This window comes from Nelumbo lutea, chromosome 7 (genome assembly GCF_056320005.1).
Source record: "Nelumbo lutea isolate HS-2025 chromosome 7, American lotus-T2T, whole genome shotgun sequence".
In the NCBI taxonomy this organism is placed as follows: domain Eukaryota; kingdom Viridiplantae; phylum Streptophyta; class Magnoliopsida; order Proteales; family Nelumbonaceae; genus Nelumbo; species Nelumbo lutea.
The window spans coordinates 10,870,365-10,942,453 of record NC_142690.1 but is presented as its reverse complement, the minus strand read 5'-3'; the positions used below and the strand labels follow the sequence as shown (position 1 = coordinate 10,942,453).

Sequence of the window (72,089 nt, the reverse complement as noted above, 5' to 3'; positions counted from 1 at the left end):
TTGGGTGTGAGGGTTGAGAGGAGGGAACTCAAGAAGGGTTGGATTGAAAATGGATTCCAACCCTAAAACTAAAGGGACTAAACATTGGATTTGGGTTGGGGATATAGAAGGTATTTTATTTTTTGTTTTTTATTTATAACCTTGAAAATAAAAAGAGTAACCTGCGAACCGCTGCTTGGGTCGAATGGTTTAGTAGTCCGATCACCCGAGTTAGCGGTTTTCTGACCTTTTCAACGGTTTTTAAAAATTTTCAATTTTAGTAAAACCGGACCCAAGGGTTGACTGGTTACCGGTTTTTCTGATCCAATCTGATTTTGAAAACCATGGTTTAGACTGTTCTGTCTTTGTATTTTGTTTAATTTTTTTAATGTTTAATAGAAAAAAAACCAAAAGTGTGTTGAGTTTTTTTTCGTTTTTAGACTTTTGAGTTCATATACATTTCAGAGCAGCTCCAGCTGGGAACCTCCTATAAAATGCTCGGAGCTTTAACTTTAGTTCAGGTGCTTCGAGGAAGCTTATCCGGACTTCCGTTTAGGGGTGTTAAACCCGTCCAAATTACTACCAATTTGGACGGATTGGATGGACCAATAATGGACTTATATTGGATTTGACCAGTATAGACTTAACTATCCAAAATATTTATTGGATTGAATTGGACTTGATCCAACCATAATGGACTTATATTGGATTGGGTGGGATTGAACCAATAATCGGTTCATTTGTAGAAGATAAGGATACAGGTGTCAATAGAAGATATGGATACATGTGTCAATAGACCAATAACTGGTTCATTTATATTGGACCGGATTTGATCCATGGTATATTTGAATCCGATCCGATTCGATTGGATCTAATAAGATTCGATTTGAATTTGAATTGTATCGGTAAGTTGGATTTGATTCGATTCGATTTGTTTTCTTTAAAAATTAATAAATTATTGAAATAAAAAACAAAATATATTAATTTAAATAAAGTTAAAACAAAAAATATAAGCATTTTTTAATTATTTTCATCATATACATACATGTTTTTTATAAATAAATAAATAACATTACAAATTTATAAAAATATAATATAAAAAATATATTTATAAGTAAATAAATAACATATATATATATGTATTGTATATATTTATATTTATAAATATATAATATATATTGGATCAGATCTTCTCGGATTGGATAGGGGAGGAAATGCAAACCTGATCTGATTTTTGATTGGACCCTACTACCCAATATGATCTGAATAGGGGCGATGCGAATCGAACCAAATAAGATCGGATCTTGGATCGGATTGGATTGGATCATGATCCCCATTTGCACCACTAAGACCAGGTTCGCCAGGTTTAGGTTGGAACCAAATCTAAATTAAAACTAATTTGAATAGACTGGACCGTCCAAAGCATTGAATTGGATTGATCCAAAATGGTCCAAAGTATTCATTGGATTGAATTGAACCCAATCTACCAATAATGAACTCATGATCTGATCCATTTACACCCCCTAAGACCAGGTTCGCTAGGTTTAGGTTGGAGCCAAATCTAAATTAAAACTAATTTGAACAGATTAGATGTTACAAGGCATTGAATTGGACTGGTCTAAAATGGTCTAAAGTGTTCATCGGATTGGATTGAACCCAGTCCACCAGTTATGGATTCATATCGGTCTGGATCGAATTGAACCAAATCCAGTCCAATTGACACCCGTACTTATGTTGATCCATGTTAATAGTTGCATGATGAATTGATCATCAAAATTGGCTCTCGCAATTTTTCACCAAGGCCTCATTCGTCTTTCGTTTGTTTATTTATATGGGTAATTGAATTTGTTCATGTCCTTTCAACGGTTCCGGTTTAGGTAGAACCAGTCCCGATAAATAGTTGAGTCTATTGGGTCCAGATCCAATAAATCCGATTATATTGAAGGAGCCCAAATTTCCTACAAACTTTTCCTACCCACTCTCTGCCCGCCATGAATTGGAACCACACATCTCTTAATTCATAATAGAGATGTGTGGCTCCAATTCACGGTGGGTAGAGAGTGGGTAGGAAAAGTGAGTAGGAAATCCTTGTGATATTGAAAACTTTGGTTCAGCTGTTTTATCCCAACTTCCCCCAAGTGGAAAAATTACCCACCTAATTGACATGGAATTCTATTATTGGCTAAACACAGCCACCAAGTGCAGCAAACCAGAGAAGCACAACGGCTTCTACCTTTCCAAGGTGGGGTCTTATTCTTACAAGAACAGTTTTAACGCTATGTATTGTGAAGAAAAACCCAAAGAGCTCAAATCAGGGGTCAGTCAGTTATCTTTTGGGCTGTCCTCCTCAGACTCGAAAGCTTATCTGAAGCACCTCAAAACAACTGAACCAGCTTCGCTAAATGTTCAGATCAGCCGTCTCAAACGGGCACTAAAGCTCGAGCTTTCCACGACATCACTGTTCATAGTGGAGTTATTAATCTCACCAAACAAGCTCAAAAAATTGCAGGGTGGAAATTGGAAATGGACTCCCAATGAAAGGATTTGAAAGAAAATCATTTAAAACTCAGAAGATTGATGATTGCATATTAATGATGTCATGGGCTGCCATTTTATGTGTACTGCCGAAAAAAGAACTATCAGCCTGTGACTTGCATTTAGGCCCATAATAAGTCAAGAACTGATTTTAGATAAAACAAATGTCATTAAGGAAAATAAATACAGAGTTTACCAAAAACAGGGGAAGACCATCTCCCCACTAAAAGGTTTAGCCTTCTTGGCGAATATGAGCAGGATAATTCAACAATCTGCCCATATGACCAAACCCCATTTTAACAAAGTTCACTTTAAGAGTCAAAATTTTATCAACCATTTCCAGACATTCAGACAACACCAGGGATCGGGGAATATTAGACTGAATTCCATTCAACACTTGCACAACCATCAAACAGTCTGACTTCACTAATACTGAAGCAAATCCCCTATACCTTGCAAAATCAACAGCCTTCAAAATATGAAAATAGCAAACACATAAAACATTCTCACCTGGAAAGCTAATATAACCTGAAAGGCATAAATTCACATTAACAGACTTGAAACACTCCGATATTCTAACCGGCCGAGTAAGTATGTCCATATTCAGTCTCACCTCTAAAGCTTGTTGGCTCATGAAGAATTGAAGAGAAAAGAAATAGGATGATATCAGACTTATGACTTATAAAGGGCGAATGCTAGTATGAGCCTGTCTATCATGGAGCAATTAAATTTAAATCACAAAAGCATAAGACATTAATACCCAATAATTAGGGGTGGTCATTTCAGCCCAGGGCCATATATATATGTAATTGTTGCTGTCAAGGATGGGCTGAGGGCAACAAGCTAATTTCACTTCATTAGCCGAGATGTCCGAGAGCTACAATGCCAGACCTGAGGATCAGAAAGCTCACTAGAGGCCTTGGGTGTTATCCTAGGGGTGGAGACTCCAACGATCAAGTTAGTCAAATGTAGTAAGGGATCGGACGAGGCCTGAGAGGAAAAGCTCAGATGAGGTCACGCAAGTGCTAGAGAGCTTGAGAGTAGAAAGAGCCAAGATCTTACATAGGGAGTGATGCACCTATATATACTTGAGCTCGCCTAGAAGTTCGGTGGAGCCAGGTTGTTAGCAGCGGACGGCCAGGATTTGATTTGGCCGATGCTACATGGCACCATCCTAGCCCTGCCATATGCACCTACATCAATAATATTTTATGCGTATTATATATTTTTTATATAATATTCTATATTATATAATAAATATAAACTTATATGCATATTATATGCTATTTAATATATGTACTATTCTATAGACAAAAAGACTGCTCAGGATTAGCCTGGAACCTGGTATGGGCTGGGCCTAGCCTAGGCTATAGCACTTATCATAAGTACCAAGCCCACGCCAGCCAAATCACCCCTACCAATAATCTCCTACTTTTGTGGTTCATGGTCTCTTTTTTTAGCTCACCCCCCTCCCTTAACCCCCACCCCCAACCACAGTGGCAGTGGGATTTGATCCCAGGTTTCTATTACCATGAGTCAGAGATCCTACCGATTGAGTCACCATCATATGGTCCGCCGTCTCTTTGATGAACAGTGGAATTGTTAGTTACAGAGTTCTAACCCATCTGCAATTCTAAACGAAGAAGAAAATTTTTTAATCAATTTAAGATACATGATCATAAGATTTTGGCAAAAATAATTTGATGTCAACTGTGAACCTGACATAACCTTCCTTTATACTGTGCCAGGGCGGTGTAAGGCAAGCTCGCACTGGTGGAGTTTGACAAGGAAAATTTGAATCCAAGACTATAATCCCATTAAAGAACAACAATATCATCATTAAATAAAAAAAGGCAAGTTGACGAGAAAAAAGGGCATAAGATGCAACTCAATGGATCTTCTAATCACTTCGTGTATTTTTCAGTTGATGAAATTTGGTGCATCATGAAAGGGCATAAGGTGTAACTTAGTAGATCTGCTAAATCAGCCATGGGCCTTGGCTTCACTAAAAACTGAAAGTTTCAAAATAGTGCTTGTTTTGGTTTATTGGTTTAGAGAGCAAAATACATTGGAGACCTTTAAATCACAAAATGGGCAAAGGGGATCCTTGCAAATTACTCTATCCAAATCAATCATGTGAGGTACATGGGTTTACATGTGAAAGATTTGCATTAGTTACATGTTGCCTTGGTATCTTGTAGGGGGCTACAGGGGTGATACAATTTTTTCCTTTTGTAATTTGAGACCAAAATGGTCCTCACTTCTGTGAGTAAAAGTCTAAATTAACATTAGCAATGGCCTCACTTCTGTAAGGCCTGGATGGCTCCTTCTTCAGAGCTCTGCTCACCATTCTGTCCAAAATTGCCTTGCTCTGTGATTCAAATGCAGCAATCATTCATATCTTACCTCCCAGCAAATGAAATCATATTTAGAAATTGATTGGAAGCCTAGCCACAAAGTCCATATTTCTCCTCTGGAGAAAAAATGGAGAAAGAAAAAGACTTATGAAAAGCATTTAAAGATTCAACTACTACACCTAAATTAATCATAAACAAATGAGAATGACAGAAGAAATGAAAAAATTGAATGAATGGATGAAATGATGTACTCTAAGTTGGCGGAGCTTCTTCGAGGGAGCTCCTTCCTCCAGAAACAGAGATAAGAGAGATAAGAGAGAGAAAGAAGAGGAAGAGAGAAGGAAAACAAGGTAGTTATGATTCTTGTGTCCATTCTATTCTAATCATGGCCTTATATAGGCTCTCACACTAATCAGCTCTTCGTGACTTCGAGCTCTGCATGTGGGTGGTCAGGACGTGGCCTACAGTTATAAACAAATCGCAGGGGAGGTTTGTAATGTTTGGCATGTGCCGCAGCTGCTCCCTGCATGGCTTCATGACCCGTGTGGGCCTGGCTTTCCCACACCGAATGGGCCCGGTGACCTGATAGTGGGTTATTCGCCTGGGATCCATCATAAAGTTTGTAAATAGTATGACTATGGCCATATAAGATAAGATGTTTATTGATTAATTAAATGGATAAAATTGATACTAGATTTTACTTTAATATGAGATTACATTCGTGGAATTGCAATAAAATGCTGTCTCTAACTCCCTCTCAGAAGTATACACAATCCAGTATCATATTTCTAGGGTCCATAAGAACAGTAGGACTCTGCCATTTCTATTTGTCACCTAGCTTGAATTTGAAGTTCAGGTTTCATGTCAATTTGAATTTTCTCTTGAAGAGTGACATCCCCTAGCCTACCCCAAAATTGTAACAGAAATCATGGAAAGGAGCTCCGCCCAACTGTTGCATGCATTACTGCAGGAAAGAGGGACTGAAAATCTCATGGGTGCACAGATAGGGAACTATCTTGGTTTGAGACAAAATGATCCTCAGAACTACCATGTGGATTAGCTTCTTGAAGGTTGTTTGAGATGGTTCCATCATCATTACCATTTTCAGATGTTGAGCTGGCATCCATTTCCTTCTCTAGGCATTCAAGTTGCATACATTCTGCAATGGGATTCTGAGATGAAGCTTGGGGACTTTCGGTTTCCAGAATCCTGTGAGTAGGAGATAAGTCTTCCTTCTTCACAACATTGAATACAAAACCATTATGGACTCTTTCAGGTTGCAGGAGGTCTCCTTCAGTCACCGTGATGCTATTGGAAGAAGTTCTATTAATTGCCTCTTGCTGATTGAACTCTGTGTCAGAGTTTCTGTCTGGTGTTGTTACCCTAGAGTCTGGTGCTATTATCCTTGAACTGTTTAAGTATGGATCATTTTCCACTATCTGAATTACAATGGAATTGGAATGAGCCATCAGCCCTTCGATCTCATCTTCCCTAGTCAATGGTCTAGTGGATTTTGCATTAACATCCAAACTTTCAACAAAGTCAATTAACTTATCTGCTGAAGTTGTTTTCATCAAGGGTCCACCAGATCTTGTCCATGAATTGAGGTCTATACTCTCTGACTCACTATCACTTCCATTACGTGTGTTGCGGTGGAATCTAATGTTCTGGCAAGATGGTCCTCCTATGTGTACACCAACACCTTGTTGCAATGGGGATGCAATATCTGAAAAAATTTCATCAAGGGATCCTGTTGAGTTCTCTCGTGCAAGGCAGTTCCATGAGGGGATCCTTCTGGAAGCACTGAACCTAACTGTGCTTCCCAACCCATGAGAAGCAGCAGCAGCAGCTCTCTCTGCACTCCTTTTGAGCCTACGCATATGGTTGAGAATTGCAACACATTCATCTAGTGCAAGTTCAATGCTGCAGTTGGCTTTTATTGCAGAGAGCTTCTCCCAGGTGCACCGCCTGCCCTGATTAGCAGCCTTTTGGAGCTCTACACGAGATGGATTTTGTATAATTTTTGAGTACTGCGATAGACAACAAAAATAAGGAAAACATAAAAATATGGGTATGTTAATCCAACACTGGAAAATCTATTTTGAATCAGTCTGCATACTGTTATTTAAATAGACAGAATACCATCAATACGTGCATAAAATAACCTAGCAGCACCTCAAGCCTACCTGGGCAAGTGTGGCAGGCATAACAACTGTAACATCACCCTCCCATTCCTGTGCAAACAGCTTGGCCAGTCCTCCCAATGGAAAGCCAAGTTCCAGTACCTGGTCGCATCTATGCTTGACTTCCATTTCCATGAGATGAGCAAGCTAGAAAATTAAAAGATCAAGTTAACAATCACTTGACAAGGAACAAAAGCAATGAGTAAATGCCCACATGCACAAGTGACTCAGCTTGAGAACAGAAGTAGGTCAAATGGCATAATCAGTACATAAAGTTTATGTGTATGTATTCCAAATACAAATGAACGACATACATATGGCACAGATGCTCAAAGATCTGAAGACCAGTCAGAAGGGATATTAGACAATGGTCAAGCAATTTAATTTTGAGATTTGAAGCATGTAGTATCGATCATTGGCCAACAATGTGCTAGAAACTGAATGATCAACAGATTGGCTATTGTTCCCAAGTAATTGAGATCTTCCAGGAAATGTGCTTTTGAGCTGTGAAGGGTTCAGACTGCACTTCAACATAAGCATTTTTAACACTATGCGATGAAACTGACCAACAACTTCTATGTGTATTTTGCAGAACCCTCCTGTCCTCCCTGATGTAGGAAGTTTGGTCATGCGTCAATTGTAAAGAACCGTATCCTAGCAAATATCCCACCCAACTGTTTTAGGAGTCCCTGAGCATCTTCAGTATGCCTTGATGCTTCATATAACAAAATAGCTTAGAGAAACTGGAGGATGCAAATGTTATTGAGAACAGTAAATGTCATAAAGTACTTAAGATCATCCACATACCTTGGCAGCAAAATTTCCTCCATAAGCTCGGACAAGCTCCTTTAGCCTCAATAATGGTGCAATATGAGGATTGGCCTGACTGACAATGAAATGATTAACATTAAACAGTTCCTTCAGTTGCATCATGGGTAAATCACTCTCCAAACTACCATCTCTCCACCTACGCACCAATGTACCATTATCTTCTTCAGGATCCATGTGAAATGGTGGGTGGTAAGGAACAATTTCACCACTTCTGTCTTTCGCCATCAGTTCCTGAGCCTCAAACAAACCAGGAAAAGCACAAGAAGCAGTCACTGCACTCCATATAACAACATGAGGCGATGTCAAATAGTTAAGACACCTTGGAGGCTCATGCTTCCTTGGGGAGCAAACTGTGATTGCAAGAATACGGCCAGTCATGTCATATGCTTCTTGGAATGTCAGATTATTTGTAAGATGCCTCAATAACATCTGTAACTGCCTTATCTCATGAACAGCTCCTTGGGTCATAAGCCTTTTAACAACCCCAAAAACCCCACCCATCTGATCAAAAAACTTCAAAGAGTGCCAAGAATCCTCAAAGAAACTCTGAAGTTCAGGCCAAGACCTTGTGGCAATAACGGAGCACATGATGGATCCCACACTAGAGCCTGCAATTATCCTGGGCAGAAGTTTATGCTCCACAAGTGTCTTCACCACACCCACATGAAAAGCCCCCAGCGATGCACCACCACTCAAGAGCAACGCTGTCCTCCCAAATGCATGTCTTGTCTCATGCATGAATACGAGCTTTTCTTCCAAGAGAAGTTCCTCGGAGTCTGAGTCACAAACCATTCTCAACTGAGTTGAAACCTCATCAATGTATTCCTTTATGAGTTTTGGCACCTGAAGTCTTCCCTTGTGGAGTTCCGGGTTGCACATATTACCCAGATTTCTAACCAAATCAGCACGCATACAGAAAATTATATCTCTGAGAAAACCCTCCTGACGACGGTGTCGAAGCTCTTGGAGCTTATTACTTACCAGTTCTTCATCATAAAGATCCGACTTGTTAATCTTGGTGGTCTCCTTGTCCAGCATCTTGGCTGCATGAGCCCATTCCTCGTATGTCAAAGCATTTCTCATCATATTCCTCCAAAATTTCCTCCTGTAAGCCATCTCCGCCTTTAGCTTAATAGTTGTGTATCTCTTCAACAGGAAAGCTATGAGTGTCACCATTACCAATATCCCTTGTGGATTCCGGGGATGAAACGAAGAAACCGCCGGTAGCAGAAAGTCTCTAAACCGACAAAGAAAATTCCATAGAAAATGGAGAGTTTTCTGCCTTAATTGGGATATCGACCTGCAGAACAAAATCCTGAAAGCAATTGTCCGCCCAATGATCGTTGAGGGTCCGATTGAGAATGGATCAACGTTGGGTTCATTACTGATATCCATATCTTATGGAGAAAAAGTTATTGACAGCAAGCAAGCCCAACTGTCTCGATATCAAAAAACAACAGGAGAGAGGGGAAAGAACATAAGTTCTACTCCAAGACTAGCACTGGAACTCAGGGTATACTAGATATTCAAAATTTTCTCAAAACTAAGATTTCAGAGCACAAATAAGAAACGACTATCGAAGAAAATCCAATACGGGTTTTTGCCCTCCAACCCTAATTTGTAGAATCAATTGCCGGTAATGGAGAAGGAGAAAAAAACACAAATTGGTTTATATTCTCAAACCTGAATTCGCAGCTTCTCAACTATCAGAGAGAGGGAAAAAAATCGGATTTTCAAACCAAACTTCGTACCTTTAGCCGAATGCAGAGAAAGAATGGTGGCTGTGGCTCTTTTCTAAACTTCAACCAGGATTAACAGAAACGAGTCAACATTTCAAAAGGAAACCGGATTCAGTCAGCCCCATTCGAAGTTTCGAACATCTTTATGGCATTGCATTGAGAGTATCTTCTCAATGAAATAAAAGTACAAAAGTATGGAGACGTTCCCGATGCAAGACTGTAAAGGCTGTTCTAACGGAGTTTGCGCTGACTGAAGTCAAACTCATTCAAAAGAGGCAATGAAGACTCAAATATACAGATTCAAATAACTAAATCGCGAATTGGGTTGATAGAAACAGAGATTAAAATGAATGATTTGACCACTGAAACCAACTTCCACCCAAAACCCGAGAAGGATCCTCAACCCGGGCTCTCATTTCTCAAAAATTCAAACCCAAAAAACCAGAACAAGAAAATTAAAAGCTAGCAATTCTCAAAAATCCAAAAACCCAGAAACCCCACGAGGGACGTAAACAGGAAAACAGAGAGACATACAGTGGAAGAAAGAAGGATAAATATAACTCCAAAACACAAACCAGAAATTAGAATTTTGAGAAATTCGAGAAACCAGAAAAGAAAAACGGGAATCAAACCGTGACGTTGATCCGTATCAGCAAGGAAAGAAGCTCCCTACGCTACTAAAACATAGCTTCTATCGTCCAAATCTCTGAACCATCTATTATTTATAGAGCTGCAACGAAATAATAACCCAACTTCGGTTACTTGAATCAAAACAAAATCAAATAAACGAAATAACTACCGAACCTGCAATGTCCTGCTAATAATGGTTGGCGTCTGTGATGCAAATTTGCATTTTGTAGACGAAAACATTTAAAAAAGGAAAAAGAAAAAGAAAAGGCAGAGTTCCAAAAACCTCTAACCCCTATAATCCAATCCCAACGAACTCGCTCCTGTAATTTAGAGAGAGAGAGAGAGATGGAGGGAGGGAGGGAGATAGAGGTTTTATACAAGTCTGAACACGTTTTGCTCGCTTAATACGTTTTCGAATTTCAGTTGGGAGGAATGGATGATGATGGACTGATAGGGACGGGTGATGCCTATTTGGCACGGTTTGATTCGTTCTCATTTGGCGGTGTTCGTTCTCGTTTGAAGTAATCCATCATCCATCTCTATCGCTTTCCGATGAATCATGCTTACGCCAAGCCGTCGATTGAACGGACTTTCTGTTTTGGAACATGGCAAGTTAGCAACTCTTGACCAAGGACCAAGGACCAAGGACCAAGGTTTTAATATTACCAAAAAAAAAGGACCAAGGTTTTAAAAAAACTGAAATTTCGGTTAGGAAATAAAAAAGATATATAGAAAATTAGAAAGCCAGCTGAAAAAAAAAGAGTAATAATGACTGAAATTAGTAGAAATAACAAAGATAAGTGAAACTTTATTTTTCAACTATTATTATTTATATTTTATGTCACGTGTCATATAACATAAAATAGATATGAAAAACAACCGTAAAATATGGCATAAGGGATTCACGGGAGAAGATGCATTTCTATCTGGGGGGAAAACAAATTTGTATTTTTATAAACAAGAAAATAAATTTCATAAATGGCAATTTGGAATTGTATTTTTAAGTTCTGTTTGTTTGCTGTAAGAATTTCATTTGCATTTATACAAATAAATGGTATTGCAAATAGATTGAGTATAAAAAGTCTGTACAAGTCAAATTTTGGGAAGCTTCAAATGAAGCTTTTTGATCTTTTTGCATGATAGATAGCATCTAAAGGTGTTTTTTAAAAGTCCCATAGACTGACCCACTTATAAAAGGGTATTTTTCTTTAAAGACAAGGCCCCAAAAGTTCAATATACCTTTTGCAAAAACGACACCTTTATTCTTTTCTTTTTTTTTTTTGTGAGATTTACAATAATGTTATTTTCTCCACCTTGTATGAAGGAGAAGGATGCTAGGAGGGCTTTCTATGATTGGAACAATATTATGAGTAGAATTATAGATGAATCTAAGGCTAAGTTTGGAAATGCTTAAAAATAAGTGCTTGTTCGAATAAGCACAGTGCTTGTTCGAATAAGCACTTATTTTGGGTCAGGACCACACCAGTAAGCACTTATTGGTATTTGTAAAATAAGCCCAAAATAAGTACTTATTTTAAAATTTCTAGTTTTTTAAGTGCTTAAACAATGAACACTTATTCCATCCATTTCTACCAACACTATCCTCATTTAATTTTTATAACTCCAATAATGCCCTTCAAATGTAAAAATGTATGGTTTGGGCCACTGTTTTCAAAATCGGATCGGACCGGAAAAATCACCGTTTTTCTCCAAAACCACTTTTAAAATTTTTTATTTTTTTTGTCAGAATGGGCCAGTCATTCGAGTTGAACGGTACGGCTGTTCGAGCCGGTAACCGGACCCATGGCTGGTTCGGTCACCGATTCATTTTTAAAAACCATGGTTTGGGCCACTAACAATTTCTTCTTCATTACCCTTTGCAATTAGTGGTGGAAATCATTCATCTATTATCAGTGGCAGAGATCTATTACCAGCAGTGGAGATATGGATTCAAAATTGAACCGGGTTTTAGATTGATTTGTGTTTTCATTCCAGCGATGGATATCTAGGTTTTAGGTCAACCTAGGTTTCAGATCAATCTGTTGCCAGCAGTGGAGATATGTGTTTTCATTCCAGGTTGGGGTTTTAGATCGATATGCAACTCTAGTAATGAAGGCAATAATCAAACACCATCCCAATTTCCAACTTGTGTCCATCCCTCATGGAATATTTTGAAAATTTGAAAGAAAATGAAGGACAAAAGAGTCACTAGTGCTTATTGGAGAAAAAAACCACCAGATCCCCAATATGAAATAAGCACTTATTTTTTAAAAATAAATACTTGAAAAAGTTGGTACCAAATGCAAATAAGTGCTTATTTGAATAAACACTTATTTTTAACATGTGCTCCCAAGTGCTTATGTTAAAAATAAGTGCTTATTTGAATATGCACTTATTTGCATTTGACACCCAACTTTTTCAAGTTTATATTGGGCATTTGGTAGCCTTTTTCTTTAATAAGCACTTAAATAAGCATTTATGACTATTTTATCCTTTATTTTCTTTATAAAAACACTTTTATGAAAGCACTTTTATGAAAATACTTTTATGAAAGCACTTTCATAAAAGTATTTTTATAAAGACATTTTTACAAAAGGACTTTATAAAAGTACTTTTATGAAAGCACTTTTACAAAAGCACTTTTATAAAAGTATTTTAATGAAAGCACTTTTAAGAAAGTACCCTTACAAAAGCACTTTTTTGAAAGTACTTTTATGAAAGCACTTTTGTGAAAGTACTTTTATGAAAGCATTTTTACAAAAGTACTTTTATGGAAACACTTTTAGAAAAGTACTTTTATGGAAGCACTTTTAGAAAAGTACTTTTATAAAGTGCTTTCGTAAAAGTGCTTTTGTAACAGTACTTTCATAAAATACTGTCTTAAAAGTGTTTTCATAAAATACTTTTATAAAATCCTTTTGTAAAAGTGTTTTCATAAAAGTATTTTTATAAAAATGCTTTCGTAAAAGTGTTTTCACAAAAGTACTTTTATAAAATTAAAATAGGGATAATATTATAAGTGGTATTTTAAATTTCAACTAGGGATAGTTTTAGAAGAAAAAAAAATTGAATAAGTGCTTATTGTATAAGCACTTAAAAAAAAAAGCTAAAATTTTGGACTTAAAAAATAAACCATTATTTTTAAAATAAGCACTCATTTCATGTTTATTTCCAAAATACCAATAACTGCTTAATGGCCCAAATAAGCACTTATTTTTAAACACTCCCAAACATAACCTAAATCCTCATCCTCGTTATCATCTAAGCCTGATCTCAATTATATAAGATTGAGAAAACTTTGGCTCCAAGTACAATAACATTTCCATGGTGGATTTAAAATCACCTCATCGAGCATTCAAAAAATTTGATAAAAATAAGGAGGCGTTGACTCATTATCCACCGTTAAAAGCAATTTTACCAACAACTTGAAAGAGCTGAAGTTTTTTTTCTCTAAGATAACTACATGAATCCCATTTCTCGATTCCGTTGTGTTCGATCAAAATCCTTTTTGGGTCCTTGAAATTCGAATTCTTAATTAGTGACTTAAACACGATTCATTTTCCATGTTTTGTACGGAATGATTGCACACGGTATAAAAGAACTTAGGGCTGCAAAAGGTATCCAATTATCCGACTTCGAATTCAAATTCGATCCTACCCCTATTTAATCCAAATTCCATCCGTTTATAATTAAATATTCATCTACCCCTATCTAATCCGATATAATCTAATTCGATTCAATTTGATTTAAAATATTTTCTACATGTTTCAATTAAATAATTGAAAATCCAATCCATCACAAGTTTTTAAAAAGATACAAATTAAAAGGTTTTGAGAGGCAAGACCCTCCCCAACCTACCCTATCGCCATACCTATTTGGCAAGGTTGAAAATGAATGGATAAATAGTTAGATGATAAATGTTGACTTGACACTCTCACATGAATCATGCTCACGCCAAATTTATAAAATAATGTGCCTTGTACGCTGTTGATTGAGTGGATGAGTTTTGGAAGTAATAAATTCCTTCTTCGAGGTTGCCGTTTAGGAGTGCCAACAGTCTATGCTAGTCCCGAATGAGCCAATGGAGTGCTCCAGATCCGCATCCATTTTAATGAGTTTGGGTCTAGATGATTAATTTCCAACCATCTAATTTGGACTATGCGCCTGTTTGGGTTTTTAGTTTAGTGTGGGAATTGGAATTGACATCCCCTAGAATCAGAATCGGAATAGCCTATTTCTCCACTTGTTTGATTCATGTTTCAAATGGAAATCCATATCAAAGTGGTCTATTTGCCCAGATAAAGATAGGGGGAGGGAGGCTTGGCATTGGGATAAAGAGAAATAGGGTTTGGGGAGTCACTTGTCTTATTTTTGTTGACTGGAATGCCATTCCACCAGGAAGAAGAATCGGATTTTGATTTTATCCAATAAAACAATGTGGGCCAATTCGATTCTGATTCCAAACCCCTATTCATATGTTCTTCTGAGTCAAATGGGCCTTTATTTGTTGAATTCATTAAATAAATACAAATACATAGAGTGCAAAACCTTGTATTCTATATTATTTTGTATGTATTTACACAATAAATGTTTGTTTTTGTACTCTTTCCAAACAAAGCCTAGCAAATTTAATGAAAGCACCAGCCTTCTGCTACTTTCGTTCTTTCATATGAACTGGGAATCACAATATTTTACTTCCTATTTGACTAGTCGCAAACAAACCCAATTCCTCCCACTATCATATTCTTTCACATAAAAGTAGGGATCACAATATTTTACTTCCAATTTTACTACAAATACACAAATAAAGCAAAATGAAACACAAAACAAAGGTAAACTAGAATTTGCATCCCCATACACTTGCACTAATACAAATGAAAATTGCACTGCAAACAAATATGGACAATTCAGAGAAACACTTCATCACTCCAATTTAGGCTGTGTTCAGTATTGTGGCCCAAAAAAATCTTGATATACTCCAAGCCACTAGGTCCCATTATGGTCTGTTTGAAATGGCAGGTTTGAAACGCAGTACACAACATCATAACAAATTTTCTATTTTAAATTTGATATACATAAATTTTTATTAAAATATTCTAAATCAATGTTTTATGAGTGTTCCAACGTGTGGTGGATTTTTGAGCACGAAATTTTAATTTGATGATATGTTTGGTTACAAAAACCAATATATAAAAAGAACGCGTTTTCTTTATGACATGTTTTGGAACAAAAAAAGTGAGCCACAACCACAGTACCAAACTCATTTCTACCCAGCTGAACCTGATCTAATAGGTGGCATACAGTCATTAGTAGGTTTACATGCTTCAAAAATGGGACAAGTAGTACGATATGTGGCCCTGGAACCACTACTGGTCTTGTCACTTGTGTTCCTAAATCCCTGCTTCAGCAAAATAAACATTTAAGACCTATTGAAGTTTCTTAATTTGGATCCTGAACCAATTACTATGATCAAGTCTCATTCAGAGTCTGGATCTGTTACTCACAGAGTGCACTTCGCACCGATCTCACAGCTCCATCCCACCATGTAATAGAAATATCTCCCATATTTTGTGTTGTTATTTATTGAGAAATATTCGTAATACACAGTGGAGTGGAACTGTGAAGTGGGTGTGAGGTGTGGTCTGGGGGAAGCAAATCCCAATTCTTTCAATCAAATGAGCTTTAAATTGAAGGACAAAGGATCCATTTAGGTACATTTCAGATTCTAACAACTTGGTAGGTTGATGAGTTGATAGATACAAATTGGTGAGAGACATTCGTTGTCACATCATAAATGAGATTTACTTCAGCTAAAATGATAGACTTCACCATGATGGAACAAGAAGTTGTCAATCTGGCGTTCCTACAAGTACAAACAGCCTTTCACATATACATTTAATCGTTTATGGAGTAGATGCTTAAAAACATTTATGGAGTAGAGATTTTGATTTTCTTGATTCTAAAGGTGATGGAGGCTAACTGTTTGTCAATGCCCGTGTACAGTTTTAATCTTCTTAAATATAAAGGCAATATGGTAGACCCTTAGGGCCTGCTTGGTTCATCGCCAAATTATGCCACAGAATTTGATTCCAACCAGAAATAAGAGAGTTGGGTCCCGTTTGAAGCCAATTTCCAGTCATTTCTTTTTGATTTTGAGAAAAAATAAATTGGCGGGAATAGTGTTTGGTTGGTCGCTTTGGTCCATTTCTGTCCAAAATTAGGCAATAAAGTAGAGATACATACAGATCAAATTTGTTGAACGAATGATTGTGACTACGTAACAAAGTATTAAACTTGTTATTCTAGTATCACAATAAAGTATTAAACTTGTTATTCTAGTATCACAATAAAATGAATCAAATCAAAATTAACTTGATGAGACCTCAACTAATGAGCCTTTAAAAAAAGTTTTGTTTCTTGTTTTTTATTTTTTTAAAGGTTCATTATGACACCGGAAAGACATGATATCGGAAAAACTTCTAATCAATCAATTAGCATCACAAAAAGAGTGAAAATCACGTGGTATTCATCAGAGTTCCTAGGCATGCTTTGATTGGCCAAAGCTCTTATAGTACCATGTCTTTCTGTTATCATAGATTTTTCCTTTGTTTAACTGTCATTTTTTTTCTGCTTCATTATACAACTGAAGTCCGTCAAACCCATAATCCATAGAATTTGATCCTAAGTCTCCACTACAGCTATCTCCATTGCAACTAGCTAGAGAACTTATAAACTGATGAACCACCTTCAGTTGGTCGTGAAAATTTGGTATTTATATCAGCTTTGACAGTTTTATACAAACATGCTAATGTTTAATCAGACTTGACTATTAATTGGATTGGGGTGGATCCATTACAAACAAATTAAATCTGATTTTTTATGATCCAAATTCAGTTTAATCAAATAAAAAATTGAACTTGTCATTGACCATGGAATCTGTCTCATTAGTGTGTTTATTTTTTATTTTTTATAAATTAGATATTTTCATTTTCTTGAGTATTTTCCACTGAGGAACCTCTTTCCACTTAGCAAAAGGCTAATAGTTAGAATTCTGCATTATTGTTGTTCAGCTGAAATTCATTTAAAACTTTGACAAATTCTATATTTGGATGTTAAAATAAAGGGTTTGACAAATTTAACTATGATATTAGAAAGACATGATATTGAAAAAACTTACAACCAATCAATTAGCATCATAAAAGTGGTAATCAATGAAGTAGGATTTAGTCAAAATTATCATGAGGGGTTTTGATTAGTCAAAACCTTTCTAAAATCATGTCTTTCCTATTATTCCTAAAATAATATAATAACTCCTTAAACATATTAAACGGCTCACTGGTTCAATTGTTTGGGTCAATGAAATATTGAACAAGTAATCAATTTTCAGTATCTAAGGACAAGTGCGCAAGATAAAAGTGAAAAGAAAAAAAGATAAAAATGGCATTTAAATTTTGAAAATTTTTTACTGTATTTCTTTAAGCATTAACTCATTGATTGAATTTGAAAATTAAAATATTTGAACAACTATCCTTTATAATATGGACAGATTAAAGTTGATTGGAAGCAGGATTATAACAGGAATTAAAAACAAAACATTGTTCCATAAAGATGAGACACAAAAGCCATGTAAATTGGCCATATTCCTATTTCCTCATTTAATGTCAGCATTTTCATGTGTTTGGTTCATAGAACATTTTTTCATGTAAATTGACAGATTTGTAAAATTTTCCTTCATTTTCTTTCTTTTCCTTTCCCTACTTTTTCCTTCAAATCAAATATAGTGTTAGGGCTCTCGTAGCAATAGCCAATGGGAAGGAGTAAGTATAAGAAAAAGGTTAGTTGTCATAAAACCATCGTTAAATATCTTCATGTTTCCACTCTTCGAAAACAAATAAAAATGAACTTGAAAAAGATTTCTGAATGAATGATTTTGAAACGACGGATTCATTTATTGTTGCAGTGATCTTAAATCAATCCCAAATCAAAGAGAGCTTGAAATAAAATGGATTAGATGATTAATGTAAGAAAATGCTTGTTTTAAGCCATCAATTAAACCTTTGAATTAGGATAGGCTAAAAGCTAAGATAATTTTTCTGGCGGTCACGAGTCATCATCTAAGCCTTGCTCCAATTATATAGGGTTGGCTATATTGAATTCTCTTTGGCCATTCTGTTTCTATTTGTGAAATTATGGGGAGAAACAAATTAGGATTGAGAGTTTGGCAAATGTTTTAGTGTTGATTTGAAACTGTTCATGTCCCATGTTTTAGGCCTAATTTTATACTATTTTAAGCTCGGACTTTATATCAGGCATGAGGCGTATTCAAATTTTGGCAAAAGCGAAACTGGGCCCAACCCATGAAAGAGAGAACCTACTCCCTTTTACAGACTTGGGAATAGAGGTGTAAGACAAGCTCAAACTGATGTTGCTAATAGGTGACTGGATCAATATAAAAGTAGGAAAAAAAATCTCAACAAGGGTGGTCCTTGTAAAGTCACGATCTTCAATTATGGAATTATGGATCGAAAGTAATGGATATCAATGCCAGAAAATAGAGGGAAAAGAGGAATTTCAATTATAGAAAGACTCCAAAATGGATGTTCCATCAATTGATTAAAATATACAATTTTGATGGTGAATTTATTACTCAACTTCTATTGATGATATGGATGATGCCTAAAATTTTCCCCTACTTCTAGAAGGTTTTGCAAATCATATACCTTTATTACGGCACATTTTCTTAGGTCTTACAAAATATAGTTTTCAAATAACAAATGACCCTAACCTATTTGATGTCATCCCATCTATTTTTGTTCTATAAGCTACAACTAGATATAAATTTTGTAGTGGTTCAGTTTTGTATTTGTTTGTTTATAATTAATTATGATTTGCATTTTTACCTAATATAAAGTAGTATTTTTTTTTCTCATTTGCAGTTACAAATAAAAATACAAATACATTTTGCATCTCAAAAAAAAAATCTGATGCAAAATTTATACCACCATCTTCCTACCTCAATTATCTCACACATAAAGTAGAGACAACCTCATCTTACTTCCAGGTTTCAGCCTCACTCCCAAACTTATAACCCTCCTTTTGCCTCCATTCTCTTGCATATAAGTTTTTGTTTAGACCTGATGAAATTTGGAGGAGTCAATCAGGTCATAGCACGATTGTATCTGAAAGCATGATTAGCTAGCTCGTGGGTTAAGTAGTTACAAGGGCAAGATATATGAATAAAGTTGGTTGACACAAAGCAAGAAGCAAGATGCCTACATTCTAAAGTGGTAGAATGTAATCTCCAATGAGGATCTGCACCCAAAGAGAGAATGTCAATAATGTGCTTTGCATCACTTTCAATGATGAGAGTGTCGAAGCCCAAAGCAATTTCATACCTTCCACCTTCCAAAATTGATAAGGCTTCAGCTTCTACATGGGAAGAACATTGGAGGGGGGCACATCTTTCTAGAATGAAATCACCATTGTGATCTCTAATAACAATTCCTAATGCCATGTGAGAAACACTCCATGCTCCATTTGAATTAATTTTAAGGACTTCAGTAGGAGGTTTGATCCACCTCTAAAACGACTGAGGATCCGTGCTGATTTCAGAGTGAACACTATTAGTGTTTGAAACTGAATCAATAGCTCTGGAAAGTAAGGCACAATGAGCTTCAATGGCTGCATGCGTCTGAAATGGATTAAACAGGTATTGTTCAAAAATCACTTTGTTTCTATGCTTCCAAATGAACCACATTACAATTACCCCTTGAGCAAACATTGGAAAGCAAGAATATTGATCCCTTATTTTGTCAATATGTCTCCAATACTGTAGTCAATAACGTAAATTACTGTTCTGAATATTCTCAGTCTGGATACCCAAGGAGGCAAACCAGATAGGCCGAATGGCTGGATAGTGAAAAAAGAGGTGATCCATAGTTTCGTCCAAATCTCTACACAAGCAGCAAGTTGCTTCAATCTTAGTTGATCTTTTTGCCAGCTCTACATTAACTGAAAGGACTCCCTTATAGCATTTCCATAGGAACATCTTGACACAGGGAATTAAAGTTTTCATTTTCCATAATTCTTTCCAGCTAAGGTTTTCGCAAACCCCGAAAGCATGAGAAGATTTTGAAACATCTTGACACAACAACTTATATCCATAGTTGTAGGAGTACCGTCCAGGGGGAGTTAAATACCAAATCAGCTTGTCTTTAGTTAAAGGATCCACCTGAGGGATAACAATCTTTGTAATTTGGATAATAATTTTATCATCAAAGAACATATTTAAGAGTTGGATGCTCCACGTCCAAGAATTCTGATTAAAGAGCATGGCCACTTTACAACAAGCAAGTTCCAAGTTAGTTGGCTTTTCAATTAGCCCCTTAAGAATCTACAGATCCTTGAAATATATACTTCCCAACCATTTGAAATTAACCATCTACATCCCTTAATGAGATCTTCCCGGCAAGCTGATAAGCTAGACCACAACAATGAGTGTGAATTCTTATGAATTTGTTCCCTAGAAATTTGAAGAGGTAAGATACTATTTTATAAGTATTTTAATCCATAAAGAATTAGTTTCTGTGAGGAAACACCAAGCCAATTTAAGTAAGAGAGCTCTGTTCATCAAACTTGGGTCTCTAAAGCCAAGACCCTCTTTCTCCAAAGGGAGTAAAAAGGACTTCCACGCTTTCAGATAGATGGGTCTTTCCTTATATGCCTTCCCCCACCAAAAATCATGACAAATTGAACTTAACTCTTTGTATATGGAGGATGGAAGAGCATAAGATGCCATGTGGTAAAGGGGGGGGGGGGGGGAAGTTAGAGTAGGTTTTATGAGAGCAGTTCTACCAGCATGAGAGAGGATTCCTGATTTCCAATTCTTAAGCTTTGACCTTGTTTTACCTACAATAAACTTCTAGGTTGAGTGTTTCATGGAAGTATTAAGAAGAGGCCCACCAAGGTATATATCCTCCAACATCATCTCTTTTATGCCCAGCATTTTCATAATTTTAGATCTTGATTTAAGAGGTATGCATTTACTAAAGGAGATCAAAGACTTATCATAGTTCACAAGAACAAAACAGATCCAGTATCAATCTCAGTTTTTAAGCCTCCAAAATGGCTGCTTTCCCAAAAATCAGTAAATCATCCACAAAAAGAAGATGCTTTAGCTTGAAATTGAATCTTCCAAATTTGAATCCTTTTAGTTCACCAGCATGGAGAGCATCAGAGAGCATTCTGGAAATCAGGGTTTGCCTATTTGCACTCCCATGCATTTACTCCAAGACATTGCAAATATATGCTCAACAGTTTGTCACTTCAGCAAGTGACTAGTCCCTCATTTATAGTTTGGTAGGGTGGCATTTCGTTCATTTGTGGAACAACCATTATTTAAGGGTACTTGGGGTAACATCAAAATAGAGATTGTCATGACTCTAAACAGTATACAATGTGTGATGGGTGAGGTGGTGATTTTACATTTTTTTGCTTGTCATGCATCCCAATAGAACATCCGTGACAGGAGGTTCTCTTGAGGTTGAGGTAAGGTTTTAGACATTATCACTAAAAGTAAGGGCAGGCTTTAGATGATTCTTTCCATCCCCTAGCCCTGAAAAAATAAAGACTGCATTTGGAAGCAGTATAAAACCTCATCGATGGAGTTTCACACTGAATCTTAAAAAGGTTCTGACCATTGAGCTTTGAAAAACATGATATTTTATATTAATAAAATTGATGTAAAACTTTATTTTAGATGAGGCTTTATTATGATGTAAAATCCTACTTCATCCAAATACCAATAAATCTAAACCGGGAGTGAAGTTTTACATCTATCTTAATTTACGCTCCATCCAAATATCAACAAAACCAAACCGGCATAAATTTTTACATCACTTTCCAAATGCAGCTAAAAGGTTGAGTTTGTTGAATTGGCCAGTAAGTGGAATCGAGTCAGATTCAATTCGCATATTATTAAAAAGAATGGAAAAAAGCTCAATTCCAAGGAAACCTGAAACTCTGTCATTCCAGAGTTTTGCCAATAATCCTGGAATGACTTTTACAATAAAAGGCAAAGCAAATCAGAATGAAAGAGTGCAAGTTGATAATTTCTGGGCCTAAGTTGATAATTTCAGACTTGTTCTCAGGTTGGGCGAGGCCCAAGCCGAAGAAATGAATTTGGGTTTGGCCTGGACTGACTCTCATTCTGGCCCAACTACAGGTCCAATGCATGATTTCTCTCTCCCTCTGTCTCTCTGGTTTCGTAGCTTGATGGCCTGATGCTATGGTTGAAAACTTGAAATGGAGGGATATAATATATGGTCTTGCCGTGAAAAGACTAAGCTACCGCTGCGCACCACGTTGTGATTGCTGAGAAGAAGTTGAAAAAACTATAAAAGTATTGCCTCTGCCGGCTGCCGCGTAAATCAATCGCTGCGGCTCTGTGCAACCTCCTTGTAATTGCTTGGTATCTTCGCATGGAAAAAGTAACAATTTTTTCTAACAAACCATATAAACAATCAACAAGCTAGTGCTTGGTGTTTGATTTCTACGTGAAATTAAAACCACTCAAACCAGTCGTCCACTCGAGAGAATTGACGGAAGATTAGTCGGAAGCCTTAGCCTTAGTAAATGCAGCGAGACCGGTCGATCGACAAAGCCATTCGACCTCGTAGATCCCGCCGCCGGCGGGGTTCAAGGGGAGAGGAGTACGGGAACGGGTTGAATCCTCTTGGTGGTCTATTTCTCTTCCTGGTGTTTGTCATTCTCATGGCAGTCACCTTGCTTTTCTTGCTTCACCGTTTGGATTCTTGTCTGCTGAGATGATCTAGATTACAGTTTTAGGCTTTTGGGTTCTGCAACTGCGATGAAACATGAAAGAAAGCTTTTGTGGTTCTCACAATTCACATACTCGATCGACGATTCATGCATCTTGTAATTAATTCGTTTTGAGTTCTCTTCTTCCCATTTTTTCTCGGCCTATAGAAAACATTTGGATCAGTCTGAATCGGAATTGAAATACTTCCAATTAAAATCGAAATGGCCAATTTCCATTGTCTGTTTGGTTCAGACCAAAATCACAATGGTCGAATGGAAATTGGAATCCGCTGGAATGAGATTCAAATTCCGCCCAACCAAACGGTTGAAACCGGAATGAGGTCTTTATTCCTGGGAACCAAATGGGCCCTAAGTTGCTTTTTGTTGAGCTTTCTGAAAAGTGAAAACACATTTTTCTTCTTGCAATCAGCTGAGGAAATGCTCAAATTAAACGGGTTTTTTTTGACGAAATACATAGAAAAACGCCATGTTCGCATCACCTCCACCAAATACGTTATTCAAAGACACACGGGTGTTTCAATTTTCTAAAGTCGATGATTTCTAAAAACGGTGAATCGGTGAGGAAACGTTTTCGAGGAGTATTTGCTACGCCCATTGGGCCATAGACCCAGGCCCATCATGGGAATCTGATTATGCCATGATGGCCCATGGGCACCCGACGAGACGAACAAACGAGCGAAGTCTAGGGGTCGGACGATTGCTTCTTTTATCTTGATCATCTTCTACCGTCTGATCTCCCTAAGAAGTGATCTCGGCATTCTCTGATGCCAGATAGACGGTTTGTTCTCCTCGACACGTATCCTCGGTGAGTGACTGTGTTGAGATTCAAAAGTGTCGACGACGACGACTCGACGGTCGACAACGGCCACAGAACATTCGATACAGTTTTACTTTCTTATCGCATCCCCCTCTCGGTCAGGAGAAAGTAGAAACAGAAATAGAGGAAGAAGAAGAAGAAGAAGAAGAAGAAGAAGAAGAAGAGTCTCTCAATTAGTCACCATGGCTACTCACCTCAGAGGCCTAGAGAACATGTTTTAGCTCTAATCACAGATGTTGTACTGTTGATGATGGCTTCCATTCATCAATCGCCATGGGTTTTCACTCTCAAGGCCATTAATGGTGTTTCTTCTTCCAAAACCAACCTTTTTTCATCAGCAAACCTCAGGGCATATCCCTTAAGAACTCCTAAAATATCAGCGTCTCTGGAAGACTCCATTGAGGATACTTCACCGTCTAATTCAGCGGAAACAGGTTCTGGTGACCAATTGGGTTCTTCGGACCCAGTGAAGCTCGCTTTTTCTAGAGCGAAATCTTATAAAAAATCCATAAAATCGAACCCGGGCCCCAAACAAAACCAAAACCCAGTTGCAGAATTGGTTGGAAATGTAAATGTGGATGGTAGGTCGGTTTCAGATGATATCGATGGTGGCACGAAGGAAGTTCCAGCTTCTGTTAAGCTTGCAATGGAGAAAGCTAGGGAATATAAGAAGAGCAAAGGGATTTTGGGAATGGTGGGTGGTGACAAGAAGGCTAGGGAGGGGGAGAATGTAAGTGCTGGTTCGATTTCGGATGATGCTGATGGTGGCACGAAGGAATTTCCAGCTTCTGTTAAGCTTGCAATGGAGAAATCTAGAGAACATAAGAAGAACAAAGAGGTTTTGGGAATGGCGGGTGGTAATAAGAAGGCTGGGGAGAGGGAGAATGTAAGTACTGGTTCGATTTCAGATGATGCCGGTGGTGGTTATGTAAATTCTGGTAACCTTTCAAATGATGCCGGTGGTGGCACGAAGGAAGTCCCAATTTCTGTCATGCTTGCAATGGAGAAAGCTAGAGAATATCAGAACAAAGGAGTTACGACAACTGCGGATGGTAACAAGAACGTTGGGGAAAAGGATAGCAATCTAGGTAAGTAGGTAGTCTTTTGAATTTGGAAAACCTTCACCTTTTTGTTTGAATTTGGTTTGATTTTTGATGCAAGTAAATGTATTCTTGGAATGCTTGCTCCTATTTCTTTCTTTTTTATGAACATTGTAATTGAAATAGAAATAAAAAATTTGTGTAGAAATCTTTGGTTGAGGAGGAACTTTATAATATATTTTAAATGAGACATGTTGTTGCTGCAGAACTAGGAGTGAATTTTCTGTATGCTTTACATTCTAGGATTAGAGAAAACGAACGTGGGAAATTCAGGAGGCAAGTTTGTTGAGAAGAGGGTTACTAAGAAGGAAGAATTAACTATTTCCAGCATTGACTTTTTGGGTCTTGGCTTTTCGGATAAGAGGCAGAACAAGGGGTTGCCAGCAGGTTTGGTTCCAGTAACAGACCCTTTTGCAGATGGGGATTTGCCTGAGGTGGAATTGATTGTTGGGGATGCTAGCAAGTTTGGAACTGCAACACCTTTGAAGCCAGAGCTTAATGAAGATGATTCAGATTTATACAAGCCTAAAGTTTCTACTTGGGGAGTCTTCCCGAGGCCAAGCAACATTTCCAAAACGGTATGGTGATAGTTGTCATATTCTTGATCATTCTCAAACAACATGATACTCTCCACTGATAATTGTAGATTTTAGTGATTCTTCCCATATTGTCATGGATTGATGTTGGGACTGCTTAATCCATATTTGGTTTGTTTGAGCAATCAATTATGTAAATGGAGATACAGTCAATGTTTGATCTCGTTTTTGATGCTAACTTGGCTCCATTAGCAACAAATTTACTGACCAAGTCCAATGCAATATACTTATATATCCATCGAAGGAAAATGTCCTGTCATTCACTTGGCAATTTAAATCAAGTGTTTTTAGTCAACTTAATAGAAGAAATGAAAAGATTCAAAGAAAAATATATTGAAACTAAATAGAATCATTAAAAACTGAGCTTCAACTCAGTAGTAAATACACAGTTTTTGTTGGGATGCACGTGTGAATTATGTGTTGTAAAAAGAGTTCCGCATTGGAAAAAGAAAGGAAATGCAAAGGACTCAAGGATTGGCCCATAAGGCCCATAACCTAATGGCTTAAGCATTTGGATCATAAGTGGTGTCCAACTCTTGTGTGTATGTCCCATGCATGTGTACGTGTACGCAAGCTCCCTGGTTTTAGAATCTCCTCATGGTTGGCGACTCACATGGCGCAACAGTTTTTGGAGTATTTTGGTCCCTCAGTCTATTATCTAGCACCAAATTATAGACTGTTTCTAGAGATCAATCTAGCAAAATGTGACTTATGCATGTCTATGTAACTATTCTACATTATTTAGCTATAATAATTACATTATTTGTTATTTATCTATAAAAATTACATTATTTGCTAGTAAGATTGTAGAGAGGTTTTACAGAAGGTTGGTATTTGTGCTTTTATTATGTACATAACCATTTATAACTGATTCGTTAGTATTAATTGCCCTCTCTTCTCTGTTTTTTAAGATCATAGATTGAACTTAAGGAAAGGAGAGTAGAGAGAGAGAGAGAGAGAGAGAGAGAGAGAGAGAGAAATGTTTTCATAAATAAACAAGCTAATAAACTTTAATATGTCAAAACCACCATTTCTATATGCTGCTTTCTGTCCTGCTGATCTCCTACAACCCGCTTTTTCTATTGCATCCAGTATGGTGGTGGAAGGGTGGTTCGCCCAGGGGAGGTGCTTGAAACAGAAGAAGACAGAGCTGCTAAGGAAGCACGGACTAGACAATTACTTGCTGCCTACAAAAATAAGATGGGCTTGACAATTGATGCTAAGCTAAAAGCTGAATGTGAGAAGGTATAGTTGTAACAGAACTCAACCTTTTTCTTTGTATCGTAATATCTGAATTATCTATGTTTCATTAAGTATCTTTTAAATAGAAATTGTTTTAACCATTATTTTTGTTGTGTTTTGGATTAGTAAAGATAAGACTGTCTTAATTAAAGGAAAGGAGAAGAATATCAAGGGGTAAATCTCATTGAAAGAAAACTACAAAATATTGTTAAGGGTTAAAAAAATGCCATTTATGAAAAGTACAAAAAACATTTAGTCTACGTAATCTTATGAGTTGCTATATGAAAGATTTATACTCAAAAGAGTATGTTTAGAAGATGGATTAATGATTATGAGATTAATCAACTGATTAGAATTCTTTCTGGATTGATCAAGTTTTCATAGTTCCAGGATGTAGGAGTTTGGAAGGTCCCTGTGGTGTGTTCTATATCTGATCCTTTTTTACCTTAATGATTATGAGATTAATCAACTGATTAGAATTCTTTCTGGATTGATCAAGTTTTCATAGTTCCAGGATGTAGGAGTTTGGAAGGTCCCTGTGGTGTGTTCTATATCTGATCCTTTTTTACCTTACTAGCTAGGATAGAGGGAGAAGCTACTTTTCTTCATTTGGAACTCATATTGCCTCAAAAGTAGTTTTCTTTAATATATAGCATCCTGACACTTTACCACCTTATTCATTGCGACTTCCAACAACTTTTTTTCCATTTTTTACTTTTTTTTTTTTTTTTTTTGGGTGGGGGATGGATAGGAGAGAAGAGCAGGGGAATTAGTTAGCCATCTTCTTTCTCAGGATTTTTGCACGTATCTGTATTATGCTCAGTTGGGACTGGTTTTAGAGGACATGTGAGGCCTACACCTTAGGCTTTCACTGTGAGAAATGGTAAATCCCAATGAAAATTCCCTTAGTCTTTAATCTTGAGTCTCATTCCTGAAAATATGGGGCATGTGATTCGTACCTTGAGATGTCTTATGTTAATAACATGCATTTTGTAGATTAGCCAGGTTCTCATTTCAAAACTGAGTTAATGATCAATTTTAAGTTCTAAATATATGTTTATATTAACACTGTTTGTTATGCTCAGTATATTTAGGGATTTAAACCCATTTAAGTAGTAATTACCTCTCCATGCTCAGATTCAGGGATATGCTAAAATAATGGATGACATGACAAAATGTCTTCTGCTCTCCAGATTCAACATGGTTTGAGCAATGAAATACAGAGATATTCATGAATTCTTTTCCATGCCATGTTTTTTTGCCACCTCAATCCAAAGACAACCTTATATATTCATTAATAGAATTTATATATGCTATATTGAGATGTTTAGAGCATATATTTAAATGTATTATTTTTTTTAATTCATATATTCTTGTATTATTTTATTTGAATAATTACAAAATAATAATTAAATCTTGAACATAGGGCCATGGACCTATCAGTTTGGTTATTCCATAGAACTATGGCTTGTAATTGGACAGTTTGGATGGGTACTAATGTGAACTATGGCTTATACTTTACTTTTTCTCAAAAACAACTTCTTCTTCTGTTTTTTTTTTTTATGAGCAACAAAAAAATATTGATTAAGGTGTTTAAATATAGGATATGCAAGGCTTGTAAAGTTGTTGTAACTTTACACCCAAAATGACATTCCAGTTAAACACAAAATAGCTTTACACCCAATCCATGAGGAAACTGTTGCATTAGCACACAACTGTTCTAATTATGGATGCTCATTGTTACAGTATATTAAATATTTTTCTCTTTATTTATATCATGTGTTGTACCAATTTGTAAAAGTATCTTGCTTTGCAATAAAACGTTTTCAAATTTTGGTAAACCAAATATTTTTTATAGTGTGTAATTTACAGGCAATTTGTCCATGTAAGTATTCTTTGAATGTCTAAAATGTATTATATGGTTCATGGTGTTTTTAAGTGTCTATGTAATATTAAGATGCATGAATCATGGTGTAATTCTTGTCCAAGAATTATAATACAAGTTTTCTTGATTCAGTAATTACTTTATGATATTGTAGGCTTTGAAAGATGGTGACTACTTCATGGATCTTGGGAAGCTTAAAGAGGCATTGCCTTATTATGAAAAAGTAATGAAGGAATTGGCCTTTCAGGTAATTTATTTCATGATATGGCTGTCTTCAGCTGTAGATGGCCCATGGCCACTCAGTTTGTAATTAGAGCTAAGGCTTTGGCTCCTTCCCTGGATAGCTCATTCAGGTGGACCCTTGGATCAGCTAACCCTTAGCTCATGCACTATCCAGAAATGGTGTTGGAAGGCCATAACTTGTATAGAGTAACCTGGTCAAGAGGTTGAGCATCTGGTTTTATGCCTTTATTAGTTTTTGTTTTCCTCAGAATAGTGTTGTTTTATTTATTTCTATGTGTTTTTTTCCATCACTAGCTCCAAATGACAAGGGTTTCACTTTTTATTGTTTCTTATTAAAAAGTAAAAAGCCCACCTTTCCCAAGACCCCAGATAGCTAGGACCATCATTGGATAATGGCGTATTAGTCCCCTCTACATAAGTATTAGCTTGCAGGCTATTTACCTATTCATCCTTCTTGATAAAGGTGTGTTTCAAAAGAAGGAAGATAAAGGATGATGGAATATGGATATACTAGTAGCATGTTTCTTTGTGAAATTGCAATTAATAAGTAATTACTGTGTAGGATGTAGGGCTCTTTAGCAATTTGTAAATTCTTTAATTAGTTTCTATCATTGAATAGGAATCTGGATCTTAGGCTTAATTCTTTTCTTGGAGTTGAATAGCTCCTTCCTTTGCATGTCAAGGCATGTGGTTGATAATTACTGGTTTATAATGAATCAACTGTCGTTGATTACTTGATCTTGTTGGAAAACGTGGGGTTACTAGTGCAAATCTATATTTGGTAGTTGTGTAAAAATAGAATTGTATATATTCCTAGGATTGTGGAAGGATTGATTTAGAAGGTTTTCTTTCTATTTCTTTCTTTCTATTCTTGTACTTTCTATATTCTTGTACTTTCTATTTTCTTTTCTTTCTATTTTTTTCTTCTTTCTATTTATTGAAGCAACTTACTGTATAAATATGCTGATTGGCAATAGAATGAAATACATCAGTATTCTACCATTCCAAAACATGGTATCAGAGCTCTAGGTTTGTCAACCTTGAGGTTTTTTTCGGCCTTCATTGCCAGTTTATCGTGTTTTTCTCTTCTGGCCTTCAGTGATCTATAACTAGAAATGTTCCTTTGTTCTCCTTTATTCTGGTCAGTTCTTCCCTCTTTTATCCTCCTTTCCTGTTGGCCTTATTTTTTTTCCTTCATTAACAATGTCCAACATGACTGCAACAAGTGCTCTAGTTCAAACCGATGAAGGAGCAACAAATTCTCATCCTCACACTGGTGATTTGCAGAATATTCAGACAACATATAGACTGAATGACCAGAACTACTTGAAGTGGTCACAACTAGTGCATACTTATTTGAAGGGAAAAGGAAAAATTAGTCACCTTCTTGGAACAGGGCCAAAGTTGGGCGAGCAAAATTTTGATGCTTGGGACGAAGAGGACTCCATGATTATGTCATGGTTGTGGAGTTCAATGACACCCGAGATCAGTGATACTTGTATGTTTCTTCCCTCTACAAAGGCTATTTGAGATGCTGTCTAACAAACCTATTCCAAAGCCCATGACGCTGCTCATGTCTATGAGGTCAAAGTGAAGACAGTGGCAGCCAAACAAGGGAGCAGAAGTGTTACAGAGTATGCAAATCTGTTGCAAAATTTATGGCATGAGCTTGATCATTATCGGGTTCTTGAGATAAAGTGCCTTGATGATGCTATGATCTTGAAGAATTTTATTGAAAGAGATAGGGTGTATGATTTTTTGGTCGGACTGAATGCTGAATTTGATCAGGTCCGAATACAAATTCTTGGCAAAGAAGAAGTGCCTCCATTGAATGAAGTCATAGCCCTTGTCAGAGCTGAGGAAAGCCGTCGTGGAATCATGCTTGAGCCTAAAGATCCCGAAAGCTCAGCCATGGTGGCAAGGGGAGGAAGTTACAGTGGTTCAAAGGGTGAGAACAATCACAACTTGGCTCATGACACAACTACCCGTGACTCTAACGATAACCTCTGGTGCACCTATTGCAAGAAGCCTAGACACACAAAAGATCGGTGCTGGAAACTTCATGGGAAACCTCCCACATCCAGCAAGGAATGGGGAAATCGAGGAGTTTCAAAAGGAGTTCAACAGGCCCATAATGTCTCCACAACCCCACAGTAAGAACACTCAAGTCGGAGACCGTTTAATGATGAAGAAATTGAAAGGCTAAGGAGCTTCCTGAAATCCTTGAAACTAGGAAGTGGTTCTACCTCTCTTGCTCTCTCAGGTGAGTCTTTGTCTCTAGGATTACATGCCTCAGCTAGTGTTTTTCCATGGATTCTTGATTCTGGAGTTACTGACCACATGACACCCTCTTCACTATATTTTCTCACCTATACACCCTGTCCTAGTAATAGAAAATTTTCTGTTGTTGATGGTTCTTTCACCACAATGGTAGGGATTGGGAATATTCAAATTACTCCATCCCTATTGCTTAAAAATGTGCTTCATGTTCCTAAGTTATTCACAAGCCTTATCTCTATACATAAACTCACCCAGGATGTGAACTGCAATGTTGTGTTCTTTCCTTCTTATCGTGTATTTCAGGACCAAGTTTCGGGGAAGAAGATTGGACTTGCTAAGGAAAGGGATGGACTCTACTACCTTGAAGCAACCAACAAACCATCTCACACTGTTATGCATGTCACACATGAGTCATTCTTATCTACCTCTAATAAAGATTTAATTTGGCATCATCACTTCCGTTTCGGTCATCCTTCATTTCCTGTTTTAAAAACAATGCTTCATTGTTTAAAGGAATTGATGTTGAAACCTTTTATTGTGATGTTTGTGAACTTGCTAAGCACAAAAAGGTTTCTTTCCCAATCAACAATAAAAGATCTTCAACTCCTTTTTATTTGATTCGTTCGGATATATGGGGCCCTTCTCAAATTCCCAACATTATTGGTTCTAGATGGTTTGTCACCTTTATTGATGATTGCACTAGGGTCACATGGATCTTTCTTCTTAAGTCTAAATCTGATCGTGGGTACCATTCTTCCCAACTTTCATAACATGGTCCAAACTCAGTTTGGTGTGAGAATTGAAAGGTTTTGATCTGATAATGCTGCATATTATTTTAATCAGAATTTGTCCCCATTTTTCCAAAAAGAAGGCATTGTGCATGAATCCTCTCGTGTTAACACTCCCCAACAGAATGGGATAGCTGAGAGGAAAAATGGCCATCTTTTGCAAACCACCGAGCCTTTCTCTTTCAAAACCGGGTGCCAAAACAATATTGGGGGGAAACTATCCTTACTGCTGCATACACCATAAATAGACTACCATCTAAAGTTCTTGACAACCGAAGCCTAGTACAAGTCCTTTCTCAATTCTACCCTGATATTTGAACCTCAAATAATCTCACACCAAGAATTTTTGGCTGCACTGCCTTTGTTCATGTCCATAATAAGGGAAAATTGGATCCACGAGCAATCAGGTGTTTTCTTGGGATATTCCCCAACTCAGAAAGGTTATAAATGTTATCATCCAGCCACTAGAAAATTCTACACCTCCATCGATGTCACATTTGAGGAGGGACAATCCTTTTTCACTGAACCTTATCTTCGGGGGGAGCCCTCATTAATGAAAGATAAGGCCTCAAATCTACTCTCCTTAGATGTATTACCCTCCTCACAGTCATCCAACCGTCAAGAATCACATCCCTCTGAGTCACAATCCTCTGAGCCCCACATACCCGAGTCTCAACAAGAGTCAAACAACCCGACCATTGAACCAAATTCAGACACTGTTAACCCCACCAATGATGTGCATGATGATGTGAGATATATGTAGGTTTTCTCTAGGAGAAGAAATCTAGATCCTCAACTTGTGGAAGTCCAAGATTCAACTCCTAATCCTGAACCTGCACCTTCATATTCTGAGTATGACCTACCTATTGCACTGAGAAAAGGAACCAGAGAATGTACCAAACGCCCATTGTACCCTTTAGCCAAATCTGTGTTGTTCCAAAGATTCTCTAAATCCCATAAAAGTTTTCTAGCCAGCCTTAACACCATTCCAATTCCTAATACTCTAGCTGAGGCACTTTCTAATAAGGAGTGGAGAAAAGCCATGAGAGTGGAAATGGAGGCACTAGAAAAGAACAACACATGGGAAGTTGTGGATCTACCAAGAAACAAGAAGACTGTAGGTTGTAAATGGGTGTTCACAATTAAGTACAAATTTGATGGGTCGTTAGAAAGGTACAAAGCACGATTGGTAGCCAAGGGATATGCACAGACTTATGGGGTAGATTATTAGGAAACTTTTGCCCCAGTAGCTAAAATGAATACAGTAAGGGTGTTGCTGTCTTTGGTTGCTAGCTATAATTGGGATTTGCAACAGTTTGATGTAAATAATGCATTTCTCCATGGTGATCTAGAAGAGGAGATATACATGGACATTCCACCGGGTTTTGGAGAAGGCATTAAGGGGAACAAAGTTTGTAGGTTGAAGAAAGCACTATATGGCCTCAAACAATCTCAGAGAGCATGGTTTGGAAGGTTTACAAAGGTGATGTTTAGTACATGTTACAAGCAAAGTCAAGGTGACCACACATTGTTTATCAAACACACAACCTCAGGGGAGACTAAAGTATTTTCTCGGTATTGAAGTTGCACATTCTAAACAAGGCATCTTTATCTCTCAACAAAAGTATGTTGTTGATCTTTTGAGAGATAGGAAATATGGCATGTATACCAGCTTCCACGCCTATAGATCCCCATCATAAACTTGGAGAAGCCAGCGAGAATGCAAGTGTAGACAAGGAGATGTTCCAAAGACTGGTTGGAAAACTCATTTATCTTGCACATACACGACCAGATATTGCATACACTATAAGTGTAATAAGTCAGTTTATGCATAATCCTAAAGAAGTTCATCTGCGCTCATCGAATTCTACACTATTTGAAAGCCAATCCAAGAAAAGGAATTTTATTCAGAAGAAATGGAGGACTGATTCTTGAAGCATATGCAGATGCCGATTATGGAGGATCTTCTTGGGAGGAAACTTAGTCACTTGGAGGAGTAAGAAACAAAATGTAGTGGCTTGATCAAGTGTAGAGGCAGAATTCAGGGCTATGGCACAGGGGGTGTGTGAATTACTCTGGTTGAAGATAATTTTAGAAGACTTGAAGATTCCACGAGAAGAGCCTATGAAACTATATTGTGATAACAAGTCAGTCATCAATATTGCTCACAATTTTGTTCAACATGACAGGATGAACCACATCGAAATTGACCGACACTTTATAAAAGAGAAACTGGACAACAAGTTGATTTGCACTCCCTATGTGTCTGCAAAAGGACAACTGGCCGATGTACTTACTAAAGGACTCAATAGTATAGACTTTCGAAGAATTATAATTGCCGAGCTGGGAATGGAGGATCTCTATTCACCAGCTTGAGGGGGAGTGTTGGAAAATGTGGGGTTATTGGTGCAGATCTATATTTAGTTGTGTAAAAATAGAATTGTATATATTCCTAGGATTGTGGAAGGATCGATTTAGAAAGTTTTCTTTCTATTTCTTTCTTTCTATTCTTATACTTTCTATTTTCTTTTCTTTCTATTTATTGCAACAACTTACTGTATAAATATGCCGATTGGCAATAGAATGAAATACATCAGTATTCTAGCATTCCAAACAGATCCTAATTTGACAATTTTGTTGCATTTATTGCACCACCATTGGACTTTTAATCATTGTGATTATACGTGACGATTCAACCACTTACTATTTCATTTACACATTGGCCATTATGAGGTTATGCTAAACCACTCACGCTTTTACTTAACTACATTATCTACATTCTACATACAGACTAAATGCATATATACAAATACTTCCCTCATATCATGTATTTATGCCCTCTTGTTAAACTAGCTAGATAAATAAAATTACACTTCTGAAAATACAACGTTTCAACTGAAAATTCCTGATATATGTCAGTGTAAGGTTCTCATTACTGGATACATATTATGTACTAAAAGTTCTTAATAATAGCAAGCGAATGGAGTCTAATAATTCTTGAAATATCTTACTACCAAAAATAAATATAAATGTAGTAGTATTTTATTTTTCCATTGTTGTAACATGGTGCTTACCATGTATTCATGTTTTAGTAACAAGTGCTTTTTTTTTTTTTTTTTTGATAAAGGTGAACCAATTTTTATATGGAAGTAAATCTTTATGATAATCATAGAAATTATCATGTGTTTGTCTAAAGGTGGACTACTCTTACATGATTACATCCGCTGCCAATAAGTGCCTCCTCCAGATTGTTTTCCTTTCTGTTCTTTGATTGGAGAAAATCTGTATGATTATTTGGGACTTGTATTTCAAGGTGACATTGGATAATTATTAATATGGTGCTGAGTGTCTAATTTCTTATTTTCAGTCTCACAGTATTTTAATATTGCCATTATCTGTTTTGTTTCATTTTTCTTATTTCTAATTTTATAGGGGTGTTGTTTGTCATAAAATCACACCCTGGTTTCATCAGCTTCATTGCACTTTAAGAATTGCTCCTTGAGCATAAAGGTATATCTGGTTTAATGTCGTAAAAAAAGAATGTATTGTTTGCAGAATGAACTTCATGGATTAGCTGCTTTGCAGTGGTCTATTTGTCAAGATTCACTTAGCAGGTATACTTCCTGAGGTTTCCTCTTGGCTGTGAACTTGTTGAGATTTAATTTGAGTTGTTCTTTGTTTCTTTCCTAACAAAGGTAAAAGTTAAGTGCCTAGAATCTATGGTCTATGGAATGGACACAGTACTGGACATGGCAAGCACCTAAAATCTAGGATTATGGATACTAAATAGATATGCATAGACGCATTTATGTCTGTATGTCTAAATGCTTATACGTACTTATGTTATTTGGATGTTACCAAATCCAAAACAGAAATCAATATATCTTCTATCATGATTCAAAGTTGAGAAAACAGATTTTGTGTACATAGATATGCATAGACACATTTATGTCTGTATGTCTAAATGCATATATGTGCTTGTGTGTTTTGGATGTTACCATATCCAAAGCAGAAATTAATATATCTGCTATCATGATTTACATTGGAGAAAACACCTATTTTGTGTACATTTTAGAAGTTAAATTAGAATGCACATTTATATGTCCAATACTTGCTGACATGAGTGTCATGCTGATATGTTGACATGTGTACTACATGCCAGATATCTATGAGGAGAATATGGACATAATTGGGTCAGGTTCATCCAAATCTGCATCGTATCCAATTATTTAAAACTTAAATTCGAATCCAATCTGAAATCTGATCAATCTAGGGGGTCTCAGATTGGATTTGGATTCAATCTGAGTCTGCTTAATGAATACATGTGTTCTTTAGAGCCTACATGCGGATCTAATTAGATTTCTTATCTATGGTGATGTGCCCAAATGAGACCCTACATGGTTTACAAAGTGCTAAGATTGGTGGCCCTCCAAAACATTCATAGATCTAAGTTGAGAAGTGTTGTCCATTTGTTGCCAAGACATAATACCAAGGTTAGGCAATTGGCCTCCTAGACAACATCAAAGCATCACCTAGGCATCAGGTGGGCAGTATAGGTGATTAGGTGTAAATATTTTAGTTGGGATGACCAGATGAGAAACATGTTATACTCCCTTTATATCTGCAAAATCCATTCTGGCTCAATGAAAGTTTATTTAGAGCCAAAAATTTTGGTTCTTAATCCATGTGCGTGTACATGTTTTTCTTTGAACTGGGAAGATTACCCAGAAATAACATGTCATTTTTCTGATAACTTGGGTGAAAGTTGTCATCTAATCATTTGATTAGTTAGGGCAGTCCATGGAGTCCAAAACTCCAATACCTGATCTGATGTCAGATCTGATTATTTAGGATCTGATGATCCATTTACATAATTGGGTTGTATTCAGATATTGGAACTTGCATCTGTTTAGTAATTGGACAGAATGCAGATTTGACCACATCAAATCCGATTATGAACCGAGTCCAATTATGTTTTATAATATACATATCATATAAATTTTATTTGCATTAATCATAGGTGAATTGAATAAACATATTCAGGGGGGGCCCCTGGTGCATGTTGAAATCTGGAAAATATTCGATATTTTAAGAATGTTTGGAAAATATTTCTTACACTTTTGGAAACACTGAAATCTTTGGAAAATATTCAATATTTTAAGAAACGACAAAAGAAGCACAAATACGCACTTCTAAGTTATAATGTTAATACGTTATTATCAAGTATCATACAGAAACAAGGAATGTAAAGTCATCATCATCATCTAAGCCTTGTCCCAACTGTATGGGATTGGCAAAAACAATAAATTAAAGTAAATAACTCAAAAGTGTGTGCCGTTGGAGTTCCCTATAGTCTTTTAGGGTCAAAGTTATAACTTCATGTCAAAATTAGAAGTGCATAATCTTGGCAACAATTATGTAAATCCATGACACTAAATTAAGTGATGCATGGTTATTTGTAGAATAAAAATGATGGTATATTATGTACCAATGGAAATAAAACTGCTAATATACAAATTTCTATATTATAGTCACTTTTTAGTCTCTTCCTTTTTATTATTCTTTTTGAAAGAAACTGATTTTAGTGAAGTTATGTAATCAGTTTTGACCAAAATAATATGATATTGGACCACTGTTTTGAAACATTAAAACTTAAAGTTTCAATAGATAGGACTTGAAACTTGAACGTAAAATGTGACAGTTGACATTTCTGACATATTTTGATTTTTGAAACCTTGGAGGTCAGCAGGGAGATGAAAAATAGTGATCTGGTTACTAATCCAAAAAAAACCAAAGTGACCTGGATACCAACAAATAGCAGTGTACTCACAGGCTCTTGGCAGCTGTAGGCTCTCATGACTGCCATGGGAGAGTTGTGTTGTTCATATGGATATTATCTTCTTAAAGATCATCTTAATGAACACCAATAGAAAAATGAACATCTTCAATGAAATAAAAATTGGGATAAATTACAGATTACCACCCTGTACTATGGGGGTAGTGACATTTAGTCCCCCAAACTTTCATTTGTGACAAAGACCCCCTTGACTTTTAGATTCCAAAACTTTGCCCCCTCCGTTATCATTCTGTCAGTTAACTTTTGAAAAAGATTTTCATGTGACTGTTAGATATATGTATAAGCCCTTTAGTTATGTTTATTTCTTCTTCTTTGTTCCTGCTAGACCTGTTCATGGGCTGGGCTTAGGTTTAGCTTTTGACAAAATTTGAATGTGTCTGGTCTGAAGCCTGAGCTTAAAGCAGTGCAAAATGTTCATGGACCAAGCCCGAAGCCCAACCTGTGAACAGGTCTAGTTGCCATGGTTTTGTTTGGTTAGAGCTTAGAAACAAAGTGGGCAATCAGGAGATAATGTTCTTTTTCCTGTCCGTTTTCATTATTCTGAAATGTCATCCTCTTGTGCATACAAATCTCAAAAGGGGCATTTTAGTAAATTTACTTCCTCTATCAATCCAGTTAACGGGGAGGGGGCAAAGTGTTGGAATCTGAAAGTTCAGGGGGTCCTTGTTACAAGTGAAAAGTTCAGGGGGGCTAAGTGTTACTATCAATACAGGATGTTAAATCTGTATTTTACCCAAAAAATTAGTAGTTAGAATCATCATCATCTAAGCCTTGTCCTAACAATGAGGTTGGATACTAATAGTTACAAGTTTCAATAAAATAAAAATCAATAGTCAAGAAGAGGCAAGCTATATGCTGATAAAAAAAGAAAAAGAAGAGGCGAGTTATGTCTGCTTGAACTCAAGCCTTAACATTGAGGTAACTCAGCTGTCTGCACTGATGCATCATCAGATCCTAATAGCATGCCATTTCTGTCAACTCCTTTATGATGAGTTGATTACTCATGATAATGATGATTTGGAGTCCCAACTACTGATCTCTGAGAGAGCTACATGCAATTTATGGATCAAAATATAATAAAGCATCGTTTCTTACTTGACCAGTCCTATCCTATAGGGATGGCATCTTAATGTTAAGACCAGTCCTATCCTATAGGGTATTAAGAAGGCTTATGAGGATTATTCTCCTCTGATTGGATTGGTGGTAAAAGATCTAAGATAAGATTCTGAGAAGATAATTGGAGGGATGACATCTTAATTTCTCTCTGTCTAAGGCTCTATAGGCTACCCCTTCAAGTGGGAAAGAACATCCTGGAATTCTTCTCTTTGCAAAAGATCTCATCGGCCTTGAATTTCTCTTTCATTATCCACTTCTATATCTGACTGTTTTTTTTTTTTTTTTCAGAACTTGATGGTGTGCTTCATTCATATGTAAGTGACTAAATTTGGTGAAGTAAGATTACAAGGAAAATTTTTAACTTGCTCATATTATGTTGCTCTTGCAAGAAGAGTTGCATATGTAAGTTCTATTTGGGATAGCCATGTTCCTTGGTAGAAGCCTTATGCAGTTGGTTTTCTTAGATAAACCCTCACCATAGATGCCCAGAACCATAGAGGAATGTAGATTCAAAATACGTGTCATGATGTAAATCTGCTTAGGGCACAGTGAACAATCTTTTACCGTTTTGCCTAGGTACTTCTTTTCTTTGGGAATTTCTCCATTCTACTTTTTAGATGTCTTGGGTGCTTCCTCCCTAAGTGAAAGACTTAATTTTAGCTTAGCCTTCTCTTTTGGTAGGGAGGAAAGGGAGATATTCTCTGACCTACGGTTCCTTTTGCCATTTGTTGGATCATATGGAAAGAAAGAAATAATAGATGGATTTTTGAAAGCTGAGAGAAGTGTGGATGCTGTTAACTTCTAAATGTTTTGGCCATGGCTCCAGGAGAGTTCAAGTAGGTCAAGTGTATAGGTTTTGTCTATAAGTGGTATATGAAATATGGTTGTAGGTGTAGAGAATGGTAATACTGTAATGGGCCATTGATTGGTGTAATGGTAAATCTTGGGCTGGCATGTGTTCTCAAGGAGAGTTAAAGTAGGTCAAGTGTACAGATTTTGTCTATAAGTATATGAAATATGATTTTAGGTGTAGAGGGTGATAATACTGTAATGGGCCATTGATTGGTGTAATGGTAAATCTTGGGTTGGCATGTGTTCTCCAGGTTCAACTCTGAGAGAAGCTACTTTGTGCCAAAAACAAATACCAAAGGTTAGGTCTGTATCCAACCTACTCCTCCCCTCCTTCCCCAAGACCCTAGATAGCTGGGACCAACATTGGGTAACGGGTGGTATACTGTAAAAGTGACATGCAGTTCTTGATCTTTTTGTTCATCTTTATTGTTAAACATTAATAAAATCTTTTTTATTACTAAAAAATGTTTAACCTGTACAATCTGTTAATTTACATGTGAGTTCATTTTCTCATCATCTAAATTCATTTTGAAATATTGTCTGATTATCATTTCAGTAGTTAATAATTGTCACTGTAGCAACAAGAAAGTGGTGATGCATTCTATTATGGAAATATCATCAATTAATTGGAATTTCACCAGGCCAAATGAGGCTAGGGTTATGTATGAGAAGCTCCAGTCTCACCCAAATGTGCAAGTAAGCAAGAAGGCAAGACAGTTCATGTTTGGTTTCCAGGTACGTATCATTTGTTTTGTTGTTATTTTCTTGATAAGTATCAATAATTATCTAAAGTTGGATCTCATTTTTTCACTATTTTTATTGTTTACATCATTTTCATGTTTATATTTTAGCCCTTTAATTTTCCAGGTACGTATCATTTGTTTTGTTGTTATTTTCTTGATAAGTATCAATAATTATCTAAAGTTGGATCTCATTTTTTCACTATTTTTATTGTTTACATCATTTTCATGTTTATATTTTAGCCCTTTAATTGGCGTTGCACTTTTGTAGTGGCTGATGTGATTTAGAACTTCATTTACTTCAGGCCATGGAAACGATGAAGGTCACAAGTTCATCTCTCTCCCTAAAGGCAACGGGCTACCAAGATTATTTTGAAGCATTTATAGAAGACAAAACCAATTACACTCCAACAGAAAATGAAGATGAAGGTGCACTAACTCAAGCCCTTCCATATATTATTTTTCTTGTTTCTCCCATTTTTCTCATACTACTTGTAGCTTTACAAAGAGGTACTTGATATTGAAAATTAGAAACCTGCAAGATCTTATTCTTATTAATCACTTATTGTCCTCTGGAGTGTAGTGGTCCAAGTAATTTTGTTCACAATTTATTATTTCTGAATACACATTTGCATATTTACTATTAGAAGCTTCTCCAAGAATACTGCAAATCTGACTGACACGAGAACAGCAGTCACCATGGCATATTGCAATAGAAGCTGGTATTTATCATGGAATATGCAATGCACATACATGTCATGATGCATAATGCTGGTAAAAATTGTTTTCTAATGTCGAAAGATACAATATCAATTCAATAAGGTTTTCCACATGAGATCTTATTTCTTACAACCAAGGTTCGAAGTATCGATAGTATCATACTATACAATACGATATGTATTTGTTTTTGACCTTGCTGATATATTAAATACGAGAAATTAGGGAGTTACCTCAATTTCGTATGTTAATATCATTGCTGAGTATCTATTTGCGGAATAGGTTGTCATGTGCAAGTGTATCAATGCTTTGAATGCCTTGATACATGAAAAAATTAGTATGAACTGTGTCGATACTTTGAACCATGCTTACAACAGATTGAAAGAAGACAATCAAAACATGCCTGATCTATGTTTGCATAAATCACTGGTAAAATTACCCAGAATGACATGCTGTTCTATACAAATTTCTGTAAGTTGAAATCATTCTTTACCAGTATATCTTGAGCAATTTTCAACTAATGATTATTGATAAGGTATCTAAAGAGTATATACTCTTATCTCACTGCACAGAGTTATAGTTAAAGAGATGCGCAATGGGTCATTGCAGAAATCTAGCTATAGAAAATCCTCGAGGCCTTCAGTGACACAAATAACTAGTGCTGAAAGAATTGCTTCGTATTGTTTCAAATTTCAACATCAAGAATTAATATCTGTAGGATCTATTCAATCATAAGAGAACAGTCAACTGTGGCTCTTATTGTTATAGGTGCTCCTAAAAGTAACAGTTGGAACTTGGATTAACTGATAAGAGTTAAGTTTTCATGGAGAATTTGTCATTCCCACTTAACTTCATGGAGATTTTTTTTCTTTTCACGTAGTAACCAATCCCCTGATCTAATCAGTTTGATTAAATAGTTCCCACCTATTTTCCCCTTTGGATTGGGGGCTAGCAAATCTCAACCCAATAAGAATTTGGGCTGAGTTGGGTTGGGCATTCTCCATGTGTCTATTTCCTTCAATTTTGATTGGACCTCTCTTATCATCAGTAATCAGGTACAGCTTTTCTTCCTATTTTTTATGCCTTCTTTTTTAACTTTTGGGCTATCATCAGAAACTCTCCTTCATTTTTTCCAACGTTCTCTTAAACTTATCCTGACCTTTTGATACCATCAAAGACCTGCAAGATACATTTATAACGTATATAATCTTCTGTCAAGTTAACGTTAGTTACCATAGAAGTGGTCTATATGCACCATTATTACAAAAACCTGTTAGAAAAAGCGATCAGTTACATGGGCTAGAAGAGCTAGGGCGGACCGAAAAGGACATGGGTAGAACCGTAGAAGTGATAAGAAATGATTTAAGCGGTCATAATTTAATTTAATGATGGATATGGCAGAATGGTGAAACAATATTCATGTAGCTGACCTCATATAGTTGGGACAGGGCTTAGATGATGATGATGATGATGAATGACAACACCTGACTGACCAGTCTACCATGTTAACTACTTTTCATATAATAATGATAGGTTTATTTCTCTCCCGTACTTCATCCCTTAGGCTATGTTTGGTTTCATATAATAATGATAGGTTTGTTTCTCTCCCGTTCCTCATCTCTTAGGCTATGTTTGGTTTGAAGGAAAAAGTAGAGAAAGGAAGGGGTAGGTAGAGAAACCTATACAAGGTTTGTAAAGGTTTTTTTACCTTTTCCTACTTTTTCCTTAAAACCAAACACAGCCTTATTTTATATTCATTCATGACTTACCAACTGTTCATTTCAAGTGAATGGATGGGCCTATTGATTTTGGTTCAGAGTTCAATAGATGTTATCCATTAAGGGTAAATGTTATATAGATGTGTCACTGTAATATTATAGATGTTATCCATTCATAACTTACCTGTGTCACTGTAACAATATAGATGTTATCCATTAAGGGTAAATGTTTGAAAGGGGGTCTCTGGAGGCATTGTAAAATCAAGATAAGTTTATCTGTTTATGAGTTAGAAAAATTAAAGGGTGGTTTCAGATTTTCCCTAACTCTTAATATCAAGATTTCTTTTATTTATTATTTAATTTTCTTTTAGGGGAGGGGGGAAGATATAACTTTCTCAGCCTAAAAGAACCAAAATACAACTAGAAAATCATTAGACAATGCCATAGAACAAAATTAGAAGAATTGTTCTACTTTGTTAAAAGGAATTCCAATCCAATTGCCATGCATGATTTTTCTTATGTTGAGTCAAACGACATTATGCTCAAAAAGCATCAACTTTCTTTGGCGTTGTATTTTTTTTTATTCTTTTTTGGGATAAGTTGACTGCATTCCACCTCAGAATTCTGAATTCAACAATTCAAAATTACAAACACCTCCACATATAAGGGCTATAACACCCATACCTGCCCGTGAATTGGCATCAATTCCGAGTTAGCACCGAAGATTCTTTAAGGTGTAGACTGAATTTAGATCTAACCTCGAATACGAAGTGGACAATTTCAGACTCAAACCCATGTTCTCAGTCTTGTCAACCTAAGATTTTTCCATGGCCCTTACCAACTCTGCTTGATGTATTTTCAGGCAAATCATCCTTTAGGTTTCAAATGTCTCCTTTTATGCTATGTTTGGTTTGAAGGAAAAAGTAGGGAAAGGAAGGGAAAGATATGAAAACCTATACAAGGTTTGTAAAGGTTTCCTTACCTTACCTTTCCTTTCCCTATTTTTTCCTTCAAACCAAACACAACCTTATGGTTTGGAATTAAAACATGCACTGTTTGGTTTATTAGATCGGAATTTCTGAAACTGCAGCCTCAGAAATTAAGATCCAAACAAATGATGGCCCAAGAACCTTGTGTAAGAAATTAAGATGGCCCAAGAAATTAAGGCTCCATACATCCATTGAGGAGTTGTTTGGATATTATACAGTGGTTTTTATCCATTGAGGAGTTGTATCACAACACCAAATGATGGCCCAAGAAATTAAGGCTCCATACATCCCCTAATATGCACCTTTCGATCTTGGATCAAGTTCTTAGGTGGATGGACCAATAATTGAGATGGTCACTCCATGATTAAATTCGTTTAACTGTAAGTTCTTCATGGTAAGGTCAGTGGACTTCACGGGCACCTTGCTCTGACTCCAGGAAAACATTGCAGCCTCACATTAGGACATACAAGTATAGAAGATGTTCCTGATGTACAACCACAATACCTTATGAGTAGGTAAAGGAACCGAGTCTCTTTACTCTTTTCCCACTTCTTAATCTCCCTGTAATGTGTAAATACCAAAAAAGAGAATCAATTTCTTAGTGTCGGTGAGTTGGGCAAAGAAAAAAATATCAGACAACCAGGCGAGATTACCGCACCTTTTGTATCGCATAAATAAAGTACGAATCTTGAGTCCTTGCGTCCTTTTCTCTTTGTGATTATAATGGAGAAAAGCTTCCACCATAATCAGTTCTTTTAACTTCCTTTTTCCCGTCTTGTGTGTCAATGACCAGCACCAATTAATGGGACTGGATTAATTGTGGTTAGAAATGAATTTGGTGAGAAACCTGGTTTCTTTTGACTGTTCTGAGGCCATCTGTTTGAGTTAGGTGCTCATGAATCTCTACCATTCAGATGTCGGTTCTCGATCCCCTGAAATTTCACTGCCTAAGCCTAACTACTTGATCATGAGAGCCATGAGGCCCATGACATTATACAATGTTCGATGGTCTTGGTCATTGGGCAGCATCTGCATATGGTTTTTAAATAGAAGTCTATGTGGGAGTTGAACTAATTAAATGGTTGGTTTGCTGTCTATTTTATATATTCATTTAAAGCATTGCTTTCTTTTGAGGGGAAAAGCTTAGAATAATAGGCTGTTAAAGCACTCAAACCAAAAGTAAAATATGTGGAGACGGGAATTCAATTGTGGGTTGAATAATATATTCACAATGAAGATTTTGGCATTATTGGCCATTACAAACAATTTTTTTTTTATTATTTTTGCAAAGACCTCCACGTGGTGTGGTTCAATGTCAAATGACTGTCATTTGTGTCACCAACTGAGGATGCAAGAAACAAAATCCCTTTCATATCAACCTCACTTATTAAGACTGTTTGGCAAGCTGTCAGATGAATTAATTCTGATGAATTTGATGATTCTAAGAACTACTTTTTAAGTTTGGATTTCTGAAATTGTTGATTCTTTGATATTAAAAGTTTTAACTAGAAAAAGCATCATTTTTTGGCTTAGTGGTCATTCAAATTTTGACCAAACATAGCCTGAAATTCTAGAGGAAGCTGCTTCAATGTTCTGTAACAAAAGGATGATCTTATTTCTAACCCTGGTGAAGAACCCGGTCCTAGTAGAGTTTTCCTTTTTTTTTTTTTTAAAGCTTTATGAGTTTAGGGAGGAAAAGTTAAAAGAAATCCAGTTTTTTAAATGCCTTCACATAGCTTGAATATCATGCATGGTAGCTGTCCATCTTACACTCGGATCAGGACAACTATACATCAGTACTCATGTTACTGCTCACAGAGGCAACAAAATGGACATCAGATCACATCAGTGCTGTTGTCTTAATTCCAAAGAAAAGCAGTATTGACGTCACACAAATGATCCAACTTTATCATTCAGCTCAGGGCCTACTTATTTTCCTTCCACACAGGGACCTTGTGTAAGAAATAAGAAACTTCCTACAATTGCCGCTTTGATATATAGAGCTTATGCTTGGATCTTGATCTGAAACCTACGAGGCTAAACGAAATTCGATCTAATTTGAGAGTTAGTGACAAAATGCATGTGTAAAAGGGAAGGGGCATTGCTTGGTTCATTTGTAAAATCTTGGGTTGACAAGGTCTTGGGAAGGGTTGGTATTTAGTCCACCCTTACAACACCTTAGATGGCCTAGCATAGGCATTCAATAATATCTTATGAATTTAACTAAACAAGCCAAACAATTTCGGTAATATTTTTGATATATATATATATGTTTACAGTGTTTTTTTTAATGAAATATATATATTAAAACAAACTTTGAATTTACGACCGTGGTAATACCTACTTCTGCTAACTTTGTTTTGTGAGAAAGACCCCATAAAACTTTTAAATTCCAGCACTTTGCCTCTTGACCCGTTAATGGGCTTGATGGTAATACTTTCTTATTTGACATTTTATGGGCTGACAGCAGCAAATATCATAATGGTAAGATTCTAGCCTTGTGTGCCTGCAAGCTTTAATAACAAGTTGGGCTCATTTCAGATGTCCTAAGAATCAAACTGGGGCATTACAGATGGAATGAAATAATTTTGTTTTGGTTTCTCTGATAGAATATGAATTCATATGTCAACAGAAAAATGGAGTCATCATCTGAATGTTAGTAAAAATCCAAAATTGCACTCTTATTTGCTGTCCCTTCCATTATTGAGTTGGTTCTCCATAATATTGTGAATCTATAAATTCAGATGCCATGGAAAATCCTAATTCATGACCAAATGCCCTAAAAATGAAATATCAACATCATGTCCAGGAACTATGAATGTAGGCCCAGCGTTCCAATCCTTATGGTAGAACGTCTTTTTCCACCTTCTTACTAATACAGTGACAAAATAATAATACTGTATTATTACAGAATTTTAATTAAGTGATATATGTATATATATATGCATTTATTTTTTGGACAATATTTAGTAATTAAGTCATTAAAGTAAAGGTTAGATAGTTATTTTAGGCATTTAAGTAGAAGATAAAATTTTACTTTTCTGAACCATTTTGTTAGATTCATTTATGTATCCATATGTAAGAGTTCAAACAAATTAAAATAGCAGTTGTATCTAGTTTTTAATTAATAAACTTGTACAATTAATCTTGAAATAGGCCAAATGCGTGGTTGTTTTCCAAAATATTTTTTACCATTCTAGAACTGCTCTCTTTTGGAGTTCTTCAATATTTCATAATTTTGGATCCATATCTGTGTTTTGAAAGAACTGATGAAATCCTTATAAAGCTATTTTTAATATTATGATAATATAATATTGGCATATTGTTAATTAATTTTATGTGTTGGAGATTGCACACATAAGCTTGACAAAATTCTTTTTCCCCTCTCCTGGTACCATCAACCTAGAAAGCAAAAGTAATCTAGCAATTAAAGGCCTGCTTGGTTCGTGGGAAAAGGGTCTAGAATTGGAACTGGAATGGGCCATTCTCATTTCAACTGTTTGGCTGAACGGAATTGGAATCCCATTCCCATTCCTGCTGGAATGGTCATTCCCTCATCCCTCCAACCTTGGGAATAATGAAATTCCACTCCAGCTTATTTCAATTTCAATTCAGATTCCTGTTTGAACCAAACAGAATATGAGAATAGACCATTCTGATTCCAATTCCAAGAGATGATTCCAATTCTGACTACCAATCAAGTAGACTCTAAATAAAAGGAAAATAGCAACAAATAAAAGTAAAATAAAATCAACTAGTCATATTACGGTATTACCATTATCTTCAGGGACAAATGGTGTATAGTTGTCATATGCTACATTTGATAGCATGTGGCATTGTGGCCAGATGGGTCTCACTAATCCACCCACTAATCAGAGAGATGGGTCTCTGTCTCTCTCTAGATCTCTCTGAGAATTTAATTGGGGTAGTTCGGATCAACTGTTGCATTCTGCCATGTGATATAAAATATAGAGGTCATATGCAGCAAAAAGAGATGGATGAGTTGTCCAACAAATTCTTAGCCTTTGTTTATGAGAACTAGTTCGTGGCTCAACCAAGGAGTCTGTAGCAGCTTATTTACTTGCTCCTTATTCTCAGTTTGGAAGGAGTACAAATACAAATATGTATAGGGTAAATACAAATAAAATAATACAAGATATTGTACTCTACAATTTGTATTTGTATTCTTTCCAAACTGAGCCTTACATCTACACTCCTCAACGCGTAATTTGGACGGGCTAATTTTGTCAACCTCAGGTTGGACAACAGAGGAACTTGCTTGTATTTTTCATTGCCTTGTCTTTAACAAATGGGCTCTATATGAGAGAGAGAGAGAGAGAATCCATATATTCCTTCATTTTGATAGGTGATATCCAAATAAATTTACTGCCTTAGATGGTTGAAAGGGTTGATTTGGAGCAGGACCAACTATATATAGGTCCTCATCCGAATTTATGTTGTTCTTGGGTCCATACCTGATCCATTTCAGATACAAACTGGGTCTAGTTGGATCTAAAGTCTGAGAACATAGTAGGGTTCAGAGCTCACCCAATTAGATTTGGATCCATAGTTCCATACAATCAGTCCCAACTACGAAAGAGGATCTCCAAGTGATCCAAACCTAAAATCTACCTCGGTTTAGTTTCAGCTGGTTTCTCACCCAAGTCAATAGACAACACTGATATTAGCTATTATCTTTCCCATATTTATTGAGAGAAAAGATCAAAGAATCAGAAAGGGTGGTGGGCCGGTTGCCTATTTATGTCATCCAGATGGCAAGAACTAGGATAGTTTCTAGATTTAAAAAACTTTAGTTTGCTTTCAAGGTCATTTTCATCTCCTACCCTTTTCTGATACAAAGTCATATTTCCCCATATTTGTTTTTGGTAGGTAAACTGGGTCCAAATTGATGACCTCATTGAATTCTGATTTCCCATCTACCATTCATTCCGTAAATCCTGACCAATGAAGGGAATTGCAATAAAATTCCACTCAATAAGATCATAAGTTTAGCTTCAGAACCACCACTGGATCTATAATTAATGTGAGATATACTAAATGCTACTTAGAAAAGCCATGGAAGAGGAGGATAAGCTTGCAGAAAGTGTTTGTAAGGGCTGAGAGGACGATAAGCTTGAATGGGTTAATTTTCTCCCCCAAGAGAGAGCAAGAATGACTTGCTAGGGACCATGACCCCATGGTCAGATCATGTACAAACTCTTTTGGTAATTAATTAATGTATCTTTGTATGTTTATCAAAAGAAGAGAAGAGAGCTCATGGTGGGAAGCCATGGCAAGACAGGTGGGCTTCATGCAGCACTTCTAATAACTACTCGAACACTCTGGTCAATAGTTAGAACTTAGTTGTCACTTAGTAGAGCTCATAAACCCTAATTCTCTCAAAAAGAAATGAGACAGGCATAAAGGTTCAGGCCTTAAAGGTCGGTTATGAAGATAAAGAACAACTGGTGATCTTGAATAAAAGGCTGAGGGGCTGACTAGTGGAGTGCCTCCTGCTGCTCTGCATCGGCCCTTGCCAAAGTAGTCCCATGGCCCGCAACTTTTGGCCGACCATGGCCTTTGTCTCCACTCATCCCACCTAGATCGGTTGGTTCCCTTCCTTGGAAATGGAATTACCATGATACCCATCTCCCATTAGTCTGACTACAAGTTCAGTAACCAAAATTTGAGACCATATTTGTCATTCAACCATTGAGGGGATACTTGTGTCATTTAAGGAATTCCATGGTTAAAGAATATTCTGGCCATCTGCTGGGGTGGATGTTTTCTTGTTCCAACAGTTACCATAATTGGTTTTGGAAAAGAACCGGCCAAGTAAGGCCCCATTTCTACTCATGGTTGCTGGTCAGCACCATATTCCTATCTGATCCCATGCTCAAAATTTAACCCAATTACATTTTAGATGAAAATGATGGTAAACCAAATAGGCCAACTACTGTGAAGAAAAAAGCAAGCTTGGAATCTCTCTGCTTTGTTGTGTCTTCACCACTCTTCCTCTACAGTCTCTAGTTTCAGAAAGCCATAGCAGCAAGAAGAAGACTACTTTTCTTCAGAGCTTGATTGATTCAACCCAGAAGAAAAGAAGGACGATATCCCAAGTTCCTCATAGAACCAGAACCTTTCATGTAATTCGAATTCTCTCTTCATGTTTTACTTTGGATTTGGACCAAGTCTTGTTATATTCTTTCTTTGAAGATGGTTCAAAGAAAGTCTCCCAGCAAGCTTGGTATCCAAGCAGCTTCCCAGAAGCATGATAAGCCCGAAAAGCGGTCAACGGCTGTTAAGCCAGCTACTACTCAAGCTCATGACATGAGAAACAAAGGAGCATCCGAGCTGAAGAAGAAAATAAAGAAGTCAAGATCATTCAAGCGATCTGACTTGGAGAGCTTGGGATCATCTTCTTCAGTGACACCGGCAAAGCTGCGAATTCATAAGCCAGTTATGGAGACATCTAGTCCTGGTATTAGTCCACAGAATCAGTCCATGATCAAGGTCTCCAGCGCGACTCCGAATTACATGAAGCCCACAACCAGTTCTGATGCAAAGAAGGAGCAGCGTCCACAGGTGAATCACTGTCAAACTAGTCCTCATAGTAGAATTTCTAGTGGAAGGAATACGAGTTGCTCAAGGCACTCTGCTTTTGGTCACAAACCTGCGAGAGCTTTAACAAAACAATCTAGTTTGAAACCAGTGAGGACTTTAACGAAGATGTCTAGTTTCAAAATGTCGAGGCCTTCCATAAAGAAGAGTTCCCGAGTTGCTCTGTGTCCTAGCCTGGATGTTGGCCGGGCTACCTGTTCATCCACTCTGAAGGATTCAAAGTTGCCGGCTTTTCTGATACTTAATCCAGGCGGAACAGAAGCACAAGGAACTTCAGTTCCGAGGGTCTGCCCATATAACTACTGCTCTCTCAATGGCCATCATCACGCTCCTGTGCCTCCCCTGAAGCGTTTCTTGTCGATGAGAAGACGCCTGCTTAAAACCCAGAAGAGTAAGAGATTGAGAAGTCTATCCCCACTGAGAAAAAAATCTTCTCGGGGCGGAAAGAAGGGAAGTGATACGGGTCAGCTGGACTACAACAGGGATCCTACAATTCAAGACGCGATGTTGGCAAGCTCAGAAATATCTCCTCTGATGGATGAATCGGACACGGATTTTTTTGTAGAAATTTATGCTAAGCCAAGAGAAGAAACTGCAGAATCAATTGGAAGAAGCATTCTCAATGGAGATGAGGAAGCAATAATTGATTTTGCTTTGAACCCTGAAGATCTTGACGATGTTAGTATGTTGTCAGATAGAGATGAGGCAGAAGCAGAGAATTATGATGGAAAAGTTGATGAAAGCTTCACTGATGATTCACCGCACTCAGAAATAAGCTTTGAAGTCGATCTCAGCCACAATGGAGATGTTCTCATGGGAGAAATGGACATTCCAATGGCATCTCCTGGACATGATCAGTTTTTAGAAGCTGAGGTTGATGACTACCAGCCTCCCCTGGTGCAATCCCAAACAGGTATGGAATATTGCTGCATTGCGACCAAATTGGAATTTGAAATCCCTGCAGAGACAGGACTCATTGAGTGTGTTTCTGAAGTTACAGATATGGATTGCGGGGAAGTACAAGCTGCAATACCACATGTTGATTTTCACCAGGAAATTCCAAAGGTGGGAGAACTGCAGGAGTTCTGTAAAGAAAATGAAAGCTACATCAATGAACTTGGAGACAGTGGTTCTGAATTGAATGGCGGAGATCAAAATTTGGAGGGTGATGCATCCAGTGATGTAAGCGCTGAAGGGTCTGATGGTTTTGAAGGTTTAAATCGGGAGGCTGGAGTTGAGGAATTTACAATAGTTAATGGAGAAAAAGGAGAAGATACGCAGCCAGATATCTTTATCAGCATCATGGAATCTGCAACTTCTTCTGAAGTCTCATTGGTGGAACCAATAGGATCCTGTGAAGAAAAGAATGGAGAATATGGATCAGGTGACAACTTCCTCAAACAATATTCTCTACCCAAAGATGGTGAACCCATGTGCACCACTAATGTTGAATGTGAAGCTGTAGAGGACATAGATGAAAACCGTTCTGAAGATGCAGGGAACGCTCTTGACATTGAAACATCTGAGTCAATTGATCTAGAGGATGTGGCAAAAAGCAGTCTTCCTCTAGACAACGCAGTTGTGGGTGCTGATGTCCAAGGCGTAGCAGGAGGAAAAGTAGAAGATGCCAATAATCTTGAGATGGTTAAGGAAGATTGCAACGAAAACCACCAAATACAAACAGAGATTGATGCTTACAAGCTTGATGTTACTACTGAAGATGAGAAACTCCTCCCACTAGAGACTCAAGACCACTCATCTGATGACCAATCATACATGAGTGATGTACTTGAGGAACAAAAGCTCTCAGAAAAGGTTCAGGGAGTTGGAGGTAAATTTGGTATCACAAGTTCCAGAGATTCTGAGGAAGACAATGATTCAAAGAGGAACAAACACAGTTCCACTGAAGAAAGTGAAGAAGACAAGGTAATTCAAGTAAGAAATGGTATGGAATTGGTTGAAACAAAGACATTCCCCATGGAAAATAATAATAATGTAAGCCTAGAAGAAGATAAACTAATCATCAATTCAGAAAGCAGCTTCAACCAACAACTGCCCAAGGCCTGCAGAAATCTAAGAGGAACAGTCAGACGCAAGAGGCCTACTGAGGACGAGGAGGAACCCACGAAGTTCAACCCAAGGGGCCCAAATTTCCTTCCTTTGGAGCCTGACCCTGAAGCAGAAAAGGTTGATCTCAGGCATCAAATGATGGATGAAAGGAAAAGTGCAGAGGAATGGATGGTTGACTATGCTCTTCAACAGGCAGTGAAAAAACTTGCTCCATCTCGCAGCAAGAGGAGAGTGGCAGTGCTGGTTCAAGCTTTTGAAGCAGTAACTCCAGTACCAATTCAAGCTTGTAGCTAATGGTGGGCATCTAGGTAAGAGCTATGATACTCTTGATTAAAAACAATAGATGCCAGGGAAATAATTTATAGATGATCTGAGCTCATAGGAAAAATAGATTCTCATTCTTTTTCTTCATCTTTGATATGCAGTTGAGGGCCAGAATGCTGTTCAAGCCCAGAAGATTTACTATGAATTAGTGAAGTGGCATAAACAACTATAGTTCAGCATGAATAAGGTACAGGTTCAATAAAACAACCGACTTGTTCAACATTGCTTGGGAGTTCTGGAGAAGAAACAATACAGTGGAAGTTATGGTGTGGACATTGAACTCTGTACATACAATAGCATAATTTCTATTAACAATCTAAAGCTATGTATTAATTAAGTTGTGATGTTTTATAGTATAATGAATAAGGTCACTATATGTACTCTGTAGTAAGAGTATTGAGTGTGTTGTTTAGCATCTTCAAGGGGATAGTATCAACCTCAGTTGTAAGTACCCACTTCTGTCCAGTATCCAGTAAGTGATTTTCTCCTGTGAGATATTTGAGTTACTAGTCTATAACAGATCAATTCTATACAATAAGATTGAACTGTTATAAAACTGGATTTTGGAAATATATATATATATATATATATGAATGTCAAGATGGTGTGGTGATTTCCATAGAAAAGGAATTCATATTCCAAAATGTTCAGAAAAGCACATAAACTCATTGATATATCTTTCACCATTGCTTTTCGTCAATATAAAATATGAAGATTGTCAATCACAGAACTAAACTAAGTTATTACAGAGGAAGAGAAGAAATTATGTGCATGGACAATCAAACAAAAGCCAAGCAACATAGTTGTTGATAGAGTTACTTTGCCAGGCAAATAGAGCAGAGATGTCAGTAACAGATTTGGTAAAGAATAGACAATTTTATAATCCAATAAACATTATCCCATGAATAAATACTTCTTATGGCCTGATTTTTATGACTGTACAATTGAAGTTGAAAACAAATCTCATCCCAAGTTGATCAGAACAGGAAGCTGTACTGTACTGCATCGAAAATGGGGGAAACAGGAAATAACAACTTAGCAGTTTACATTTCCATGTTCATTAGTTTCCCTACAAAACATACAAAAAGGGACAAAAAAATGGAGAAGCTAAAATCATAGAGCATGAAGCTAAATGCTAACTAGTGATATGTCTGTCTAGTAACTGACCTGTACAGTAATAAATTGATGCCAAACTATCTAAATTTCATGCTAAAGAGTTATGCCCATCCAATGGCCACAATTTCTCTTTTCCAAGTCCATGATTATTCTATTACACTGAATATTTGATGTCATATGATTATTAGAGTTTAGACCATCCCATAGTAGGAAACAGAGAATTGAAACTGATGCCCATCTTGGGGCAACCTGCAACAATAAACCAAAGAGCCAATTTGATGAACCTTATAATCCAGCAGGTTGACATTTTGAGGAAGCATTAAAAATATGGCAAAGTAGTTAGTGCATTAAATAGTTAGGACCGTCAGTTTCTGGCTAGAATGTTACACGGGTCGGGTCTGCCCACTGAATGATAGACCAGGTGCTTTCCCACTTAAGTTTTTAATATTTCTGCACTTATGGTTTTGTTTAGAGGCCATTACTTGGTGTAATGGTAAAATCTTGAGTCAGAAAACCTCTGAGAGCAACAAACTTGTTAAAGAAAAAAAAATGATGAAAGTTATGACAATATGCAGTCTACCCCACCCAAGACCTCTGATAGCTAGGACCAGCATTGGGTAATGGCCTTTTGCTTTCATTTTTAGTTTCCTTTAGGCTTAGATAAACTGAAATATCTATAATTCAATTGAAAGAATCATGGGCCAACTCTAGGGGTGACTTGATAAGTTTCAAATGAATTCTAGAAAAGTTTTGACAAAATTTCCCAACCTTATATAAATATATAATCAGTTCAGCACATCTTTTTTGGCAAAAAATTTCCCAAGTTTGCTTTATTTCAAAAATTTGGCCTAATCTAGCCCTTACCTCAATTCCCAACTACAAGTGGATCATCTACAAGAATGACAGACCATTCCACTCTATCTTAATGATCCACTCTGAGGTTAACACATTGAAAAGCACAACATTTCAATACCTTCTTAACTGCTAGAAACTTCCTGTTCTAAGTTTAGGTGCCCCCAGGAAAGGTTATCAATGATAGTTTGTTCTTGAAAACTTCACGGGCAGCCTGATCTTGGAAGAAATCACAATAGGTAGATATAAAGCCAAAATAATGTTTGCATTAATTATAAAGAAATAAAATGGTTGATGTTTTATTAATTCAATGGCTAGAGTTGGATTTGAAGCATCCTGATTTGCCAACCAGTAAAGCTTCAAGCAGGGGATACCATGTGATGATGTGATCTGGTTTTGTTAGTCATTGTCAAACTGATTGGGCCATAACTGGGGCCATGCTGGTTCAAGGTCCACTGGCCCAGCTCAAGTTATGCTTGAATTGGGCCAATCTTTCGTAAGTTGGGCTGGGCCGTCCAAGTTCTCGATCTAAAGTTGAGTTTTGGATCGTCCGAGCTGATTTTGGTCCAGTGCAAGGGCTGCAACATTAAAACCAAAAAAATTGATTACTTATGGATACAAAACCACCACCACCACCACCACCATCATCATCATCCATTCCATTCTGTTTAAAACCATACCATTGTTAAATTATGAACACTAAAATCAGAACGCTCTAGCATGAACACAGAATGACAAATCATAATTTATCTTGTGTAAAATGTATACTAAAACTGAATCTTATCAGGTGAAATTATTCATCAAAAAATAGCCTGAAGTTTCACTTTTAGATAGATTTTACACAAGATTAAATCTAGAAGAATATTACTCAAACTTTTCCTACATTAAAACTGACTGAAACTAGACCTGTTCATGAGCTGGGCTTCGAGCCTGACTTCACACTATGTTGGTCTCAGGTCAAATTTTGGCAAAATCCAAGCCGGAGTCCATCCATGAACAGGTCTACCTGAAACTTTCCCTGTTTTTCAAAACCAGGATTGGACGTCTCCTATAACATGCTTGATTAGAGCAAACCCCCTTCATTTACATGCCCATCGTATGCATTAATAAGATGCAATCGTGTGGTTTTTTGAAATTTTCATAAATCCAGAAATGTCCCCTGGTAGTCCTGTTGCAGATTTAGATTTTGTTGAGACCATGATGCTCTTATGTTGTCTGGGTCTAGACTCTAGAAAATATTAAACTATTGAAGACTCCATTAGGGAGATCTGAAAGGTCCAGACAAACAACAAAAGGATGGAGGTTGATCTCGATAAAAAAGGACAGCATAGAGCCAGGATTGGAGATCGATTTCTAGAAAAAAAAAAAGAAGAAGAAATGCCCTTTTCTATAAAAGTTGATTTTCAGAGTTTCAATATTATTTCATGTCATTATACATTTATACATTTAAACAAAACAAATAAAAAACCTAGTTATTACATGTGATCCTCCTACTTTATACCACTCTTTCTTTGAAACACAACAGCCTTTTATTACATAATAAAATGGATTTTTTTTCATCCTTATCTAAACAATGAAAGCAGAGGAAGGAATTGGGATCTGCCATGCCAGCACTTGGATTGTCAAAATAGAAAATACTAGCTTCAATGCCCATTCCACTAATATGGACCTACGAACCGTCCAATATTCCAACTCCTTCCTGGCAAGGATGTCATACTCTTCTCAGGTGTTTAATAGTGTCTGACTTGTGTCAAGATTTCGTACATGACTGATAAGAGTCACAGTATTTTCAATTTTGGTGGGTCCCTTCCATTATTCCAAATCATGGTACATTGATCATAAAACCCTTCTAAATAATTTGTACTCTCCTGCTTAGTGATCAGAGTAGTGTTGCTGCATAAGATTCCATTTTCAATTTAATCTTTTTTATATTGGTTGAAGAGAATTTAATGTCTCGTCTCCTATCTTTCAAACCTCTCTCTCTCTCTGCTGATCAGCAGCATTAAAAACCTCTCTCTCTCTCTTGAAACTCTTCAACTCTAGCAATGGGACTTGCAGTTGCACCCCTACCTATTGCAATGTGCTGCCAAATTGGAATATGTAAAAGAAAAAAAAGTGATTCGTAGACTGTTCCGTTGCCCAAAATTGTAAGCACCTCATTCCTGTTTATGTATAAATGGGTTTACCTTCAGTGCTGACTATTTCTACACAAATACATACGTGGCAAGTTCATCAGTTCATGCAATGTGCAAAAAAATAAAATAAAATAAAATCCATGCAATGAAATTGTCATAAAATGAGCAAAACCTGACATATCTTAGGCAGTATTTTATAGCGGTAGATAATTGGCCGAATTCAATATCATTAAGGGTTTGTCTGTTTATAATCGGAGCATATATCGTTACTTATTATCCCTATCCAATATAATCCGATCTGATTCAATATATCATTAAGCGTTTGTCATAGGTTCAAGTTTCATACAAGTGAATTTTAGGATATGTTTGGTATAGAGGTTCGGAATTGGAATTGGAATGTTTCAGCCGTTTGATTGGGTGGAATCAGAATTCGATTTCTTTTTAGGGTGAAATGGCATTCTCTTATTTGAGGAAATGGCCATTCCCGATCCACTCTCTAGAAATCGTATTCCCATTCCAGCCATTGTTTAATTTTGGTTTGCTTTTGTGTGTTACAGAAATCTGACATTGCGGGTCTGGCAGAATTTCTCAAGCCATTAAACAAGGTCATCATGAAGGCAAATGCATTGACTGAAGGTCGGCTGAATTTCTTCAATCACTACTCAGGCAAAGATTGTGGTGAGAGATTTGTTTACTAATGTTTTAGAGGTTCTTGAGCAGAATTGAAAATTTTGACTGATTACGATTGCAGCTTTTAGTTGAATTAAACAGCAACAATTGGAATCCGATTCGGATTCCTGATTAAACCAAATAGATGTCAGGAATATGTGATTCCGATTCTGATTTCTGGGGATTTCGATTCCAGTCCTATCCACCAACCAAATACACCCTTAATTCATTTTATTAACATATAATATTTTGATCATTTTTAATTTAATTTATTTATATAATTCAAATATCCAATTGTAATCTAAATTCAATTCAAATCTAATATTAAAGGGATGGATAAGATCTGATACAAATTCAAATATAAATGAATTAAATTTGGATATTTCTACCTTGAGATGTTGCATGTTTTAAAACCAGTTATGGATGGTTTTGGCCTACAATATCACCCTTTTCTTTTCCTTGTAATTAAAATCTTATGGTTACATCATCATGATAAAATTGAGTAATTGCCATATGTTATCCATATTATTATAAAGCGGATACTTGCATTGGTTTTCGTGCAAGTCATAAAAGTTAAATTTAAGTTTATAATGTCAATTTATATTTTGCCCTTTACTTACATGCATTGGTATATGCCCTTGTACTAGTATTGTAAATGATCAAAATACACTTTGTCAAATTAAGATGGACTTTTGCTGACACAACTCAACTATTCTAAGTTATATAACACTTCACAAGACTGTGGTGTGGTTCAGACCATATAGTCTCAATTAGGACTGCAAGTTGGGTTGGGTTAGGTTGGGTTGAGCCCAACCCTAAGTTCTAAACTCCCAACCGTAACCCTAACCCAACCCGACCTTTAACCCGACTTATCCAACCCTAACCCTAACTAAATTCCTTCAACCCTAATCTAACCCAATCCAACCCAAAGTCAACTTCGGGTTGGGCCCAACCTAACCTTCTTCCCATCCCTTAAAATCTTGTAGAACTTCTTAATCTCAGATTTTAACTCAACTTTCACTATATATATTAATCCTATGTTTTATTAGTATTTGTTTATTGATTTTTTATTGGTTCTTTTAAGTACAAAATCCAAAAAAAAAGTGTTTGAAATGATTATAGTTTATTACAAGTTATAGCTTATAATAAATCTTCTATAAGCTATGGATGGCAAAAAACAAAGAGGAGATAAAGAATAAAATATTCAAAAAACATAAAAAATGTTATGAAGTTTTGGTATTTCCAATTAGGATTAAGTGAAGTGATTATTTTAAAAGAAATAAAAGATAGTTTGTAGTAGGGGCTATACAACTATCATGTATATAAACAAATCAATGTATAATGTCATATATATAACATATATTTATATTTGATATGTACTATGGAGTCGGATTCAAGTTAGGTCAGGTTGTCCAAGGGGTCAACCCTAACCCAATCCGAACTAAAATCGGATTCATAAATTTTAACCCTAGCCCTAACCCAAGCATCAACCTGACCCAACCCAACTTGACTTTTAAGGATAGGTTTGGGTTTCATTCGGGCCAACCCGGCCCAAGTTGCAGCCTTAGTCTCAACCACACGACACCTCAAAGAAAGAGAAAATGCTACCAAGCAAGATAACATTTTCTATAACCATGTCACGCGCAACCCCAATGAAATGCAAACGCACCAATTGTCACATGTAATGCCTTGAAATTTATTGCAATTGTTGGCATGATTTTATTTTAGGGATTATAGCAATTAAGGGCAACTTTTAGCCCTTAATCAATAAAAGTAATATATTTAAAAAAATTTAAAGGTAGGTTAATTTTTTAAAAATAATATCAGTTAAGGGCAAAAATATTGTTCATCTTCCTCTTGCAATCCATTCACCGGCACCGCCATTTGCCTCCGCCTATCTCCACCTTTGCCTCCGACAATGTTGTCGATGGTGGGCGGCGGCGGGACTGGTGGTCATTCCTCTACCTAGCGCCGCCACCTCCGCCCACCTCTGCCTCCATCTTCGACAACGTTGCCAAAGGTGGGTAGAGACAGAGGCGGTGGCGGTAGTGTTGGTGGTCATTCCTTTGCCCTACGTCGCCACCTCCACCCACCAGTATCACCGCTGCCTCTGCCTCCACCCACCTCCGGCAACGTTGTTGGAGATGGAGGCAGAGGTGGCGGCATTGGGTAGAGGAATGACCACCAATGTCGCCGCCATCGCCTCTGCCTCCGCCCACCTCCGGCAACGTTGCGAAGAGGAGGCGAAGGTGGTGGAGATAGGCGGAGGCATTGTCGGAGGCGGCGATGGATGGTAGTGGACGGCGGCGCTGGTGAATGGATTGCAAGAGGAAGAAGATGAACATTGTTTTTGCCCTAAATTAATATTATTTTTAAAAAGTTAACCCATTTTTGAAATTTTTTTAAGTATATTACTTTTATTGATATTAAGGGCCAAAAGTTGCCCTTAACTACTATAATCCCTTTATTTTATTGAGGGGTCTCTCCCAATTGTCAAGTGAAATTAGGGGTGTCAACGGTACTCAAAAATCTGATTTCGAATTCGAGATTCGACATAATCAAATTGAATTCGGATAATTTGAATGTCTAATTAGTCAAATTCGGATATCCTATTCATACCAAATAGCTAATTGGATTTGAATTCAGATATGACTTGATTCGATTTGATAAATATCGGAATTCTATCGATTATTTAATTCTTATATATAATATATAAAATATTTAAATGTTTTACATAATTTATATATAATAAAAAAATATATAAATAATTTATATATTTATATACTTTATATAAATAAAATATTTATTTTATAGATTTATGAATTACCTAAAATAATTAATTGATCGAACATTTAATCTAATTCGAATTCGAATATTAATTTTTAATATCCATCGGATATCAAATTTTCTAATCAGATTCGAATTTAGATATTGACTGGTTCGATTCGAATTCAATCCGTTCAAACCCCTACATGAAATGCAAGATCATGCAAGCTCCTACCAAGCAGCCGTTAGAGGGTGGGTGGGTGTTTTTGAATATTTAAGGGGTGTTGATCAATGTGTATGACTTTGTGTTTGAAAACAAAAGCAACAATCACATCAACAAAAACAATGTTATACAGATGGACAAACACCCCCTTCAATGATTAACCCCTGTCACATGCCATTACCAAATGTTGGTGCCAGCTAAGTGGGGTCTTGGGAGGGGTAGAATGCAGGGCTCGGATCTATTACCCACAAGCTGTTCCAACATCCCTACCCATAGGAAATCACCGCGGTGTATTGGGAACATCTCTCCATGGAAAAATTCACAATGCGCAGCTGTAGTGTCAGGTGGGGCAAGAATGTGGGAACAGTTTATGAGTAGCAAATCCAGAGTGAAGAAAGTAGATTCAAGTCAGTGGGTGGCCACTTTGTGCGAAAAAAAATGCCAAAGGGTAGGTACAACCATATGACTACCCTTCCCTAAACCTCAGATAGCTAGGAACATTGGGTAATGGCCTTTCTTTATTGTCCAGTGGACTGGATCAATGCAATTAGTATTTATACTCGGATGAGGCTTTACTGTTATTCTTAACAACAAATTAACTAAAAATTAAAGGGCTTTCATGAACTTAAGCCCATAACATTATGGTTCAATGGAATCTAAGGCAGGGACCTTTCATTATCTATGCTTCATCATCTATGTCCATCTTCAATATGGAAAGTCTGTAGACCACATCTATTCTTCAAACCTTGACAATCTGTCCATCCCCCACGATATTGCAAAGTAACTTCATGCCTTCATCTGCTTTAAACCCAATTCAGGGGAATTTTCTCCATCCAAAATCCTTCAGACTGAATGTAAGAATGCGACCCAAGGACATCAAAGGAACACACCTTCTATCCAAGGATAATCAAGACATAAATAATCCAATGGATCATCAAATGTAGAGAAAGTCCTAACTTCTCATGTCATGTAGTTGAATCATAACCCTGGTGAGAGGGTTAATATAAGAACAAAGAGCAACCTTCCATCTCTTGAATGAAGCAAATGAACTATACATAGATGTGGGAGCTTAATGATATATTTTTTTTTCAGATTTTGAGAGGGGGGAAAGTTGGTCAATGGGATTTTGGTTCCCATTGACAAAGAATCCAATATTCTTTTTTCAAATTTATGTGGAGATTAGGAAAAGTTTATTTTTCTGTATATTACTTATCCGGGTAAATAATAGCCGTTTCTTAGGTGGATAAATAACTTTCCCACCTAGGGGAAAGTTGCCAACACTTGAATGGGACAAAAATGCCCCTTTTAATAATAGATTTTTATGGTTAAAATGGTCATTGCCTTGTTTACATAAGAAATAAAAGAACATGGGTAACTTACTTACACGGGTAAGTGTTTTCTAGGAAAAATTTACCCAAATTCATCCTAGGAACCCATTATCCAAGACTAATCATTTCTAGATGCAGATAACCAGTTTTTGCAGACAGCAGCGAGTCGTAGTTTGTCAACAACATCTAGCCGCTCCCTAATTCTTTGTATAATGTTTTCTGGGAGCTCAGACCATGTTGCTTCCATCTTTTGGATCTTCGACGGATAGGTTATCTCCATGATTCTTTGCTGAATAAATCAAAACAAAATGACCCAGCAGTCATAATCTATACAGGTAAGAAACAAACAGAAGAATAATGGAGGAGAAAAAAAAAAAACACTGAAAACTCAATCGGAACAAAGAGATGAACGACAGGAGAAAAAAAAAAAAAAACATACTAGAGGGAGAGAGAAAAAAACCACAAAACACTAATGGCTCATGATCTGTATATCAGATTAGAGGTACTAAACAAAGATGTAATCAATGGAAGAGAAAACAGAAACGTAAATCCAATGTTCTGATCAGTTTATCAGATTAATATCGTATTTGTTTATTCGTGAAAAAGAAAGAAGAGAGAAAAAAAGTGAGAGAGAGAGAGAGAGAGAAGCTGCACCTTCACCTCTGTGCTAGGAAGCCAAGCAAGTTAGGTTGAGCGAAATTGGGCCTTAAGTAGTCAAACCCAAAATGCTGAATTGCTCCAACAAACTCAAGCACAGGGGATGAACAGAACTTGAGGATGAATTAGGCTATGTTTAGTAGAATTGGTTAGAATTAGATGGCATTTTACTATTAATATATGTAACAAAATGTGGTTATGTTTTTGTGTGGGAATTTTGGATGAGAAGATGGTGCTTTCATTTGAGCATGCAGACTCTTTAATTCTCTCTAATCCTATTTTAAAGCTGAAAAATAATGGAAAATTCAAACAAAGCTTCAAAATTAGGCTTCAGTTGATTTAATTTAGGTTGGTAACAATAATGGTTTGCAACCATTTGTTTTAAAGTAAATTAACATAAAATCCCAACTGAATTTTATCCATTGGGTTTAGTTCAGGCTTGGATTCAAAATTGAAATACTGAATATCATTAATAAATTAAGAATGATCAAAATATTATACATTATTTATAAAAAAAAGATAGAGTAAAGTCCACATACCCCCCATAGTTTGGTGGGGTCTTTCACTTGACCCACTAGTCTTTTTATTTATTTTGTAAGAAGATTTCACCCAAACTTTTCACCTGATTACACACATAAACCTCTCTATTAGCATTTTGTCAAAGAAATGGAAAGAATATGCCCATATGCCTTTCCTTGCATATATTTTTAAAACCCTAAAATGTTATTTCCTTGATTTGTAAGATGATCTTACCCTTCTTCACGAATATTGTTAAGAAAATACTCAATTATGATCATTTTACCAAAGATCTAGACCATTAAAATTGAACCTCAAAACCAGTCCTGATCTTGAAAATCCAATTGATGTACAAAGGTTTCGACCAATTTAAGCAATGGGAGTAGAATGGTAGATGACACAACTAATGTGGTATCCTATATCAGTGGAGTGATCTCTCTGTCTTTCAAGTACTGTACCAAATTCGGGTCATGTAACTGATGTATCAAATCAATTGGAAGATTTTAGATCATCAAAGTGGTCAATTAAAATCATTAAATTAATTTCAACTATCCAAGTGCTGTATCAAAATTTCAATCAATTTGGGCAATGCAAAGGATCAAAGATAAGTTCTCCAATCGACCAGGGTGCTATATAACAAAAATTGAAATAAGAATTACATGTTTGGCCCTGTTTGAGTAATAAATCAGTATTCCAATCGTCCTATTTAAGTTAGAAACTTAAAAGACAAATATTCCCTTTATGCTGCGTTTAGAAAAGATGCAAATAAATGTGATTGTAAATATATAGAGTGTAAAATGGTTCATATAAATTGTAAAATTGGGTTAGTTTTGCACTAACAAATTTATCTTCTTACTAAACAGACTTTTAGCCCTAATGAATGCAAACATGAATTCCAATAAAAAGCATATGCTTTTTTTTTTACTAAAAGCCCACTTCAATACAAATTTATTTATTTATTTTATGTACTTTTACATCTTATTATCAATGTAAATGTGCATTGATCTGTCATTTGTCAATGCATAAATGTAATGTTGTCAAACACAAGCAAAAATGAACAAAAGTGCAAATTTACCCTGAAATGGGATCTACACTTCATTTGCATTGTTTCCAAATGCAGCCTTAGGCCCAGTTTGGAAGAATTACAAATACAAATATGTGCAGTGCAAATGCATGCAAAATAATACAAAATACAAGGTTTTGTACCCTACATATTTGTATTTGTACTCCTGCACCTTAGGCTCGGTTTGGAAAGAGTACAAATACAAATTTGTAGAGTGCAAAACCTTGTATTTTGTATTATTTTGTATATATTTTTAGTGTACATATTTGTATTTGTACTCCTTACAAATTGAGCCTTAGGCTTTGTTTGTTTGCGATACAAACGTCGAACTATTTATGTACCCCAATTCGCATTTGCGATTACATTTGTTTGATATGTAAAAAAGTAATGGTTATCAAAGTGAAAATGTATTTTTTGACACTTTTGTACTCTGAAAAGAGAGCATTGCTATACCTCTTTTTTGGAAACAATTTTGTGTTCTTTTGATAATTAACTTTTTGACCAAAATTAAGGTATTGGAGCATAAGATAGTTGGAACATTTAATGATGGGCTCACACTCTTGCACAAATTTCAACCAAACAAGATGAATGCAAAAACAGTTTAAAATATGAACTGTATTTGCATTCATAAACCGAAAATGGGTAAATATACAATATACATTTTTACATTTACATTGCAATCAAACACAGCCTTAGGAGAAAAAAAAAAAAGAATGAACACCCATAAAACAAAACATAAAAAGAATAGAGCTCTCAACACAAATCAAATCTGAATTACCTTAATCAGATTATATTTAAATTTGAATTCAGACAAACAGATGTACCCTACTTTCACTTACATTAATTAAAAATTTAAAACTAAGATAAATTGTTTTTTTGTGTAAGTGATTGACTCAGGCTTTTTTTTCCTAACTTTTCTTTCAAACCCAATGCAGTGTATCATTATAGTCTATTTAGACTTCAGACATCAATTGGACAGAAAAAAATATGCTCTTTAATTTAATTATTCTAACAAGATCTAATCTAACATCAAAGATATAACTAATAATCAACTGCAATAACATTGTAATTTGGTAAACTACATCATTGTTAAAAATTGAATCTCACTTAATAGGCCAAGAAAAATTGGACAAATGTCTGGAACTGAACCCCAGTGCTTTGTTTGGTAACTTGATTGTAGAAAAGCCAGGTGAAGGGGACGAATGGGAAAGAACCAGGTTTTGGATTTTTTTTCTCTTTTTTGAGGGTGATAGAAAGGATATTGAAAAGATGATAAAAAGAAAGTTTGGCTTGAAAATTTTCTTGGTACCTTTAATTTCTTTTATGGAGTGAACCTGTATAACATGAGATGGTAATGACAAAATAAATTATTAGTTAAAAAAAAATCATTACTTGGAAAATCTTGATTTGGCAAGCGTGAGAAACTGCGAATACAATTCTGAAAATAGCTACTTTGAGTTAAAAAATACTAAAAATTAAAACCAAAGTTTTAAAAAGCTAAAGGCGGAGACAAGATAGTTGGGTGTAAAAGGGACGAGTCCTAAGCCTCGAGGCATAAGTCTCGGACATAAAAAACAAATAAAAGCTATGTACTTATATTTATTAGAAAAAACAAATGAAGGAAATATAAGTTTTTATTTTTTTGTATTTACATTACCCGAGCCAACCTGAATTTGACCTGATCTAGGGACTAAGCTAATAATTTTTTTTTCATTGTTGTTTAAAAGCATTGAGGTTGGTTTATTCTTTATAGTTCCATTGGTTTGTTTTAGGTTGCATTTGGCATTCTTTATTTTAATTTTTAAGGACTTGTCTCCTTTTTACAGTTAAAATGCCCTATCAATACTGAGGCCCCATTTGGTTCGTGGGAATAGGGATCTGAAATTGGAATTAGAATGGACTATTCCGATTCCAACTGTTTGGTTGGGCGGAATTGGAATCCCATTCCTGCTGGAATGGCATTCCCTGCCTCTCCTTGGGAATGAGATTCTATTCCTGCTGATTTTAATTCCCATTCGGATTATAGGAATGGACCATTCTAATTCCGATTTCAAATAATTTCGATTCTAACTATGAGCCAAACCGGTTTTTAACCTCAAAAAAAGAGTTAAGTCCTTAAAATAAGGAATGGCAAATACAGCCTCAGACTTTTAATTTTAGCTACATAATCCATAAAAAAGTTATTTGGGTGAAGCAATTTAAGACAATTTAAGTCATAGCCCATATATATATATATATATGTATGTATCTATATATTATATAACTCCCATTAACAATATTTCCAAAATAATGTCCATATTTAAGCTTTATGCCTTGCACATCACAAGGCTAAAGGCTTGAAGGTGTGGGGCTCTAACAACTCAATGCCTAAGCCTTGGCAATGAAAAGATATGCTATTGAGGCCAGGCCTTTTTGTTCAGTCTCGCCTCAATAAGCTTTTAAAACCATGATTAGAACCATATGCAATTTATAACAATTTATTGAATTGGGATCTGCTCGCAACAAAAACTGTCTCAACAGTCTTCTAACGTATCTGTGCCTATACATCTCACAAGACTGGGACCAACCATATATGACGGTATGATATGTGTGGATCCAGATATGTTGAAACATGTTCGAACGGATTTTTGTTCGGAGGAGATTCATGTTCCCAAGACCCCATGTAGCTGGGGCCAACCATCAATATATTCTTTTTCCTATTTCTTTTTTTCAGCAGAAAGGGCAAAATTGCCTTTCGGCTCATGTAGGACTTCCTGTGTACAACTTTGCAAAGAAGGAAAGTGCAGAAAAATAGTTCACCTTAATTAAGAGATTGCCTTGATTAAATATCTTAATTAATAAAGCTCACACAAATATAGTTGAAACTTGCAAATTACCAAAAAAGTATATTCCCCTAATTAAGAAATTGGTTTATTTAGGTAAAATAAATAATAAAAAGGGAAAAATACGGAGACACACGATGCAGAATTCTGAATTCCAGCCTCCCCTACAACTTGCCCTATCCCTCCTAGAAACCACATCCTACCCGTGAATTTAGCATCAATTCACGGTCAGGATGCATTCCCCCTGTACTTTGGGCCTAGTAAATTCTGAGCTGGGTTGATTTGTACTTCTCCCTAATAAAAACCTATTTATTACAATTTATAGTGTAAATAAATAGATCCTCCTACTTTATTCCACTCACAGAATATGAGGCACAAGACTTTTATGCATGGTTTTAAAACCAATGTTGACAGCACTAGTTTCAAAAAATGTATTAAGAACATCTTCCCATGAATAACAACACAAAGTATAAAAGGTATTTCCAATACATAGTGGGATGAGGCTGTGAGGAGCAGATCCAGACTCTTTACATGGTTCTATTTTTCACTTGGCTTGAGTTTCAAAAGAAACAAACATTGAATTGGTAAGTAAATTAGATGGTTAAACCATTAAACCATTCAATTCAAATAATAATTTCTTGGTCAATTTTGTTTTAATTAAATTTTATTTTTATAAATATATAAAAAGGTCACAAATTGAGCCATTCAGACCGAACAGTTGGACCATTGACCCAAAAATTTCTAGGTTGATTTTAAAAAACCTTGCTTTATGATGGACATGAAACGTTTTTCTTTTAGCAACACATGAAGCTTTTTCAAAGTTAATAATATGGAGGATCATTATTCATATGAAACCAGGCTAAAAGATGGAGATGACGTATGGTTGGGCCATGACTCATTGACTTGTTCTGAAACTTTTTTCCACATAATTGCCCAAATGCAAGCTTCAAAAGCCCATTCATGTCATCATGTGGGCTCTCAAACTGTCCAACATTCCAACACATACTTTTGTAGGGAAGTCCCACAGGCCACAGACCACAGTTCTCCAGTTTAATAGTCTTTTCTTTTGCCTTGAGCCATGATTAATTTAGTACATAGAAACGGGAAATTTTTGGTGGGTCCCTTCCTTTATTCCCAAATCTAGTACAATTTTACCATAAAAAAACTTTAATTGTAAGTTTGTAACTCTCATCTCAATATTTAAGTGAAGATGCATGAGATTTAATTTCAATAAATTACAAAGCGTTTACCAAACAGCTAATAAATGTGATACCGAATTCCATGGAACAAACCATGTGGTCTGAGAATCTAAACCCTTGTCACTGTTACTTAAATTCTCTCCTCCTCTCTGTCTCTGTCTGTTTCCGTCTCTCGTCTACTCTCCTCATTTTGTGATCAAAACCGAAATGGGTTTTGGAATTCAGAGTTCCTGTTATGCTGTTGTCACCATCTTTATGGTGTTTTCATGTTATTGTATAGCACACACACGACACCATTTGTATAGTAATGACAGGAGGAGTTCAAGGTGGAGAAAGCTGGAGAGAAACTGCGATCTGTCTGAGGGGAGTTGGGTCTTCGATGAATCCTATCCTTTCTACAACTCATCGGCCTGTCCCTTCATTCGGAAGGAATTCGATTGCATCAAATACGGCCGCCCAGATCGTCTCTACCTTCATTATAGATGGCAACCCCATGACTGTAACTTACCAAGGTAAGATCTCTCTCTCTCTCTCTCTCTCTCTCTCTCTTTCTCAGAGAGTCAATTCTCTCTCTCTCTCTTTCTCAGAGAGTCGGATTGGGTGAATATGTTATTGGGTAATGCTGCAGATTCGACGGTGAGGAGTTCTTGAAGAGATTCAAGGGAAAGAAGATCATGTTTGTAGGGGATTCAATAAGTCTCAACCATTGGCAGTCACTGGTTTGCCTGCTTCACGCCGCTGCGCCTGAGGCTGCCATCCTTCTGGAGACAGAGGACTCCATTACCACATTCACTTTCCAGGTAAGTCTCTGAGCGGAATGGACAAAAAAATGGCAGAGGTCGGTCTTTGTTGATGCTTCTAGTATCAGTAATTCAGTATTCCAATGGGCAATGGCCGGGCCAATTGAATTTCAGCAAAAGCTGTTTGGCTTTGCTGCGTTTTACTTTCTAAAAAGTATTTTCTGAGGATCTCTGTTACTGGACCAATGATATCATGCCAACCCATTGAATGGTTAGTGGGTAAAGAAATCAAATAACCGCTAATACCAGAAAGGCTACCATCACAAGATCTTTTGAGCTTTGACCCATCAAAACCGTCCGTGAATTTTGTGATAAATACCCCTCAACTTAAATGAATTGGCATGTAGCATAGGATTCGGAGCCTTCTAAAACAAAATATTCCCGCAGGACCTGCACAAATGCTGATGTGTCAAGTTCATGCAATAGTGGCAAATGTAATGCCTGGTAATGCAAGTTCATGCATAAATCCTAGGCAGGGAATTTGTTAAATTTTCAATGGGCCTTTCTCCTAGCCTGTGAGCTCAATGGAGTCTAGATCTGCCACCCAAAAGCCACTACCAATACTACCCACAAAAAGCCACTACCAATACTACCCACAAAAAGCCACTACCAACACTACCAATACCAACTGTTGGTGGCTCAGTTGGTAGGATGTTCGGCTCGTTGTAGTTAGGGGTGGTCATCGGTTCGACTTAATTTCAATCGAGCTTTAAGTCGAACTCGAATATATATATATATATATATATATAAAAAAATGTTTTATTTTTTTAAATATTAAATAAAAGTATTTTTTATGTATAATTTTTTATTTTTATAAAACATTTTTTCTTAAATCGAATTCAAACTTATGAGTTTTTTATTTGAACTAAGCTCAAGTTCGAGCCTTGTACTATCTTGGTGAACCAAACTCAAACCTTATACTATTCGGCCCAGCTCGACTCAATTAAAATCAAATTTCATTGTCACTAGGGTTGAAGAATTATGGGTACGGGCATGGGCTGTGGGTAACCCAACTCGGAGTCCAGTATCAATGTTATCTAAAAATCTGACTTTTGAGATTAGACATAATGAGTTAGATCTGGTCCAATAATATCTGATTTCAACTGATTATATAATTTATATATAAAATATTTAAATATTTCAAATAAATTATATAATATTATTACATTCAAAGATTCTTATATTCTCATATTGCTTGATTCAATTCAAGTTCAATCCCCTAATTGAAGCGAATGCGGGTCTAGTGGCATTCTAAAATTTTGAGCCCAGGCTCTTTATTGAAACATTAAATTGGGTATGGCACATTGTAAAATGAAAAAGCAAATAATTTTTCTAAGCTGTCCTATTCCGATCCTAATAGTTTTATAATGGAAAAAAAATATAACAATTTAAACCCCCAATTGGCAAACATCCTTATCAAGTATATTTAACAAATAAACATTCAACAATTTCTATGTTCCTTGTGATGCCAATGACTCTGGCTTGCGTTTCCCTTGTAATACAAGGTTGTTTATATAATCCCAAACTAGAAATTTGCTCAAAAGCTTAGGATTTCCAGACCAGTTCAACGAATTTGGCCCGGTTTTGGTGCATATTCAGATCTGAAATTTGGCCCATTTAGTGCTATGAAATGCTAGTTTAATGGGCTATTGGTCGATATTGTTGTTTAGTGGGACTGGGCCTAGAGGACATGAAATTAGATTTAGGTGCGACGCAGATCCATTGGACGCTTGGATTTGCCTGGCTGTAGAATTGGAATAATATATTCATACAGTCATATGCCCTAGAAGTTGACAGCAATGCATCCCCAATTTGTGCGGCACATGATCCCATAATAACATAACAATATAAAAGTCTCAAAAGTTATTATACTTATGCGACATTCTAGATCACTACTTTGTATGCATTGAGACAATAGCTTTTATAGGTTGTTTCTGTTTTAATTTCTTTTAATAAAGTCGGTGCACTATATTGGTTAATTGATCTCAATTAAATTTTTTCTTTTCTCTTTTTTGAGTAAAGATTCATTAATTTTGTTTATCGGTCATAATCTAGATGTTGACCTGCTAATAAGGTCAAATTGGTTTTAGTCTCTCGGCCTTTTGGTAACGATATTGGAGCTGTACTCAAGAAGGAAATGCTTAGATTTCATTCGGGCAGCTTCTTTAAGCAAAGAAAAATCAAATTGAGTTGGTTAAAATTGATGGGCTACATTATATGGGGTAATCAGCCATATTCATCATTAAATTATGAGTATTTAAATCATTTTTTATAAGTTCATTTTGGTCTGCCTCTGGTTCTTTTAGCCCGTTTAACTTGTAATAGATCTTTTTTTCATATTGGGTGCTGTAGTTGGTGTTTTATGCATGTCAACAAATTATCTCAATTTCTCTTATTTCTTCACCTAAAATATATGATACTGGAAAAACATGGTACCAGAGAGTTTTGACCAATCAAATCAACCCATGAATTGTGATGAACATTTTCCCATTGGTCACCTCTTTGATGATACCGCTTCCAGTAGCATGTCTTTTCCGTATCATAGTTGAACCAATATTCTTAAATTACTTTAATGATTGTATTTCTGATCCTATCCTTTCTAATTTTATCATTCATCCATTTAAGCATTCACATTTCTTATATCTCTTTGTGTTCACCATTGCAGAAGTATGACGTCTCGGTGATGCTGTTCAATTCTCAGTATCTTGTAGACATAGAGAAGGAGAAAATCGGACGGGTTATGAAGCTGGACTCCATGAAGAATGGCGATATATGGAAAGAGATGGACGTTTTGATCTTCAACACCTGGCTCTGGTGGTACCGCAAAGGGATCAAGCAACCGTGCGAGATATTCACTCACCCCCCCACTCATATTATAAACAATAGTGCTGAGG

The 72,089-nt window shown here is 36.4% G+C and overlaps 4 protein-coding genes and 1 long non-coding RNA gene across 14 annotated transcripts in view; 3 read left to right on the top strand and 2 right to left on the bottom strand.

Annotated features, from left to right (window-relative positions):
* Nucleotides 1-5,529: 5,529 nt before the first annotated feature.
* On the bottom strand, nt 5,530-10,593 carry LOC148845067 (triacylglycerol lipase SDP1-like). 4 transcript variants are annotated; one of them, XM_088953262.1, is made up of 6 exons: nt 10,429-10,568; nt 10,257-10,354; nt 9,065-9,320; nt 7,862-8,990; nt 7,058-7,201; nt 5,530-6,901 (listed from the first exon to the last, which is right to left on the bottom strand). In XM_088953262.1, exons 4-6 carry the CDS (start codon nt 8,969-8,971, stop codon nt 5,861-5,863), a joined length of 2,295 nt encoding a protein of 764 aa, XP_088809388.1. In that variant the 5' UTR covers nt 8,972-8,990; nt 9,065-9,320; nt 10,257-10,354; nt 10,429-10,568; the 3' UTR covers nt 5,530-5,860. The 4 variants fall into 4 exon arrangements, with proteins under 4 accessions (XP_088809388.1, XP_088809387.1, XP_088809385.1 ...); XM_088953261.1 differs by having other exon boundaries at nt 7,862-9,320; XM_088953259.1 differs by having other exon boundaries at nt 7,862-10,354.
* A 12,454-nt stretch (nt 10,594-23,047) lies between these two features.
* LOC148845066 (cytochrome C oxidase subunit) lies at nt 23,048-41,256 on the top strand. Of its 5 annotated transcripts, none has more exons than XR_016102408.1 (8): nt 23,048-24,999; nt 25,255-25,589; nt 26,700-26,852; nt 28,889-28,981; nt 35,601-35,659; nt 39,307-39,332; nt 40,512-40,605; nt 40,916-41,256. XR_016102408.1 is itself a non-coding variant. In XM_088955588.1 (7 exons), exons 1-7 carry the CDS (start codon nt 24,159-24,161, stop codon nt 41,126-41,128), a joined length of 1,788 nt encoding a protein of 595 aa, XP_088811714.1. In that variant the 5' UTR covers nt 23,048-24,158; the 3' UTR covers nt 41,129-41,256. The 5 variants fall into 5 exon arrangements, 1 of the variants encoding a protein (XP_088811714.1); XR_016102410.1 differs by having other exon boundaries at nt 40,427-40,605; XR_016102409.1 differs by lacking the exon at nt 39,307-39,332 and having other exon boundaries at nt 40,427-40,605.
* Nucleotides 41,257-49,542: 8,286 nt separating this feature from the next.
* On the top strand, nt 49,543-53,542 carry LOC148845065 (uncharacterized). 2 transcript variants are annotated; one of them, XM_088953886.1, is made up of 3 exons: nt 49,543-51,568; nt 51,656-53,033; nt 53,151-53,542. In XM_088953886.1, the coding sequence occupies exons 1-2, from the start codon at nt 50,251-50,253 to the stop codon at nt 53,017-53,019; spliced, it is 2,682 nt and encodes an 893-aa protein (XP_088810012.1). In that variant the 5' UTR covers nt 49,543-50,250; the 3' UTR covers nt 53,020-53,033; nt 53,151-53,542. The 2 variants fall into 2 exon arrangements, with proteins under 2 accessions (XP_088810012.1, XP_088810011.1); XM_088953885.1 differs by having other exon boundaries at nt 49,805-53,033.
* An 8,556-nt stretch (nt 53,543-62,098) lies between these two features.
* On the bottom strand, nt 62,099-63,049 carry LOC148845064 (uncharacterized). Its single transcript, XR_016101827.1, has 2 exons — nt 62,793-63,049; nt 62,099-62,427 (listed from the first exon to the last, which is right to left on the bottom strand). It is a non-coding gene; the product is annotated as an uncharacterized LOC148845064 (long non-coding RNA).
* Nucleotides 63,050-68,386: 5,337 nt separating this feature from the next.
* Nucleotides 68,387-72,089, top strand: part of LOC148845063 (protein trichome birefringence-like 38) — a 4,776-nt gene continuing 1,073 nt past the window's right edge. The window contains exons 1-3 of one of the 2 annotated variants that reach the window (XM_088954812.1): nt 68,387-68,907; nt 69,024-69,195; nt 71,861-72,036. In XM_088954812.1, coding sequence (XP_088810938.1) covers nt 68,603-68,907; nt 69,024-69,195; nt 71,861-72,036 — 653 coding nt within the window. In that variant the 5' untranslated portion in view covers nt 68,387-68,602. The remainder of the gene's footprint in view (nt 68,908-69,023; nt 69,196-71,860; nt 72,037-72,089) is intronic. The other variant, XM_088954813.1, reaches the window with a different exon arrangement.

Bases quoted from the DNA above. Each gene is read 5' to 3' on its own strand.
- LOC148845066 (XM_088955588.1), top strand. From the start codon at position 24,159: ATGATGGCTTCCATTCATCAATCGCCATGGGTTTTCACTCTCAAGGCC. The intron at 26,853-28,888 runs GTATAGTTGTAA...ATGATATTGTAG, and splicing joins TAAAAGCTGAATGTGAGAAG to GCTTTGAAAGATGGTGACTA. The intron at 28,982-35,600 runs GTAATTTATTTC...TATTGTTTGCAG, and splicing joins TGAAGGAATTGGCCTTTCAG to AATGAACTTCATGGATTAGC.
- LOC148845067 (XM_088953260.1), bottom strand. From the start codon at position 9,280: ATGGATATCAGTAATGAACCCAACGTTGATCCATTCTCAATCGGACCC. The intron at 7,202-7,861 runs GTATGTGGATGA...TTAATTTTCTAG, and splicing joins GAGGAAATTTTGCTGCCAAG to CTTGCTCATCTCATGGAAAT. The intron at 6,902-7,057 runs GTAGGCTTGAGG...TGTCTATCGCAG, and splicing joins TGCCTGCCACACTTGCCCAG to TACTCAAAAATTATACAAAA.
- LOC148845065 (XM_088953885.1), top strand. From the start codon at position 50,251: ATGGTTCAAAGAAAGTCTCCCAGCAAGCTTGGTATCCAAGCAGCTTCC.